This window comes from Pistacia vera, unplaced genomic scaffold (genome assembly GCF_008641045.1).
Source record: "Pistacia vera cultivar Batoury unplaced genomic scaffold, PisVer_v2 Contig227, whole genome shotgun sequence".
Lineage (NCBI taxonomy): Eukaryota > Viridiplantae > Streptophyta > Magnoliopsida > Sapindales > Anacardiaceae > Pistacia > Pistacia vera.
Window position 1 is genome coordinate 704,996 of NW_022196032.1, and position 72,089 is coordinate 777,084.

The 72,089-nt window shown below is 36.8% G+C and overlaps 4 protein-coding genes across 5 annotated transcripts; 2 read left to right on the plus strand and 2 right to left on the minus strand.

Moving 5' to 3' along the window:
• The first annotated feature begins 5,057 nt into the window (after positions 1-5,057).
• Positions 5,058-12,320, plus strand: LOC116130947 (uridine kinase-like protein 1, chloroplastic). Its single transcript, XM_031416629.1, has 11 exons — positions 5,058-5,150; positions 7,898-7,994; positions 8,862-8,941; positions 9,385-9,579; positions 10,018-10,101; positions 10,227-10,287; positions 10,657-10,717; positions 10,962-11,055; positions 11,178-11,250; positions 11,899-11,981; positions 12,058-12,320. The coding sequence occupies exons 1-11, from the start codon at positions 5,058-5,060 to the stop codon at positions 12,202-12,204; spliced, it is 1,068 nt and encodes a 355-aa protein (XP_031272489.1). The 3' UTR covers positions 12,205-12,320.
• Positions 12,321-22,722: 10,402 nt separating this feature from the next.
• On the minus strand, positions 22,723-24,635 carry LOC116130948 (receptor-like protein EIX2). Its single transcript, XM_031416630.1, has 2 exons — positions 23,946-24,635; positions 22,723-23,489 (listed from the first exon to the last, which is right to left on the minus strand). Exons 1-2 carry the CDS (start codon positions 24,633-24,635, stop codon positions 22,863-22,865), a joined length of 1,317 nt encoding a protein of 438 aa, XP_031272490.1. The 3' UTR covers positions 22,723-22,862.
• A 5,594-nt stretch (positions 24,636-30,229) lies between these two features.
• On the minus strand, positions 30,230-36,184 carry LOC116130995 (adenine phosphoribosyltransferase 1-like). Of its 2 annotated transcripts, none has more exons than XM_031416660.1 (7): positions 35,956-36,181; positions 35,567-35,662; positions 35,292-35,402; positions 34,735-34,827; positions 33,975-34,124; positions 33,199-33,257; positions 30,230-30,660 (listed from the first exon to the last, which is right to left on the minus strand). In XM_031416660.1, exons 1-7 carry the CDS (start codon positions 36,131-36,133, stop codon positions 30,607-30,609), a joined length of 741 nt encoding a protein of 246 aa, XP_031272520.1. In that variant the 5' UTR covers positions 36,134-36,181; the 3' UTR covers positions 30,230-30,606. The 2 variants fall into 2 exon arrangements, with proteins under 2 accessions (XP_031272520.1, XP_031272521.1); XM_031416661.1 differs by lacking the exon at positions 30,230-30,660 and adding an exon at positions 32,029-32,410 and having other exon boundaries at positions 35,956-36,184.
• Positions 36,185-39,678: 3,494 nt separating this feature from the next.
• Positions 39,679-40,689, plus strand: LOC116130996 (zinc finger protein ZAT10-like). The gene has a single exon (XM_031416662.1). It carries the CDS (start codon positions 39,801-39,803, stop codon positions 40,515-40,517), a length of 717 nt encoding a protein of 238 aa, XP_031272522.1. The 5' UTR covers positions 39,679-39,800; the 3' UTR covers positions 40,518-40,689.
• The last annotated feature ends 31,400 nt before the right edge of the window (positions 40,690-72,089 follow it).

Below are 72,089 nucleotides of genomic sequence, written 5' to 3' on the forward strand. Positions count from 1 at the left end.
ACCTACCAGGGATTCTGACGGCCACCATGATAAACCCTCCTTAAACCCAGGACCGCCAGAGACACACTTAAAAACCTTAACAAAACCCTAAAAAACTCAATGTGGCCACGACAATGGCCACCCACAACTGCGAAAATCAAGAAAACAAGTAAAGGAAGGGAAAAGAAACCTTACCAGAATAAGAGAATAGGATGAACTTGTCGGAAAAGCACCATGAAGATGAAGAAGCAGTGACGAAATAAGCAAGAACGCTTGAGAGTTTTTGCAAAGTGTGTAAGCTTTCTGACGAGTTGGCCCGCTTTTATAGTGGTTTACTTGGAAGACGAAAGGGCGGGGTTCGATCATAGCTGTCGATCTATAGTGAATCCCGACCCTCATTTCGTTGAGTAATCTCAGCCCTTAGACAAGGCCACGTGTCAATCATCCACGAGGGCAATCAACCGGCAAACTTCCATAATAATAACTGTTGCCTCAACTTTGCACATGGACAACTGTAGTCACCCACGCGTGATGAAAAGTAATTGCCAAAGGCTACCGCATTTAATGCGACATGATTGCATGGAATTTACACAAGTACCCTTTCTTTTCAAATTCCGAGTTTGTTGAGAATGTCACAAAAGAGAAAAGGTCAAGTGTGGATTATGTCGATTGGGCATAAGTCCGACTCATGAAGCTCAACCGAATCTGCATCCAATGCCTTATCGATGAATGCAGAGCTTGATATCAAATCGAGCAAAAATCTTCGAAGCTCAAAACGAGCACCAAACACTAGGGGGCAGATGTTGTGTGTGATTTTTCCACCAAGCTCGGAGTGTTGAGAGATTATAGCCCGATCCAGGACTAGCTCAACTTTATTGATTGCCCAACCCAGCATAAGCTCATCGAGTAATAGCTCGACCTAGCATAAGCTAGTCGCAACCAATCTTCGCAGTTGTTCAACCAATTCATGCACGGATAACTTCAGATCCCAGATATCTCGGGAAGGATTAGATCAACAACAATCTTTACGCAATCACAATGCCCAATCACAAGACTATCAGAGTTGCATTTCAAACTTAATTGTAATCCTTTTATTTTCGCTCTTTCCTTTGTATAAACTCTGTATATAAACCCCTTTCAACAATGAGAAAGGGGTTAGCAAATTATTCTAGGATTGTCATTGCAAACTCTCACAACAAACACAATAACAATGGAGGTAGGCTCAAGAGTTCAACTCGCCGAACCACTTTAAAAATCTCTTTGCCATTTACTTTACTACACTGATTATTTATTCACTGCTGATTATTCGTAATCACACATACATAAGTTCTGATCCCGACTAGGTCGATCGGATCACTCTAGTTGGTGTAATTCTTGCATCAACAATACTAATTCCCATTCCCCATGTTGAAATGAATAGAGCCCTCAATCTTCTCCATTCTCATCCTGCTCCGCTTAAACTATTTGGGAATGAAATAGGCCTCCCTACCCCTCAACGTGGCATAAATTTATTATAATTTTTTTAACTTGATTTAGGAGGCTAAGTGTTGAACACAAAATTATGGCTTTATTAATAAGCAATTTTATAAACAATTACTTACCAATTACTATTAAAGATTAAAATTTAAAAGTATGGCTTAATTCATTTATAAAATTTAATGTTAATCAACAATAATAAACCCTGTTCTAGAATTTAAAACTTACAGCACACCTTACAATTCTCAACTAATTAAACTTGTTACCCATGAAATCTTATTATAATCCAATAGTTTTTTTTTTTTATTGTAACCTTATCAACTCTTAAATCATTGAATTGTAACTTATCAACAGTTAAAAATTTATGTAAATAATTTAAATCAAAATTTTAAATTAAAAGATCTCATCTCTTATTTAATTTGTCTCTCTAAAATCACTTAATATTAACGCATTCCTTTGTTAATGAAAATATATCCCTTAAAATTATTATATAAAAAAATGCTTAAAAGTATTAAACATTCTCTTAAAAATTTATTAAAAACGGGTCATTTATACTTTTCAATGATGCAAGACAAATTAAACACGATCTCACATGAATAAATAAAATAAACCCTTCAAGGAATTCATTTGTTCACATTTTACAAAGCAGGTGAAAAAGATGTAGCTTGTGTGTATTCAGGAGTAGCACCGATTGTCTAGGGTCTGTTTGTTTTATTATTCGTATCTTATCCTACCCAAAATATATATTTGTTTCCCTATTTTGAAAATCCAATTTGATTTTATTCAATTATTTTAAACGCCCTAGGTTTGTTAATTTAGCTAAACATCCCCTATAATAAAAAGTTTAGAAATTGATAAAAACACCCCCACCCATGCACATTTGCCAGATTATGACTGGAATCTGGCGTAATGGCTCACTATTGACTGGATCTGGTTGTCAACGACGATCAAGATATGGTTTTCGTTGACTGTCAATGACGGCCATATCTTTGGGCATCATTGACAACCAGATTTAGCCACAGATCTAGCCTTTTTTGGCCAGATCCATGGTGGATTTGGCTGGAAAATGTCATATCCACGCACGACTGGCCAGATCCAGTCGGTCGTGCACCATTATGCCAGATTTCGACCATCTTTCGATGGTGGTGACCAGAATCTGGCAAATGTCGGTGGATGGGGGTGTTTTTGTCAATTTTTAAACTTTTTATTGTAGGGGGTGTTTAGCTAAATTAACAAACCTATGACGTATTTTTGTTAATTTTCAAATCCTACTTCGTAATAACAACCCAACTTAAACTTTTTCAAAAATCCTACCCAAAATAATAAAACAAACACATCCCTAGTTTTGGGATCATGAAAGTTTGATTCTTTTTAATATTTTAATGAGAAAATAATTGATAAAAAAAGATTTCAGGTAACTTCTAATGTACCAAATTAGAAATGAGTAAAAGCCATTTACCCACCCAAGGTTTGGCGAAGCTTTTTCCCACTCATAGTTTCATAAATTACAAATTCCCACCCAATTTTAAATTTTAAACATTAAATTAACAGTTAAAAGGGCATTTAGGGCTTTTTATGTAAAAATAGTATACTCCAATCTCTCACTCCCCCTAATTAGTAAAAATTCAAAATAACCCTCCACATTTCAAAATTTTCTCACAACCCAACCCTTTCTCTTCGCCTCCAACTCCACCACCACCACCAACACCAACACCACCGGTGGCTAGATCTGGCCGCCGTGGAGAAGAGGAAACGGGAAAGAGAAAGAGAAAAGAGAAGAGAGAAAAAGGTGGAGAAGAGATAAGGAGAAAGAGAGAGAGAAAAAAAGAGAGAAAGAGACAGCGACGACCAGATCTGGCCACTACAGAGAAGAGGAAAGGAGAAAAAGAGAGAGAAAAGAGGAGAGAAAGAGGTGGAGAAGAGATAAGGAGAAAGAGAGAAAGAGACGAAGAAGATCCTGGTGGCTAAAACTGGCTGCCGAGATCTGGTCGCTATGGAGAAGAAGAAGATTGAAGAAGAGGGTGTTATTGAAATAAATTTGAAAAGAAGATGGTTATTTTGCTAATTCTATTAATTTGAGGGTCAGAAAGTAATTTATTAATTTACTCATTATTATAAGAAGTAGTAAAAAATGGTATTTGACTAATCAAACCTGGTCAAAGCAAAATTTACCTTAACAAAGTTTAAAATTGGCTAGGAATTTGCAATTTTTGAAACCGCGGGTGAAAACTTGTATATTCGCCAAACCTTGGGGGTGTAAATGTCCTTTACTCATTAAAAATCAAGCTGCAGTGACCATAAAAAAAAGTTGAACATATTAAGTGTCATACGGTAAAATCACAAGGCTTGAAATCTACATATGTGTCATATGATTAAGCAATTGGTGCATAAACACTTGCTACATGCATGTATTTGAGCCACATGTTATGCCAAGAAAGGGTGACTTCATCTATAAGACTGTCATGGGTTGCTTCAATAATAAGATTCACGACTGAGTTGTCATCTATGTCGCGTGTCACTCTGTGAGAGGACTACGTCACTATTAAGTCTCGAATAAAGGCGGTTTGTTAGAACACATGTTATGCAATAAAAGGGTTACTTCACATGTAAGGTCACCAACCGAACAGTATAAATAAGGGTTTCCCACCCTAAATCAAGGATCTTGAGTTTCATTCTCTCTATAGCTAAGAAAAATTATCCTTCTTGAGGGCAAATATCTTTTGTCAACATATCAATAAGATGACGGTAAACATAGAATTTGCATATTATGTCTCAATTACTTTAAAAACTGCTCTTGTCTACTCTTTTTATTTATTTACTTGCATTATTGTTATTATCGCCTACAGGTTCAACATCATATTTTATGATCTTGCATAGACCCTTTGTGCGAACTTCTCTAGAAGGCTCACGTATTTGTCGTTGGTGCAAAAAATCGCAACAATATTAAGAATCAAAATTTGAATTGTGACAATTTAGTAAATAGCTGAGTAAATTATACATCCACTACTGAAAAATTCCTGTGTCATGGACTGCTAGTGGCCTCCAGTACTGGAATGTCTGAACCTAAGAAGCAATGGCCATGGCAATTACACAACAAGATTCACTTACAGAGATGAGAGCTTCGTCGGAACAGTGACACTTGACCGTCTCAGCTACAACTAGAATTGCTGGCAATTTCCACCTTATGTTGCCTACCATACGACTCCAAAGTGGAAAATCTAGAGTAAATCGCTCTGGAAGAGAATCGAAGGCAGACTAATCAATTTTCATATTTTGCAAAACGGCTCTAAGAGCAATTGCGGACAAATACTTTTTATGCAACTGGAAAAAAATAAATTATATGGCCTTCATCTACGTTGCATCACTGTCATCAATCTGTTGTGTAACACCCTCACTTGTTCAAGAGATGATGCTGAAATGGCCTATATTACAGCCTTTGGCTGTTCTTGGAACATTCTCACTAGTGACATAACAAAGTTGCGAATCAGCAACTGCATCAGTCAATTTCTAGTCATCAACTTCATTTACTACAACATAAATCTTGAATCATCACTTTCACCAGTTGCTTGACATAATTCTGTCAGATCAAATATGCTGTCACCATGGTATTGCTGCGGATTCACACGTTCATCAGCTTTGTTTTGTGCAAGAAAGCTGGAAATCATTACCTTCCCCAGCTCCTTAACATGGTTCTGGTATGTCGCCTTTCCTATCAGCAAGGCGAAACTGCACATGTGCAACCTTTCTGACCTTGTTTGCAGCAAGACAAAGTTCACCAACTGCTTGACATGGTAGAGATTGGTCGACCTTGCTATCACTGGGGCAATGTTGTGCATTTGCATGATATATTTGTGAACCATGGATGGGGCTATCCCTATCAGCATGCCAAATTGTCTCAAGCAACGATCGAGAAGGTGTCTTTCTGCCTTGTCAAAGCAAATCAACATTGTAGTCGATCTCCCAAGAATCAAAGTACCTCGGATACTTTCTGTTAATTATATAAGGGAGCCACTCCACCTACATGTAAAAGTGAACTATATGACAGATTCTAGATATAAAAAATAACTAGTTTCTAAACAATATAATAAAATTAGATACATATCACAAACTTTACATCGCTAGCTTTCAGTGAATCGAACGCATTACGATAGAAAAATAGTCACACCACTTTGTTTTGCCTTCCACCTAATCACAAATGGAAAGCAGTCACCAGCTAGGTCTTCTTTCAGCTTTGGTCGCCCAATATTCAAGTGGTAGTAACTCCAACACTAATAAGAAAATATATAATGAAAGCTATAACCACAAGCAGGATAAAGACATTATATGAAACAACTGTTCAACATCCTCTCCACTTTTTTTCTCTAACATCAATGCCAAATATACAATTCTATGAGAGAGGAACTTAGAAGAAAATTCAGATTAACTAACCTGTAGTAGTGTTACACAACCACTGATTATACTTTTGAGATTTAAGATAAGCCTTCCCAAGTGCTTTGTATAAGAAAGCCAATGCTGCTGCACCTCATGCATACTTTCCAGCCTTTTCAAAATCCCCAAACAACGGGGGGTACATCACAGGCACTTTGTTTCCGGCTGTAGTGAAAAAATAGTGCTGCCAACCAAGTATAGAAGGTAGCACGTGCGTGGCACTCCACATCTTCCATTCGACTAGTTTAGTTTCAGCATTCCACTGCTCATATACGCAGACTCTGGTACTCTACCCAAATACTTTTCACACAAACTGCTGCATGAGGTATATCTTACACCTAAAACAGGTTCACCGTCAATTTCCAGACCAAGCAGCAATGCAACATCTTTAAGAGTTATTGTCATCTCTCCAACAGCCAAGTGAAAAGTATTTGTTTCTGCTAGAGTGCAGAAATAAGTGGATTGTCTAGACTAATCAGAGGTATCTGTCTGAAATATCTGAATCCAGCCTTGTCCTCCAACTTTCATGACATCTCACCACACCACCTTCCTATCAATCTCAAAACACTTCAATGGTGAAGAACATAAACGAAAAAGATGAGAAAAAAGTCAAGTCCCAGCAATAAGCTGCACCTGCCCCTCGCAAACTTCGGAGGAGACATGCTTCTCTTGATCATGAAGCACAAATTTATCAATCGGCCCAGGATCGGCTTCATCACACTCAATGATTGGTTCACAACAATCAATTAATCCAAAATTGGTCCCACAAACTTCCATTGTTTACCAATGGAAACTACAAGTTTAAACAAAACGTTAGCTCCAGATATTAACCCAGAGCCAAGCTGTTGAATCAATGTACGTAACCCTATATAATCTTGTAGAACAATTAAACTTTCCACCACTCAACACCAGAAAAAAAAAAACTAAAATTATAAGCAGAATCAAAGAGAACCCTATTCATAAAAATAAATTAACTGAATCTAAGCTTGAGCTAGGGTACTATATCATGTCATGGCTGTAACTTTTTATTAATTTGTTCATTTTATGTCAAATTTTATCAATCACATATTTCAACTTTTAACTAACATTTTATCAAACGACGATCAACCATAACCAAAGCAAAAGCTCGAAGGATAAAAACTCTCAAACGACGTTGTCGTACTTATGAATCCATGATATAATATTTTATCAAGACAAAATATAATATAAATCAAAGATTTTTTTTTATTGGAATAGATTCGCATGTTTTCAAAAATTTAATTTTAGGACATTCTCTTAAAATATTAGGAAAATAGAGTTCTCAATTTTTCTAATTTTTAAGAGTTAAAAACATTTTACACCTAAGATTTGATTTAATAACAAAATCTCCTTAGGCTTCTGGAACAATTGAAACAATGAAATCACTACACATTTAAGTTTCACGTGCTAAAGGATGCCAATTTGGTGAATTAATTATAATAAGATAAATTCCAACTATTAATAATTTATTAAGGATAATGAGATTTTTGTTATTTTAAAAAGGTAGAACGATATGTTCCCACCCCAGGTTTGGTAAAAGAACACTTTCCCACCCATCAAGTTTCAAAATGACACTTTTTTACCCTCCGCCAAGTTCCGTCAATGTTTTCCGTTTTGAAGAAGGGTAATATGGTCAATTTCCATCCTGCCATAAAAATAAAAAATCAAATATTGAAATCTATGTGAGTGTTGCCTGGACTGGTTGCCTCGTCCCAGTGAAGTTGACGTTGAAAAAAAAAAAAAAGAAAAAGGGAGAACGAAAAAGTTGTCTGCCTTTTCTCCCTATTCTATCGTAAGTCGTAACTCTCTTTGCTCTCTGAAACTTACGCGACTATGACCTAGGGTTCTGTCGTAACTCTTTGCTCTCTGAAACTGAAGCCTTTTCTCCCTATTATGTCGTAACCCTACCCAATAAGGATACACCGTATCGACTTCTTTTCAATCTTTGTCCGACTTGTTGACGACAAAGACATTTCACTCTTAAATTCTTTGTCAGGTGAATGCTTCTGATGTTACTATCCTGGAGGTTATTCTGGTTTTCCATGATCAACGTGTCCGCAACCTGATGAACATGAAGACTTTTGTTGACACAGGTTTGATCTCTTTAATAAGTTTTTTATATCTTAGGCATCATTATTATCATATTTCTTATCCTCCTAGTTTCATTTGTGTATTTATTATGGTCGATTTCAATGTTGTGGTTTTACAATATAGAAATATGCTCCATACTGACTTGTGTAGTTGTTCCAAATTTGTGTCACATAGTTCTTGAAGGGATGTTTTGCTCCTAATTACTTTAAAGTTTTATTTGGAGAGAATATTAAAAGGTAAGAAGTAAAGAAAACAAAACCAATCTTTTCAAGAATATCCAGAGGATTTATGTTTTGTAGAAAATGGGTTGCCGGCTGATTGCAAGATTTATAAATGGCTTACAGACTTGTCAAATTGTTTCTCACTACAAACTGTGTATTCAGCAGTTGGATTGCCTTGAATACTCATTTGTTAGGACATTAATTTCTCTGCCTTTTACAGATTTGATATCCTGATAGGATCTTCTCTATAATGTACACTTAAATTCAATATAAAAGGAAAGACTTAAGTTTGCGTGTTTCTCAAATATAGGCTTTTACGATTTCATAGATCATGTTGATAGATTGTAGATATATACTTCATAGGTGTGCCCAATTTGAGGGTTAATTGGATCTATCTTGCTGACAATTGTCAATGTTAAGCCAGGACTGCTTTGTGTATGTGTGCACAAGCACATGCATATCTGGTGGAGAACTGTGTGGAGGGTTTGGGGGTGGAAGGGCTGTAGAAGGGGAGAGTTACCTTTGACAGTCCAATGGGAAAGCAGTTGTCAATTTTTTTTTTTTTTTTGGTTGCATCTCTCTTCCTCTACCTGCTCGTTTGCTTGCTCTGTTGTTCTGTTTATAATAATTGACTTTTATTGATTGTAGATGCTGATGTGAGGCTTGCTCGTAGAATTAGACGTGACACAGTTGAGAGGGGTAGGGATGTAAACTCTGTACTCGAACAGGCAAGGCTTTTATGATATCTTTAATTTATATACAACATGATTCAGTTAACTTTAATTAGGAACCTATTAGGAGTTCATTTGGATGAAAGCTTAGACCTTCTGTTCATGCTTCTATTCATCTGTGCTACTTGACCTTATGGTTATATATTTTTACACAAGAGTATTCTGTGTTTATGTGAAAGCCACTACTCTGGGAGTTAGCCAGAAGTATAGAAACTCCTAATCTGCCACTTGGAGAACTGACCCTGTGGCACATGGGCTACTGCATGAAAATAGAAAAAAAAAAATCTGTCTTTAATCTCATGTATGGTTTTAATTTCCGCAGAAACTTTAATCTTTGCCATTGTTGGAAGTTATCTGCATGCCTCTTTAGTTTTAAAAGTTTAGACTTCTTATGGCATTCCAAATCATAATTACATTGCAAGCATTTTGTTAATTTGCAGTATGCCAAGTTTGTGAAACCTGCCTTTGACGATTTTGTTCATCCATCAAAGAAGTATGCGGATGTAATCATTCCCCGGGGAGGTGATAATCATGTTGCCATTGATCTGATTGTACAACATATCCACACAAAGCTTGGTCAGCATGATCTCTGTAAAATATATCCCAATGTCTATGTGATTCAATCAACATTCCAGGTATCTCTTTTTGGTCTGTAATGTGTTGCTTTTATTTTTCCTTTTATGTATGAGGTTTACTTCTGTAAAGAAACAGAAATATGGCTTCATATGCCTCCATTTGTTAATACTAGAACAGCTTTTTACTGTGTGTTCTGAGCCAGTGCCCATCGCTTTCACTGGACATAGACATAAGTTTTACTGATCAACAGTTCCTGGATTACAGTAACTTAATATATGCCTGATGTGATTGGAAAACATAAAAACACATGGATTGTGGCGATTTGGTTTCTACCAAGTACTATAAATATAAGGCTTTTGCACCATGGCATTATGATGATAATTCTTTCCTTAAAGTTCCCTTTCAACTTTGCAATCTAATGTGGTGTTCTTTTATTGTTTACATGTTTTGGCTTAGTACTTCTTTAGTTATTTTCTTATGAGAGACCCATGTTTCAGATTAGAGGTATGCATACACTGATACGAGACAAGGAGATATCAAAGCATGATTTCGTGTTTTACTCAGATCGACTTATCCGTTTGGTAATTTTGTTTCATAGCTTTGCTGATACTGTAGCTTAACTGAGCTGTTTCTTTTTTAAGCCTTGAAATCTTAGTTGGTTCTTATGGTAAAAAATATGATTGCTTGTGTTGATTTTGACTTCCAGGTTGTTGAGCATGGCCTTGGCCATCTGCCATTCACTGAAAAGCAAATAGTTACTCCAACAGGTGTGTTAGAATAACATATAGCGGGATTGAACTCATTTTTTCTGTATTCATATCGTTTACCCCCATCCTCGAAATATGCATCAACTTTATGAATTTGCGTGTCTCTAATATTTGCTTTGACAGTGTGTTTGCTCAATTGCTCTTAAGCCATTGGATCTCAAGTTCTCTCTTTACTTTTGCCTCCGTCCCCGTACTGGCCCCTCTTTTTCCATTCCCACATTCTATAAATATGCATAAACTTTGTGAATTTACTTATGCCTCTGCCATTGGCTTGATATGTTTGAGCTGATTCTCTCTTCCCGCATGTATTTGTTTTTATGTTTGTGCATACCATAACTTGGAAATTTTTTTTTGTTATTCCTTTTTCAGCGTCACTGTATACGGGGGTTGATTTTTGCAAGAAGTTGTGTGGGGTTTCCATTGTTCGAAGGTGAACACTTAGTGAGGTTTTCATTTTGTTAGTTCTAGTTTTATGGCATTGTACTTGTATCATGAGTTATGATGTCAATTTCCATCTTATGCCATATGATAATGATTAATTTGGTTTCTGATCTTCAGCATGTCCCTGTGGAAGCTGGACATGAGCCTTGATATGGGAATTTCCTGCTGCGTTGAATTTTAGTGACTTCATTTATCTTGATTCATGCTAATACATTCCCCTCGTGATGTTACAGTGGTGAGAGCATGGAAAATGCATTGCGTGCATGCTGCAAAGGAATTAAAATTGGAAAAATTCTGATTCACCGTGACGGAGATAATGGTAAACAGGTAAAGAAGATATATATTTCTTTTATAAGAAAAGATTACCGGAGCTAGAGTGTTGCATCCTGTGGTACTAAAGGTTATCTGAAATTAATTTTAGTCTTCAACTTTGTCCCCAATATGATCAGCTAATATATGAGAAGCTTCCCAAGGATATTTCAGAACGGCATGTCCTGCTTCTTGACCCTGTACTTGCCACAGGTAACTTTTTCTTTATTTCCTTGGAAGTTTCATTGTCATTTCCCTTCTTTTTGTTAACAAGAAGCCTTTTTGTGGTCCTCATAACTTGTTCTATTTTTTCTTTTTTATCCTTATCCTCTTCTGCTAAAGGGCTTATCTCTTATAACAGAAGGTGGAAAATTGAGAGTGAAAAAAATTTCAGTTCTTTTTTTCTTTTTTTTCACACAAAATTTTTGAGAATGACTGCTTGAGTGACTGAACTTATTCTTTTTCAATTCAAACTACCAGAAAGTAGCTGTCATTTTTAGGTTTATCAGCGGTAACATATTTGTATTACCATTTTAAGGTGTGCTCCCTGGAATTACGGTCTTGAAATGATGTCTTGGTTAAGATGTAATGGAAAACAACACAGAAGATGATTAGGGACTAGGTACACGCTATTGATTTGCTGATGATTGCAAGCCAATCTTTCCGGATTTGAAATAAGAGTGCAAAAATGATGCATTGCTTGCATATCCCAGCTTGTGGTAAAACCATGTGCCTACTGATTTTGGCAAGTGGGCACTCTGCTAACCAAGCTGTTGAACTATTATCAGTGGACACTATTATAATATTGACAATATTCCTGTATGATGATTGAAAACTAATCTTGATGGTTGTTCCTTGTAGGGAACTCTGCAAACCAAGCTATCGAACTACTCATTCAGAAAGGAGTACCAGAATCCCACATTATATTCCTCAACCTCATCTCTGTGAGTAATTCTTGTTACTCGTGATACCTCCTGTGTACTTTATTTTTTATATACTGATCTTATGATTTAACTTCAGGCTCCAGAGGGAATCCATTGTGTTTCTAAAAGGTTTCCATCATTGAAAATTGTCACTTCCGAAATTGATGTTTCTTTAAATGAAGAATTCCGTGTCATCCCTGGTTTGGGGGAGTTTGGTGATCGTTACTTTGGCACTGATGATTGATCATGATGGTTGAAATGTAGAGGAGATTTTTACCCACTTTCAAATGGGGCGGTTTTTACAGAAAAATTATAATCAATATTTTGAAATATGAAGGGAATTTCAACGTTTGCATAATATACAACTGTTACTGGTTAAGCTCTAATATTTCTCATCATTAGTTTGTGTTTATATTACTGCAAGAATCTTCAGTTATTAATGAGATGGCTTCCTGTGCTGTCAATGTAGCTTCATGTTTCATGGTTGTTTTACCATGTTTATTTAATTTTATGCAAACTTCATGTTTCATGCATTGTTTTACCTGTGGAGTTAGCAACAGTCCTCAATGCATGTTACCATATCTCATTATTTTCAGTTATAACTGTTCTGAGTATTTATTAACTGCACGAAACTAATTCATTAAGTGATATTTATAAGCCTAAAATTCAATAATTTCTATCTAATGTGGGAGTATAAAATACTCTTCATCTTATCACGAAGGTAGTACATTAGTATTGTTATTACACCCAAGTTCCTTTCTCCTGCTGGTCTCTGGGGACATGCCGATTTTGATTAGGTTATCTTTCATGTCATCCACCAATTTGAAATAGGAAAGCCTCCAAGATTTCTTTATTTTCAAACAAATGATAAATGCCAGTACTATGGTGCTATAAAACAACAGCCTCTCAAGTTTATCTTTGTCTTCAACATCTTTCCTTCTCCACTGGGAAAGTGAGATGTTTCTTCGTCTTCGTTGCTCTTGTTGGGTAGTGCAGACCCACAAAGTGCAGTGCGACCCTCGTAAATTGATGGATCATTGAAGGTTGTAATTGGTTCGTTAATGGGATGTCTCCAGATAGATTATTGTTTGACAGGCTCAGCCGCTCAAATGAGCCAAACAAGTAGAAGCTGTCAAGCTAGTAGAAATGGGGCAAGGAATCCGGGATTTTTCCTGTTAAACGGATAAAAAAGAGATTTATATATGTTAACATGGGCATTCGTTCACCGAAGCTTTCAGGAATGGGTCCAGAAAAAAAGTTATGGTCCAAATATAAATAAGTCACATTTGATGAAAATACTGGCAAACGACCAGTAAAGATATTATAGCTCAAGATCACCATGGCATCTGCACCGAACTTTATTGTGTTTGAAACTGCACCGCTCAACTGATTATAACTGAAGTCCAATATATCCAGAAACAAATCTAACTCCAAAAACCAATTTGGTATCTGTCTGAAATATTAGTGTGCATGGAAAAGTTGGAAAGAGTAAACGACTTTTTCACACCCAAGGTTTGCCTCAACGACATTTTCCGCTTAAAAGGTTTCAAAATACCACTTTTCACCCAAATTTATATTTTGTTAATACCCAAAATATACTTTACCTAAATTTATATTCTGTTAACATCTTCTGGTCGACTATATATTACTCAACAAGTGAAGTTTAATGAAGTTGATTTTCCATTTAGAATAATGCTATGAACACCAAAGACTTACACCGAAATTTTGTACCGAATGACGTGTCATACAGCCACGTAATATATTAACAAATATTCTGTGAATGAACGACCGTTCATCAAATATGGACAGACGTCCATGATTATTGGACGGCCGTTCACCTATAATGGACACCCGTCCATAATTTAAGCTAAAAAAATTTTGAAAACAAAAATAATGGATGTCGATTCATATATTATGGATGGGCGTCCCTACTGAATGGATGAGCGTCCCTATTAGATGGACGCCCATCCATTGTTTAAAATTTTAAATTAAAAAAACAAATTAAAAACAAAAGTATTGGATTCTTGGAGCAGGCCATTTTGTAAGTCAAAACTCTCTCTCTCTGTTTTCTGTTCAATCTTATTAAATACCAACTCCACATGTCACGTCTTCATCAAATCATCATAACATCATCATTCTCTCTCTTTTTTTTTTATACTGTAACACGTTTTCACTACTGGAAGTTATGTCGTGATCTTCATATAAATATGGCCTTAAAAAAAATAATTGGTTGAAAAGCGAGTCTTTAGGCAAAAATTGGAAAGTCCATGATTGGCCAGTCAACATTTCCCTATCTAATGGACAGGCACTACTCTTGTTTTTAAAAAAATAATTTTATTTATTTATTTATTTTAAACAATGGATGGGCGTCCATTCTAGGTGAACGTCCGTCTATAGTAAATGAACTCTCGTCCATATTATATGAACATGAGTCCATTGTTATTTTCTCATGAACGGGCGTTCATGATAGGTGAACGGCCGTCCAATAATCACGAACGCTCGTCCATATTTGATGGATGGTTGTTCATTCATGGAATATTTGTTAATATGCTACATGGCTACGTGACACGTCATTTGGTGTAAATTTCGGTGTAAGTCTTCGGTGTAGCATTATTCTAAATGGAAAATCAACTTCATTAAACTTCACTTGCTGAGTAATATATAGTCGACCAGAAGATGTTAGACACAAGTATCCTTTTTGAGAGAGACTATACCCCAGAAAAATACACTTTTCTGTATGATAAGAAAACTTATGTTTCTGATATGGTCTAAGATATGGATCGCAACTACTGCCAAACACTCTAAAATCAGTATACTTAGGCTCCTAGTGAAATAAAACAAAGTAAGGAGAGACAAAATTAAGAGGTGCAGTAGGTAATCCGTTTAGGAGAAATGTTGTTGCGTTAAAGGTTGACCACCAAAAATTCAGAGGCATACCAGCATGTGCCAAGAGGGACAACCCATATTTTGTGATTGACCTATGCCTCATTTCCACTCTTCCATCCTGTTGATGTAGGTAGGGACAAGGGTGTCTAAACTAGATGTCATTCTCTTGAAGGTATCCAGAAAAAGGATCTAAATTCCCCTCCCCAATTGGTTTGTAAACACTTTAATCTTGTATCTAATTGCTTTTCTACAAAGTTATAAAATTGCACAAACATAAAATAGGCCTCAAATTTAAGCTTGAGAGGGTAGATCCATGTGTACCTACAAAAATCATCCACAAAAACTATATAATATCGATATCCTTCTCTAGACATAATAGGAGCTGGCTCCCATAAGTCAAAATACACAAGCTCTAAGGGACAATTTGCTCTTGAGAATGAGATGGGAAAACTACATGGTGTTAATTTCCCAAACTAACAGGCTTCACAAAATGGACTTTCATTACTGTGAACAAAATGTTTTATATTCAGCTTATTCAACACATGTTGAAGAGTTTTGACATTCAGATGTCCTAGCCTAGCAAGCCATAACAAGAATGATTTTGAGAGTACACTGTCAGATTTACAATCAGAATTTTTATAAAAAACATCAATAGAAGAATCTGCAGCAAAATCTGAAGTAAACGCATTTGCTTCATGAACCACTCTGTCTTTTACAAGATGTGAACCCGAATGAGACAAACGAGGAAGAAGAAGAACCATTGCTTGATAACTCTAGTTGGTAAAGATCTTCTTTCACTACTCCTTGCAACAAGACAACTTTAATGTTCTTATCCTTTACCAAGCAACGGTCAGAATAGAATTCAGCTATGACATTATTATCCTTTGTAATTTGAGAAATACTTAGCAAATTTTTAGCAATTTTGGGAATACATAAAATATTTCTAAGTTGGATAACTCTATGAGAGTCAAAAGAAGGAACAAGTAACATACCAGCATGAGTGATAGGAATAGTGTCACACCCCCTCCCGGGTAATCCCTATCCCATCAGATCTGGGCGCTTCGAGAACCCGAGAGGAAGGTGAATAAATCATAAAGTCATTCATAAAATCCATTTATTATAACATAAGTTAAGTGAAACAATTATCCATGCACGTACAAATAGTCTCTGGAAACATAAATACAAAAAGTCAGTCACAAAATATAGTATCAAAGTACACTAAATGAACACATATCATTAGGAAGAACATGCATCCGTAGGCCAACCTAGAGCGTACAAGTAGCTCCACACGAACCGTGAAGTAAACCTTGGGGGGTGGGGGGAAGAAAACATAAAACAATGAGCTGGGAAGCCCAGTGAGTGGATAATACATTTATAAAGAAAATACTAGTAAGGGAAAATGTATTTCATGTACAAGCTTGATGAGTGTCACACAACCATCGATCCATAGATGTACTCATACTCACCACCACCATACTCGTACCCAAGGGACTTGGATCACAACTCTAAAGTATAGGTCCCTAATATAGACAATCCACTAGGCTACCCATAATATATCCTCGCGGTGGCACCGACCACCCACAGTCTATCCTCGCGGTGGCACCATCCACGGTCTATCCTCCAGATGGCTGAAATCATTCTGGGATAGCCATACTTAACCCACAGTCTATCCTTGGGGTGTCATGATATGGCATCCCATCGTAAAATCCCGCCCGTGGTTTATCCTCAAGGCGTCAATATCAAAGTCCCACCCATGGTCTATCCTCGGGGTGTCAAATTGCCTAGAGCTCGTCAGACGCCCATCCTGTCCGGTAGGATGGTCTAAGCTCATGATTGTTTGGTAGTACATGCCATCTCTATGCGTATGAGGTTAGACAATATCGCTAGCCGAAGTTTGGAAGGGATGGGTATTGACGCAAGGTGGTCTTCGATCCAATTCATCGAACACAACCATATATATATGTATAATTAAAATTCATGTGTGAAAGCAAATGTGGTTTCGTGATGTTGAAAAATATGCATCAAGTAAAATATCCATTTATTCCCCATATTTATTAGTTATCACCTTCAGTCCTTCAACTTTTAAATCTGTGCAATTTACCGCCTGTCTATGTGACAGGTTTCAAAAGTTGCAAATTACCCCCTAAATTCTTCGTCGTAGCGAAGTTCTCCCGAAAGCTCTCAGAAAACTCCAGGAGTTACCTCGTCCCAACGAGAATTCTCTTCGCCACAGCGAGAACTAGATTTTTCACAAATCTGGGTTTCTTCTCCACCTAGCTGCATTTTCTCTCAACCTTTTCTCTTCTCCTCAATCTTTCCACACCTAAATTACACTTCAACACACTCATATGCATGCAATGAATCATCCTAAACATACAATACACACAAAACACCCAATATCAGGATCTCCATGATCCCATAAATCCAACTCTCTCTACAACTCTCAACTCCTCCACAACCGACACAAACAAACCAACCCTTCCAAAAATGGTTAGATTTTCCATTCAGCTAAACCAATCTCACACATATAATGCATCCATGATTAACACACAAAAATGATTTTTCCAAAGTATGATTTTAATGCAATATTTATAATATTCCACTTACCAATTCTTTCTCCTTAGCTTAGGTACTCAGATCCTTGCTCCTCTTCACCTATTGTCCCCAAATCAACCCACCATTAGTTACTCCTTAATATTACAGATAGAAAAACAGAAAATGTTGAAGTTTAAGATGAAATGCATGCATGAACTACACTTGAACAGTTTTTGGTTTTTTTTTTTTCCCCTATTTTCTCTCCTTTCTCTTCCTCTCTTCTTCTTCTTTTTCTTCCTCTTTTCTTCTTCTTCCTCTTCTGCCGATTTACCCAAAATGAGAGAACCCTAGCACTTTTATACTAATTGAAAATTTTCAATTTAGTCCTCCATCTTTTCAGTTGTGACACCTTCCTCCTTCAAAGTTTCAATTCCATACACTTTGCCCCCTAAATTACAAAGAATTTTTTTTAATGAAATTTACAAAAATTACGGGGTATCACAAATAGCATCTCCATTGCCAACTTGAACCTTGGAATTCCCTTAGTAGCTAGACTTATGCATCAGATTGGAGGCATCTACTGTCATATGGTTAGATGCACCAGAATCCATGTATCAGGCCTAATCTTGCACTGTTTATGGACTAGCTACAATTTGATAAGAAGTATTCAAAGGCAATAGTGTCCCAGTTTCAATCTTAGCAAGATTGGGCACAAGCAAACTTCAATTGGTTGCTTGAGACTGAAAATTCAAACATTGTCTATTATCATTTGATGGTAGACTAGAAGTAGAGTATTGAGGCACTTGAGATCCTGGTTTAACTGAATAGTCATGAAAACCAATAACTGAATTCAACAAACCAATGTTGGGTACAAACTGACCAGTAACCAAAGCTTGAACAGGTCATTAGAAATTCCAGCAAAATTTGATTGAGAGGAGACTAAAGGATTATAAGTAGAGACCTATGTTGGTTGATTGTAAGATGTAGTATTAAAACCTTGGAAATCCTGATCAAACCTGTGGTAGCACTGTTGAGCAGAATGACCTACTTTACCACATACTTGGTAGACCAACTTTGGCTTGAAATAGCGTCAGCCTCTTCCTCTTCCTCTCATCAAGCTATTATTAAACTGATTAAAGCCATTGGACACAAACTGAGGACCATTAAGACCAATAGGCACAAACTGAGAACCAAGTGATGATATACTTTTTAGACCACCTCCCTAATATCCAATATTTCCAAACTCAAAATTCCCTATTGTAGTATGTGAAGGCACACTTGCCAAGACATTTTGACCTTGTTGATGTTGAAAATTCATCTCAGAAGATGGAGTGCTTAACACTCCTAGTTTTAACATATGTGAGAAATTCTGAAAACCAACTCTTGAGTTCTATGGAGACACAAAATCAACGGCCCCTTGCTTAGAAGCCATTAAGGCAGAGCTTAAATGTTCATGAAAACTCAGTAAAGCACTGTTTTGTCTTTCTAATCTCATTTCATGTTTATGCAACACAAACTAAGCTTTTTGAAGAGTTGCACTACTACTATTAAAGTCAAATTTGCAACCACTGTATCATATTCAAGACCTAAAACCACCCAGAATATATAACAACAATTCTTCATCTCCAATTTTAACTCCACTTCTAGTTAGCTCATCTCCCAATTCTTTTATTTTCAATATATATTCATTAATGCTCAAGGACTCCTTTGTAGTAGTATGTAATAAATTTCTTAAGTGCAATGTTCTTGCCTTTGAATTGCATTGAAAATGAAGCTCTAGTGTATTCCAAATTTCATAGGAACTAGTACACTTTGCTACATGTCTAAACATAGACTCTGATATAGTTGAGAATGGCCAGCTTACTAGGAACTAGTATGTTTTCTTCCAAATGAAATACCTAGGATTTGGTTTCTTGACCAATTCTTTCGATTCTTCTGACTTATCAAAAAGAAACATTGGAGGACATGGATTCTTACCAGTAACACAGCCATCAAGATCGTGAGATGTCAATGCTGGAAAAATTTAAGATCGCCAATAACCATAGTTCTTCTCCATGAGTTTTACTGAGATCGTTGGAAGTGTTGAATGAAACATTGAATTTGATATATAGACACTTCGATATTGTGTAGACTTTGTTTTTGAAGCTGAAATTGAAAACTCAGGACCTAGATTAGCCATGGACACTTGTCTATATCTCTGACACCATGAAGATTTCAAGGGATTGAAGAAGAAGAAGCTAACGAACAGTAGAGAGAACAGCTCAAACAGAAATGCAGAAATTTGGGGATTTTTTTCATTAACTGAAGTTTGTTACAAACCAGTTACTATTTGTAACTGAAATCTCTTAATACAAAACGCACTATATTGTAAAAATCTACTTACTACAAAAAACTCACTGTTTTACAATTTACAAACCAGACTACAAAAGACTTTCTATCATTACACAATAACCCATAACACTTCTTAAACATTACATTCTCACACCTCATTTGCTTAACATTACCAGCTAACATATATGAAATTCCATCACCATCAAGGCTCGACTAGTCTTTGTGAAGATTGAGCATAATGACATGTCCAGTTTTGTTGTTGCATTTTACACCGGCCTATCTACAGCAGTCTCTGCCAACCGAGGAAGACAGATGAACTGAAGGATCCTTGAGACCTTGTTTAAAGTTAAGAAAAGCTTCTCTCAATTTCCAAGCAACTACGATTGTGACTGCTAGTATAGGAAACAGGTCTAACAGTTTCATAAGAGAAGAATTCAGAAGACAATATTACAAGTAGAAGGAGTGGGATGGAGCTTTTGATACTACTTACAATGTATATTGATACTGAAACTCAAATGAAATGCCAAGGAAAAGTCACATTACTTATAGATTAATGATAGAGAAATGTTAGATGTACAAAGACTCTTACAAAGAGTCTTTGTACAAAATGATGTGGCAGTTGCCACATCAGCTACCTCATCACCTGTCCTCTCTCTTTAGTCTTTTCTCTTTATTTTCCTTTTCTTTTTCCTCTCCCTCAATCTTTTCTCTGTTTTGTAGATCATTTTTTTTTTTTAAAAAAAACCTAATTTTTTTTTTCTTTTTCCTGTATCATTGATTTTTTAATTTTTTTTCTCACTATTTTTATCTCCTCTATCTTATTTCTCTCTTGTCTCTTCTTCTATTTCTTTTTGCTTTTCTTTTTCCCTTATATTTTCTCATGGAAAATTATCTCTCTAAATTTTTCCTATATTATGCTTCACATTTTCTCGGAAAATTCCATCTCTAAACAAACAATATAATGCTAGTAAGCAAGTTTGTTCATAACCAAATTCAAGCTCTTTAATCCTGGAAATACATCCCCCAGAAACCCAGGAATAGTCCCTAAAACATTAGCAAAGTTTGCTAAAAACTTCTGCAAAGTCATTGCATTTGTTAAACCCACAGGAATCTCTCAAGACTCAAAGGAATTATAATCAAGGCTTACACTTTGTAAAGAAGTTGACCCAGAAAAGAAATCCAAGGGAAATATGAAAAATTGTTGTTCTTAAAAAGCACTTCTTGAAGAGAAATCAACCCAACAAGAGTTGGGATAGACCCACTCTGTTCGTTCTTCATCACCTCAAGTATAGTCAGTGAAGTTAAGTTCCTAAGGTGCGGTGGGAGAGTTCCTTTCAAGCCTAGTGAATCGATTTAAATCTTGGTGATCCGATTCTCTCTTCCATCTCTACACTCTGCTTTTCTACATTGTTTGTTTAGAGATGGAATTTTCTGAGAAAATGTGAATCAGAATTTAGAAAAAATTTAGAGAGGGAATTTTCCATGAGAAAATATAAGGCTAAAAGGAAAAAGAAATAGAAGAAGAGGAAGAAGAGACGGGAGAGAAAAAAATTTAGAAAATCAATGATAAAAGAAAAAGAAAAAGAATAGGTTTTTATTTTCTTATATCTGCAAAACGGAGAGAAGATTGACGGAGAAGAAGAAAAGAATGAAAAAAAACTAAAGAGAGAGGGCAAATGATGTGACAGTTGCCACATCACTTTGTATCTCTAGGATTTCTCTTAATGATATTGGGTGAGTCAATTTCTCCTTTATAATTTAATGTGTCTTCATAGAAATTTAGACCCTTAAAACCTGCACTAGAAATTCGTACGATTGTTCCTTCCATTAGTATATACTAGATACCATTTTCTGGGTAAATTTCTGCACTAAGAGACTAGCGTTCCCAGCCAAAAAGTATTAAAGAAGTTTGCATCATTCACTGTATACTACGCAAATGATTCATTTAATAAATGTAATACAGACTATCCACAAACTCGTTCAGACCACTGAACCAAGTTATGGAAGAACGTTATGGAGATTTGGTAATTTCTAAGCATAGGAAATTTGCAGAGTTCACTCAAGCTCTCTAGTAACAGTGGCTGGAATGGTCAAACATAGCATTAGTCAATTTTAAAGTGAATGGTGAGAATCCAATAAGGTTAGCTGATTTGGTGGTGCCAATAGTACACGGACTAAGTGAACCAGGAGTTGATTAGTGAATGACTTTTGACCAGTCTTAATCCATCACCTCATAATACCATGAACTGATGGACTAGTGAAGTTTACTAGTTTAGTCATCTTCACACTTGCAGTTCCCATTTTTATTCTTTCCAGCTTCTTTATTAAAAAAATATTTTACATCAATTAATATGAAAACTAATTATCAAAGTTACGTTGTGTTGAATAATGCAATAATTAACCTAACTGTACTCACTCGACGCAGAACATATGCCTCCTTGCCTCCTCTCCTTCCGTCGTCCCTGTCCTTTCATCTCCTGCCGCAAGCAGTGCGCATCCCTCCATCTCTCTCTCTAAACCCTCCCGCAACCGCCCTCCGCTCTCTAACGTGCACCCTTCATGCCTCTACTTCCAATCGGATGCACCCTCCCTTAATTTTTATGTTTTACAATTCAACTGTTTGAAATTTTTCAGAAAGGAACTAGTGATACAGAAAGGTGTTCCAGAATCCCACGTTATATTCCTCAACCTCATCTCTGCGAGTAATTCTTGTTACTCGTGTAATGACTCCTTAAGTGTGCACTATTTTTCATATGCAAGTACCCCGAGGCCTGACTGTTGCATGACAAGAACCCCACCAAGCTCCTTTCTGTGGATTTATACTATGGTTAAATAAATTGATGGTATTGTAACATCAAATATTAGTACTAGATGGTGATACAAGTTTTTACAGGCATTCTTGTGTTATTGTCTTACGGCTGTCTGTGTTGAACAAACCTTATATCTCTATTATCCTCTTTTAGATCATGTTCCATTAAATGGTAAAGATTTGCATTCCAACAGAACTTATAATACCTTTTTATTGCATTAATCGCTATGTATTCTTAAGTTATTCGAACTTTGTTCTACAAAACTGAACACAGAGATTGACAAATTTAGGAAAGACAACGCATTAATGTTCAGACATGCGAATATATCCTGTCATTAAACTTAGTTCCATTCTTCTGCCGATCTCTGGAGACGTGCCCATGTTAATGAGACAGCCAAGATGAGTTTATCTTTCATGTCATCCACCAATTTGAAAAAGGCAAGCCTCCAAGAATTCTTTATTATCAATGACCCACAAACTCCCCAAAATCCAATGAGAAATCCCAGTACTATGGTGCTGTAAAACAATAGATTTTCAAGTTTATCCTTGTCTTCATCATCTGTTTCTTCTCCATTGGGAAAGTGAGATGCTTTTTCGTCTTCGTTGCACTTTTTGGGTAGTGGAGACCCACAAAGTGCAGTGTTACCCTCGTAAATTGATGGATCATTGAAGGTTTGGAATTGGTTGGCTGATGGGATTTGTCCAGACAGATTATTGTGTGAGACGTTCAAATGAGAAAGAAAAGTAGAAGCGGCCAAACTGGTTGGTATGGGACCAAAAAATTGATTTATGGAGAGGTCAAGAGTTTCCAACTGTTTTAAGCTTCCAATACTCTCAGGTATTTTCCCAGTCAAATGATTCATGGATAAGTTTAAGATCCCCAGCCTTGAAAGATTTGTAAGATCAGGCAACTCTCCGCGCAGGCTGTTGCTAGAAAGATCAATGCTATTCACAAGATAGAGATTCCCCGTATCATACAGGTATTCTCTTCCCTTTGTTGCCACCAACAACTGCCCTTCATATCTCACATNTCAGTTTTCGAGATCTTTCGCGGCTTTCTTAGACTTGAAATGTCTGGATTTGTCTTGCCACGTGTGAATTGTGCTTCGTGTCCACACACGAAATCTCTAGAAAGTCTCTCTTGCCTGTGGGACCCTCTTGGTTCATGTAAATCTCTAGAAAGTCTTAGGAGCTAGGAGATGTGAAAAATGAGCTGGCTACGCAATCTCTCTTGCCTGATTTATGGAGAGGTCAAGGGTTTCCAATTGTTTTAAGCTTCCAATACTCTCAAGTATATTCCCAGTCAAATGATTCATAGATTAGTTTAAGATCCCCAGCCTTGAAAGATTTGTAAGATCGGGCAACTCTCCCCGCAGGCTGTTGCTAGAAAGGTTAATGCTATTCACAAGATAGAGATTGCCCGTATCATAAAGGTATTCTCTTCCCTTTGTTGCCACCAACAACTGCCCTTCATATCTCACATTTTCAGCATCAACAGAAATACCACTCAAATTCCCTAGGCATGGGGAAATTGATCCTGAAAGATTATTATGAGCGAGGTCCAATAAATGAAGAGATGAGAGATTGCATAATTGTGAGGGAATGCTCCCATGGAACAAGTTTGACCTTATACGTAAAATCAGCAGAGATGGGAACCTTTGTCCTATCCACGCCGGAATGCTACCCGAAAGTTTATTATCTCCAAGATCAGGAGTTGTAATTTCTGTGTAGTTCTTCAAGGCTGAAGGAATTTCCCCTGATAGCTGGTTGTTGCTCAGCATCAGGAATATAGGTGAAACAGAACCCAAATTACCCAACGAACTTGGTATCTCACCAGTTAAATAGTTGTTTGCTACGTTTATGACATAGACTGTTGTTAAACTAGACCAGAAATCTGGTATTTTTCCCGTCAACTGGTTATTGGTGAGAACAAGAGTGAACAAATGACTTAAATTCCCAATTGACAAGGGAATGGAACCATTTAGGAAGTTAAAAGAGATGTCAACATCTGACAACATGGGCATTCGTTCACCGAAGTCTTCAGGAATGGGTCCAGAAAAAAAGTTATTATCCAAATGGAAANAATAAAACCCAAGGCAAAAGGACGGCCACATCGTGGGAGATGAGTCAGATGACTCTTGACATTATTTAAAGTAAAATAAAGTATCCGACACAGTAACCGCCAAACTCGTTCCTTGTCCTAGATGGCAGAAACCTAACAAGTGTTTCTCTGCTTCAAGTCTTACTGTTTCATCTACCTCCAGCCTCCAACTTAATTACAAGCCATTTTCAACTTACTGATTAATTGATGTCGAACACTGTATATTATGTCTTCCTTCCATTCCATGTACTGACTTGTTCTCAAATCATCTCCAAACTGTAGTACTGCACTTAAAGAAAAATTAAGAAGCAGCAAATTGACATGATGATTGAATCTTCTTGCGTGACTAATTCTTTTGACAGCTACTTCTTTTGTGGACATATGACGTAATGTAAGTACTAGAAAATCTCATTGACTTTTTAAGCTAAGCATTAATACAGGCATGTAAATATCTACCAAAATCAACAGTAGTCTGAGGAATGAATTCGATACATGTTGAATTTATTTCTTTGTACAATTTTTTTTAACCCCGTTATAGATTTCAATGCAAAGAATTTCCCCAGAACAGCACATGCTAAAATTCTTGAGATGGTATTAAAAAGAAAGAGCAATCTTTATTTGGATTTGATAACAGCTAACTTTGCCAATAAACTGAAACTGGTACCAAATTATTAAAGAAACTAAGATTCCAAAAATGTTGCTCATTAAACCATCAATATCTATTACAAAACTGATCCCAGCTGTAGTGTCTTATTTAAAGAATATTTTGTAACCCTAAAATTCACAGTATTCCGATAGATTACCTGAACAAAGCCATAAAATACATGTATAAAGATAACTGTCCTTCTGGGCTTGGCTCCTTAGATTCCGCCGATCCGCCCGCTTCAATTCCACGCGTTGAATAGAGACACTTATTCAATTTTTAATTTTGTCTTGTTAAGAGAGAGTTCGATAAGGTGTTTGTTATAGCATTAGTGTTCATTAGGAAACTGCACCGGCCATTGCACGACTTTAATAGCCAAGAAATGAAACAAGAAAGATAACAAAACGCTACTGGAATAAAAATCTAGAAAGAGTAAACATTGTTGAGCTCAAAATCTGATTTTATTCTCTGGTTAATTCTCTCGCCGGCTCCTTTGCACGAACTGTGTTTAGAATTAGGGTTTTGTCTCCAACAACAACCTCATCACCTTGCACACCCTTATCCGCATTAACAAAAACCTGAAATAAAATGACAGCTATTTTTGTCTCAGCCACCAACGTTAACGTGTCATTCTCATACCTATTCATCCGCCTTTTTCATTTATTCTTACCTCATTTATTATATCATGTTTAAACTTGATTAATTAATCAAAGGAATTATGTTCAACCAATTATATTAATCTGAATGTACTAACTTGAATTAATATAGAAGGGTCTCCAAAGACTCACTTCCAATTATAATCTGACAGTTAATTAATTTAATTTAATTATTGTTTTCTTTGTACCTAAACATTCCAATTCCAAGACTTCGGCAAACTAATTGATAAAATTAGTTGTTAATGGTTTCTCACATTGAAAAAATAATAATGCATGGGGCAAGGGTAAGCGCTTAGACTTGCCATTGCATATTGTCTTCCTGTTCGCGACCATTGAGCATCAGCAAAAGCTTAAATGGAAGTTGGCATGTCCTTATCAACTAATTATACTTTAATCCTCTTCCTTCACCCAGAACTAGCCAGGCGTTCCATTGGTCCAACCTTCATCTCTTATTTTGTGTATATTATAACCTTGGTCGCTTAATTAATGTAAACTCGTTTAATTTGCATGTGTTCCGTTATACACTAAATAAAAATTTTGTTAATTTCTAATTGGGCTCTTGGAGGCTACGTATATCCTTACCTTGATTATAACGTAATTAAGTTATGTCAGTATCAATTATTAGAACAACAACTGTTATAATCATTGATGAATAGAATTTAATATTATGGGTAAATGTATTGTGAATATATGATTAACACTTTTGTTAAACTAATTACTTTACTAGTAGAAAAAATATATATATCTCATTATGTTACATTTTCATATCAATATGCCAATATTTTAAATCCAGACGTGGAGTAGAGCTGAAACAAACAAGTGTTACAAATATATAGTAGGTATTTTAGGTCAAAGGTAATGAACTATCCAATAAATTTTACTCTTGTTTGATTTCCATCTGTGATTAGCCGGTTGGTGTAGGTTTATCTTTGTTCACATGAATAGTTATTTAAAACAATTAATTATACCGACCTTAATTAATAGAATATTAAGGGATAAAAATGCTCTTAATTATTCCTAATTAACATTGGAAGAGAGGATAAGCTTATTAGATGAGAGGTTATTGATTTATGTGTTGCATGTAACAACCAGAATATGAAGTCAATCTCCAGCTTATTTTCCATTTATGTACGCGTATAATTGTGTACGGGATATTGATATAATAATGCATTGTCAAACAGTTTTTTAAGTATAATACTTTAAATAGACCACTCAACTTAAGCATTTAAATATAATAAAAAACACCATGAACAAATCATATTTTTATTCAAATAATGATAATTTTATTTTTGAAGTTGACTGAGTAGTGTGCGAATTATTCCAGTTTATATAAAAAAAATGATGGTGGTTTCTCCAAGCTCTTTATAACATATATACATATAATTCTTATGCAAATTATAATATGTGAAAGGGATAAAATTTATTTATTTATATGTTCAGCTTCAGGTTCGGGGGTTTGTGTATGTAAAATCAAAACCATCATACCAATAACATTTGTTGAAGAAGAAGGAAGGTAACACACCCTTAGCTCTTTGGGGCCGTTTGGATCTGGTTGATATTATATAACGGGATAATATATTTTAAATTGGATATATAATCATATTTGGTTGTTTTGTAAAAAAACATTTATGCAAAAAAAAAAATGTCAAACAATGCCAAATTGAGGGTAAATCATCGGGAATAATATTACCTGAGGGAAGGATGTTATTAAAATATTACTCCAGTAATTCAAATTTTTATCCAATTTTGCCCCAAAATAGTGGACAATGTGGATGAAAATATCCTTATTGGACAAAATTGCCCCGCTTATTATCAATATTTTCATAAATGCCACGACAATATTTGTGTGCCCATATTATCCTCACATATTTGCATATTATGGCTAATATGCCCTTTTATTTCACTAAAACTACAATATAAAAAGAAAAAAATTCTTAGCCCTAATACACATTTTGACTGAGACGCTGCCCTAAACCTCCATCGCTGCCGCTAGTCTTCTTCTTCTTGATCTCGTTCGCGACTTCATCACTCTAATCGCCATTTTTCGGTAAGTCAAATGCCCTCTTTCCATTGTATTTTTCATTTTGGGTTTGTTTTGCGTTCGTTAGTCTAAGATCTCACTCTTGCCTCTGCCGTTGGTTGACCATGTTCGCCGCAGCGCCTTGGATCTTCGTCTCCATCTGTTTGATTCGGACAACACTCCATTCGCCATTTCCGATAAGTCCCTCGCCCTCTTTCCATTGTATTTTTCATTTTCTGTTTTGTTTGCGTTTGTTAGTCTAACTTCTCCCTCTTCCCTTTGCCGTTGGTTGACCATCTCCGCCGCAGCAACCTCAGGTCTTCGTCTCCATTTGTTTGCTCCTGACAATGACTTAACAATAAAATAATTGGCTAAAATATAAGAAATTTTTTTTTTTGTTAATTGATCATTTCTTTTATTAACCAAACACATTAATTATTTATACCCACTAATCACCTAAAGGGCATTTTAGTAAAATGTAATCAAGACATCTGCTCTTACAGCCAACCAAACAGATTAATTAGTAATACAAGTAATCCCTTAATTATTTAATCTCGTAATCATCTAAAGGACATTTAGTAAAATGTAATCAAGACATCTGCTCTTACAGCCAACCAAACAGATTAATTAGTAATACAAGTAATCATCCCAAGGGCATTCTAGTAAAAGGATATTTAAGAATATCTGTTATTACTGTCAACTAAACACATTAATTATTAATACATCCGAATTGAACAAAGCACAATAATAATTTTAACCCAGTAATCTACAATATAATATTTCTTTCCGATAATCTTATTACTGAAATAAAAAAACATTATATGATCCAAATGCAGTATAATAATTCTACTTGAAATATCATTTCGATTTTGCAATTTAAAGTATCACACGAGTGTTAATCTTGTTCTTAATAACACTCGACCTCTCCAGCTCTCCTCCTGTACGTTGTATCTCTATTTTAAAAACTGGACCAGACCAGCCCAACCGGGACTCGACAATTTTTCCGGTCTGGTTCAGGTCTTAGGGGGGTTTTTATAATATTTCAAAATTATAAGGGTTAATAAATTTTATAGGAGTGTTTTGAGGATATGTCAAAAGTTTAGGGATTAATTGGTAATTTTTTGGGGGTATTTTTAAAATAAATAAATATTTTAGGGACTAATTAAACTTTTTGGGAGAATTTTTGTAATAGATTAAAATGTAAGAGATTAACAGTAATTTTTTAAAAATAAAATTATCACTGACGTCATCAGTCCAACCGATTGACCCGTGACCTAGATAGCAAAACAGGTTGCCCTCCGGTGTAGGTTTTAAAACAATCCGTTGTATATGTTTTGAATATTGTTAACCATGGACATGGTAAAATAATTATATAATGTTTGAATATTGAGAACTATTTATAATATGAACTGAATCCATAATGTCAAACTATTAACATTAATAACTATTCCTGTTATGAATTGAATTTCATAATGTCAAACACATTAATCTTTAATTGTTAGACCATCCCATTTAATTAAGTCAGAAAGATTTGTCAACTCTTAGCATTTATGATAATACGTAATCATCTTCATCTATGTAAATTAAATCATGACCTGCTGAAATGAGTTACAGCATACACTTTCCATCATTATTCTTTAATTGAAAAATGATAGAGCCACCAAGGTTGTGCACCGAATGATGTGATAAATTCTTAATCGTTTATTAATATTAATTGATAATGAATTAATGGTCAGGATTTTGTTACGTCATTTGGTGCACAGATTCGGTGTACAATCTTCGGTGACTGTAACATTACTAATATTGTAGGGTCTATAGTTAACAACTCCTTGGAGGCTTAGAATAACAAAATCAATTTGTTTAAAAAAAGAAAAAAGAAAACCAGAGCCACCGTAGTTACAAACATTGAATTCTCTTATTGAATATGCGTTGCTGATGCAATAGGGAGTGTAGCTTTTTTTTTTTTTTTTTTTTTGTTCTTTCTTTCTGGTAACCGGGGTATCTGACCAGTTTATACGTACCTCAATTAATTTATAGAATCCATTGAACACCATACAACTCTAAATGATCAGATAAATCACAATGTAATACATGACTCTAAAATTTGAATCCAAAAAATCAATAAAGAGAACAAACATTCTTGACCGTTAAGTCATCCTTTTGAGGTTTAGAGAGCATAGTTTTACTCACGAGTAGGATCTCACCATCTCAGTACTTCCAATGTGCTAATAAAAGAACATAAATTCACTGCTCTTCTGCAATCATTTAAGAAATGACTTGGTAAGAAGGAAATTAAAGGGCTAATATTTCTTATACACCTTAAAACTGAAATTTAAAACTGAAATAGAGAATCCCTACATCCATTGCAACTAGAAAGCACGGTACCAGCTTCATGAGAATAAAACAAGAAAGATTCTTCTCATACACACAAAATAAACGCATAAATCTTAAATTCAAAGGCAAACCCAATCTCCCCACAGTTATCTCCCAGCCTCTTACCTAAAATACAAGAAAAAACCAATGATAATGCTCTAATATCAGTCTAATACATCCTTATTATCAAACAAAGCCTGTTCCCTCCACGAAATATCTTGACGTCTGAGCAGGGCTACATCAATTTCCAACCATATGGCCGAGAAGCATGCACTTATACCCCAAACTGACATCAATTTGCGCTTACAAGAACAAATAGAGGTTTATCTCCCAACTGTTGCCGACCCTATAACATAAACCAAAATAAACAACAGTGCAGTTGTGTTAGTTATGAAAAAATTCAAGAAACAGGGCAATGAATGAATGACCGTAAATAGCTCTAGCCATTATCTGTAGAACCATGAGGCACTATTAAAATCTTGGCACAGCATACTCAGGACAAGTAGATAGCAGTTAACTCTGATCAGGTTTTAAACCCTGTGTTTATATTTTTATTTGACCAAAGAATTTACTAGAGTTTATTATACCAATTATCATACAAGTAATTAACTTATATCTATACCAATAAGGTGTAAAACAGAATATTTCGGTTTCATTTGCATGTCTGTGGTATTTTATTTATTTATTTTTTTTATATAATGAAATCACATCTAATAAACAAAAAATGACTAGCGATTTCTCCAAAGATCTATGAAGTTTAAGATGCATATCAAATGTTTTTACAATTCTGTGACACATTTATTCATGGACATTGCTTTCACATCTAAATTTTAACTGAAAACTACTCAGATACAAGTGCATGTTANATTTTAAATATAAGGGTATTATTGTCCAAAATTTTAATTAAACAAGGGTAAAATTGAAATAGGATATTAATGTAAATTTGTTTTAAAGTAGGGATATTGTCTAAAATTTTTATTAATAAGGGATAAAATTGTAACAAAAAAAGATAACCCTGGTAATCTCAGAATACCTAAGAAAATGGAGGTAATCAGATTACCTCTGAAATTACCAATAGTAACTACTATTGGTATTTGAAGATTATCGGTATATGATATTACTTGACAACCAAACATGGTAATCAAGTAATATAAGATGACATTACCCTAGTAATCCCATTTAACCCCCAACCAAACGCCCCCTTAGAGGGTTAGAATAACAAAATCAATTTGTTTAAAAAAAGAAAAAAGAAAACCAACGCCACCGTAGTTACAAACATTGAATTCTCTTATTGTATATGCGTTGCTGATGCAATAGGGAGTGTAGTTTTTTTTTTTTTTTTTCTTCTTTCTTTCTGGTAACTGAGATATTTGACCAGTTTACACGCACCTCAATTAATTTATAGAATCCATTGAACACCGTATAACTCTAAAAGACTAGGTAAATCACAATATGATACCTGACTCTAAAGTTTGAATCCAAGAAGTTAATGAAAGAAATAAACCTTCTTGATCAATAAGTCATCCTTTTAAGGTTCAGGGCGTGTAGTTTAGGGAGAGTAGTTTTATTCGCGAGTAGGATCTCACCATTGTATATCCAATGTGTTAATAAAACATAAATTCACTGCTCTTCTGGCAAACATTTAAGAAATGACTTGATAAGAAGGAAATTAAAGGGCTAATATTTCTTATACACCTTAAAACTGAAATTTAAAACTGAAATAGAGAATCCCTACATCCATTGCAACTTAAAAGCACGGTACCAGCTTCATGAGAATAAAACAAGAAAGATTCTTCTCATACACACAAAATAAACGCATAATTCTTAAATTCAAAGGCAAACCCAATCTCCCCACAGTTGTCTCCCAGCCTCTTACCTAAAATACAAGAAAAAACCAATGACAATGCTCTAATATCAGTCTAATACATCCTTATTATCAAACAAAGCCTGTTCCCTCCACGAAATATCTTGACGTCTGAGCAGGGCTACATCAATTTCCAACCATATGGCCGAGAAGCATGCACTTATACCCCAAACTGACATCAATTTGCGCTTACAAGAACAAATAGAGGTTTATCTCCCAACCGTTGCCGACCCTATAACATAAACCAAAATAAACAACAGTGCAGTTGTGTTAGTTATGAAAAAATTCAAGAAACAGGGCAATGAATGAATGACCGTAAATAGCTCTAGCCATTATCTGTAGAACCATGAGGCACTATTAAAATCTTGGCACAGCATACTCAGGACAAGTAGATAGCAGTTAACTCTGATCAGGTTTTAAACCCTGTGTTTATATTTTTATTTGACCAAAGAATTTACTAGAGTTTATTATACCAATTATCATACAAGTAATTAACTTATATCTATACCAATAAGGTGTAAAACAGAATATTTCGGTTTCATTTGCATGTCTGTGGTATTTTATTTATTTATTTTTTTTATATAATGAAATCACATCTAATAAACAAAAAATGACTAGCGATTTCTCCAAAGATCTATGAAGTTTAAGATGCATATCAAATGTTTTTACAATTCTGTGACACATTTATTCATGGACATTGCTTTCACATCTAAATTTTAACTGAAAACTACTCAGATACAAGTGCATGTTATTTAGCTGTGACACAGTCATATCTCGTCAATAAGTCTTCATTTTGGAATCTAGCAGTTACCATCCTATGGGACTACCCAACTACACATTCTGAGCCATTTAGATAACCTCATGTAATAGTTTCTTGGTTCAAACTAAGTTAGCTTCACAGTAGATTAATCTACAAAATGCTAAGCACCAAACTAAAGACCAACTAGACTATAATAGAAAACAAGCTTAAGGGTAAATCGCAATTAGGATAACTGATTAGTATTTGGAGTACAAACAAACCTGTAGCTCTGGCAATTCAATGACACAGGCACACTCAACCACTTGCACCCCAACTCGCTCTGCAACAAATAATTGATATGATGTGAGAAGGCATACTCTGATAACATAAATAAGAAGAGTGATATTCCTGAAGCCAATGATGACATGCACATCAACTACACATATTTCTTTTAGTGATCCACGTAGAGAGTATAGTATTTGACTAAGAGTAATACTATGCTTACTCACCATCTTACTATCCTTTATAAATATAACGCAGAGTATGGGTACCATACGCATAGTACAGGTACTATGTGTAATTTTAACAAAGGTAGTTAGACGGTTAGTACAACTCGTGAGTAAGCATAGTATTTCTGTTTGACTAAAGGTCCTTTAAAATATATTTTAAAAACAGAGCAGAAACCACAAATAGAAGAGAAAACTGTAGGTTGTATCCTTAACCAGTCCCGTTTTAGTCTATTCTTGATTTGTAAATTCTTTGAAGACATTTTATGCAAGTTTTATCACCATATACATCATGAAGAAACCATTGAGCTGATTGGCACCCCAACCAAGAATTTATAATGTAAATTGCTTAGGAAAACCCCCTTTCCTTTCCTCTTTACAAATAGATCAAAATTATTCAAAAGAACACGAGGACCACAACCTTCCAGAAAAGTAATTGTAATTAAGCAAAACCCTACTTAAGCACACAAGGAGAAGAATATATGAAGTATAAGCAGTTAGACGACATTTATCTGTAAAGTAATTTAAACTTTTAAAGTTAACCACACTACCAAGAAGCCTGATTGCAGCACACAAGGTTCCACCAGTTGCAATGAGATCATCTACAACCAAAGCACGTTCACCTGCTTCTACAGCACCTACATGCATCTCCATTACGTCTGTTCCATACTCCAAAGCATATTCCTCGGAAATAACCTCCCCTGACCATCACAAAAATTCTACCTTAGTGAAATGAAAACATTCCAATACTTACTAAAAGAAAGATTCTAGGATAAATGTTCGGTCATAAACAGAATAAAGCATTTAGCAAGAAATCAACTCATCAATAATATGGAAAGAACCACACACTTCATGGTTAACTCTACTTTTGACGTCAACATAACTATTTCCAAGACACATCTCTCTGAGTTTTTAAATCTTAGAAAACATTATTGTGTAGCCAGAATAACTTCCATCCCACACACACACACACACACCAAAAAAAAAAAAAAGTTTTATGGTGATTGTACTGTTTGAATATTAATGTGTATAACTTCCTACCGGAAAAAAAAAGATGCAAACTGTGTATAATCATCAGAATCTCATCATCATGTCTATTGAGCCATTCAAGAAGCATTTAGTGATAATATATGTGAACTAGTGACATTGAAAACATTTTGCACCAGTGCAACTTGATATATGGCTGGAACAAAAACTAAAGCATGTGAATTCGTGGTACTCCTTAAATTAATCCAGGATTCTTGTCCACCAAGAACTTCTCACAAAGCCAAAAACCTATTCAGTTAATCAAAAGATATAACAAAAACATACCAGGAAGCTTATGGGGTTTCCTCATAGGAACAAATTTTGCCCCAATAGCCAATGCAATGGGAGGTCCAAATATAAAACCCCTTGCTTCAATGCCTGCACAAAGAATTAGATATATGTAATGCCACATATTTGATAGTTAGGTTTCATCAATTACCAAGAAACCGAGTTGGTAAAGTCACAATGTATAAAAATTTGATTTAAGATTTGCAAAGAACTTCTGAAATTTATTATCAATTCATAGACTGTGTGCAATCGCATCAATGCTAAAAACATATATTTATTATACTAAACCATGCAACCAAAACACTAATAAAGTACAACTAAAGAAACAAATTCTGATTTAGTTAGTGCAATTTAGGCACATAAAACAGGTATTAGATCATTATGGCTACGAACAGAATGACATTAACAGTTAACGAATAGAGATTTCTCTGACACCAAGTTTAAACAAGGGAGTAAACAAACAAAGAAATCATGTCGTAATCAATTATAAAATAAAACTAGAGATTAAAAGAGCACGCAAATGCAATGGCAACAGCAATAAAATAAGAAATTACCTGCAACAACGGAGATGTTTTTGTCTTTATACCTCTCAACAAACAGATCAATAGTATCCCTGAAAGCCTTTGTATCAAGAAGCAACGTCGTTATATCTTGAAACAAAATCCCTGACATCATACAAACAAATATATAGTTCATAACATAAAATAACCTACCAACTAGTTGACAAAGTGGCTTACCCATGTAGAAAAACTAGATCACTAGGCCAAAACCTTACTTTGAACCCACAATAATAAGTGAAAGACTAACAACATACTTAAAAAATTAATACCTGGTTTTGGGAAGTCCGGGATGGCACGAATAGCGGAGGAAATCCGACTAATCCGAGAGTCTTGTCCATCATCAGAAGCCATTTCTTGATGTTGCACTGAATCGCAATAACAAAGCAGTTAGATTTTTTAAGACCCAGAAAGAGAAGGGGATACCCAGTTGTCTGCTGCTCTCTGTTGACTGTTGCCCAGTAGGATTTTAGAATGCACCAATCTTAGAAAAATATTTTATTCCAAAATTGCCCACTAGTATAAGATAAAACATCTGTCTTTTAACTATAATGCCCTTTCGACCCCGTGATTCACACTTCAGAAAGTAATTACTTTTTAATAAAAAGTTATAAAAACTTTGCATAAATGTCTACTTAAGAGTTAAGACGAGAGCTCTTACCAGTGCCACTGCACGATAGAGGAGGAACTGAGATTCGGTAACTTTGACAGCGATTTCGGTGCAAGTGACTAATAGGAGCGGCGGCACCGGCGATCGAGGGACAGTGTCGTCTTTGAAATGGCCCTACGAAGAGAGGAGAGGGTTTTGAAAAGTTAAGAAGTGAAATTGCTTGCATCATTTGTTGGTGCGCGGTAGGTAGGCGAACTCTGTCGACTTCACTTGTGGGGTTAATTTAACAAATATATTAGTTGGTGGAGTAACAAAATAATTGAAGTGAGGGCACTTTAGTCATACAAGAATATCAGAAACTCTACCTATGGCCGTCTAAAGTCTCACGATTGCATGGATCATGCTGTTTCTGTTCACTGAACACTACTGCTGTGTTTTTTGTCGTATTGAAGGGATATGCTGAAGATCTACCTGGAAGCTTTTTTTTTTTATTTCTTTTAAAATCATTAATAAAAATAAATAAATCTCATATACATACTTAAATTAAAATTAAAATTCTTAGGTGTTTGGTAGATTATTTCAAAAAATTTATTCTGAAAAACTATTTTAAGTTGAGTTGAGTTGGATTAAATCGAATATGATAGGATTTTAAGAATGTGTTTGATATAATATCTTAAAATTATGTCAGAGTTTGATAAAATGCTTAATAGTTGTTTGGTATATTTTTTTAAAACTTTTTCTGAAAATATTTAGATTATTTTTTAACCCCAAACAATTGTTAATTTAGCTAAACACTCCCAAAATCCGGCCATTGTCATCAACAATTTAGTCGTCGTTACCGGCCAGATAGATCTGGCTAGAAATGGCAAAATTAACACACGATCGACTAGATTTGGTAATCGTGCATTGTTTTGGCACCAGACACCGCTATTGGTTGTTGGCAAGCGGTGGTGGTCTTGGATGGATTAATTTTCAAATTGAAAAAAGTAGAAAGTAATTGTTTTTAATTGAATAGAATTGAAAAAATGTTTTGAGTTGAATAGAATAAAATAATAGAAAATAAGTTCTCATTTTTTCATTTTTAATAGAAAAAATTCTTATTTAATTCGGATTAATTTTCAGAATAATAATTACAACAATAAATAAACAAACACATATTTTATTTTTTAATTCAAATAAGATAACAATTCAAAAGAGTGAACAAACACGGGGTTAAACAATCTGTGCAATTTCCTATTAAAATGTTTTTCAAGAATGAAATCTGACGTGACTAAATTGGGACCTAACAAAACACAAGTAAATTAAAATGATGCGAGAGTAGCTACTCAAGCAACCAAAAGGATGTATTTCTGTATAGCACAGTAATAGGTCATGGCCATTACGCCTGAAAATGGGCCACATCCAACAAGTTGGTCTAATAAATACTCAAATACATAGTCACAATCGTCGCCTTACGCAAGTGCTTGGTTGAGTAGGCCTCGTGAATGGCCAACATCATAATAACAATATCTTAATTAATAAGTTTGTTAACTAGTAATCAAGTTGTGAAAAGTAAAAAAAATTCACTCAAAAGGAATGACGGTCATTGGAGACAGTATATGTTATCACTTCTCCTTCTCCAGTCCACACTCAACTTCCATCTCCCAATCCAACAAATAAAAAAGGCAGCATCTGATGCTAAATTCCAATTTCCAAGCTATGACTATGTCCCGTGAATTGTATTTTCTTTTCACATAATATAAAAGCAACAACTGGACTAGACATGAGGTGATTCGCTATAATACAAAAGAGATTATTAATATTCGTCCAAAGGGTTGATGAAGATTGGTTTCTTATGATGCTTATCTCTATCTAGAAGTCTCATCTGATCCAATTTCCTATTAACTATGCCAAGTTGCCAAACTTAACTAACAAATATACATGCTTTTCACCTTCTCATCAAGGGTGGTTTGGTTAGGCCCCCAGTTTCGTCCGAAGCCTAAAACTTAAGATTTCAGTTTATGTAAGCAGTGACTTCACTCAACGTCAACGCTTATTTGTCACCTTTTTCTTGTTTTTTGAGTCTTCATGGTTTTTCGCTGCAAGTTTGGTTGCTATTAAAAACATCTCAATCTTCCGGGTGTGCGTAGTCTAGCAAGTTGCAGATAAAGTCTAGAACGTTGTCTCATGGCCTCTAATTATGCAATTAAAGTTGGAGCCTTATGAAATTGATGGCTAATCAGAGGGTTTAAAAAGAGCCCTCAAAAAACAGGCTTTGTAGGAAAGAATCACAATCACCAAAAGGCGGATGAAAGTCTTTTGCTGCACTGTAGTTTTGGAATCATCAACTCCACTTTAATTCCAACGGCAAGCAACTAAGCAAGTGTTTTAGTTATTTAAAAACAAATTAGTTGTCATGGTGAGCGAGTCCATAGAATCTGATGCTGATGATTTGAATTAAAAAGAAAGAAATGGTAATACCGACACAGCCAGATAAGTGATAAACGTAAACTGAAGTAGATCATTTCCGAATTGTTTTCTTTGTTTTTTTTTTATATATATATCCGTCTGATTTTCTTTGAATTGGGACGGTTATTTTCAATTTCAGAGAGGGACCGATGGGGACCCAAAAAGTATTGTTGATGGTCGCAGCACGTGTGGCTTCCTAGATGCTTCGCGTATCTTCCTGTCTTTCTAGATACCAAACCAAACCAGTAACCAAGTAGATCACTTCACTTCAAAACGATAAACACAAAAACTAGCTGGTCATGGTATTATTGTAGTATTGAGAAAATATTTGTACAAATTATTTATTGCACTAAAAGTGGTTAAATGTTTAACGAATTTTGGTACAAAGTATTAATACAAATGATAAACGATGAAAATAAATCAATGCAGAAGAAATAGAAAAAATAAGTTAATTAAGACGCTGACCAATGCAAAATTCAAGAGTTTTGGGCATAACTAACATGTGCGCTTTGATAGAGTAAATGATACCGACTAATTGAATCTTTAATAACCACGTGATTTTAAATTTTAAACATAGCAATAGCATCCTCGTGGTGATACTGACTTTTAATCAATAAGGTTAATTGCGGAAACTACAAGAAAATCTTTATTAGGCATATTTAAATTACCTGAATTACCAAATTATGCAATCGAATATGACTCTTCTATTATAATTAAACTTCCAAAAGTCATTTGAGTGGAACATCCCATCCAATTCACAACGCAACAGAGATGTATGTGAACATTCTCATCCACTAATATCTCTGTGTCTGTGGTAGGAGGCTTTAATTTCTGTTGGCCACCTCCACTGGCTAACACTTGTTTCTACTTTATAGTTTATTCACCACGCTAAGAAATCGTCCCATGTGATTAGCCACCTAATTAGTATTAATACAAAGTATTAGGTACTAAATATGCCTCAAATAACAAGGAAAAATCCCCGTGCTTACTTGTTGGCTGCCGGCTGCTAGAAGCTAATTAAACAACACCGCGTTTGTTTGGAAAAGTTGTTCTTCCAAGTTCTTTCATTGTATTAGATTTTGACTTGGAAGAAGTCTTGGGTCTTCACTTAAGACTGAATAAAAGGCCCACGTTTGAGTAACACTATTACAATTGCAACTATTTCTCTTTGTTTGACCGACTCGAATCAAGTCGTCCTTTTAGGCCTTAGCCACCAAGGAAGGACCATCCAATTACTAAACGTGCTCCACTCCCTTTCGTATATTTTATTAACTTCTTGCACACCGTCGCTTACTTTCGCACCACTTGTCACGCAACTTCCCTCTCCTCACTTCCTTTAAAAGCCTCTCTCACACTCTCTACTCAACACACAAACTTAAATTCACATTCAATCTTCTAAATCTCAATACTCTCTAGTCTCTCCTTTCAACTCCACCAATTCAGAGCAGATGGCACTAGAAGCTCTCAACTCTCCAACCACAGCCACGCCACCGTTTCACTTTGAAGAAGCGAATCTTCACTGTATTGATTCATGGACTAAGCGCAAGCGCTCAAAGCGTCCCCACAACCCTCCCACCGAAGAGGAGTATCTCGCTCTCTGCCTCGTCATGCTTGCTCGTGGAACCACCTCCACCGCCTCCATAGCCACTACTAGCACCGCCTCGCAGCGACACAAGTCTCCTTCTCAAGCTCCACCAGCTGCTACGACATCCTCTGACCAGAAGCTTATCTTCAAGTGCAGTGTTTGCAACAAGGCCTTTTCTTCTTACCAAGCACTGGGTGGACACAAGGCCAGTCACCGTAAAGGATCTGGCGGCGAGGAGCAGTCAACCTCCACCACCAACAACGCCACCACCGCACCAAACACCACTGGTAGGACCCACGAGTGTTCCATCTGCCACAAGTCCTTTCCCACTGGTCAAGCCTTAGGTGGACACAAACGCTGTCACTACGAAGGCGGCGAAAAAAGCGGAGTGACGTCATCGGAAGGTGTGGGGTCCAGTACTTCACATAGCCAAGTCAGTCACCGTGACTTTGACCTCAACCTACCGGTGTTACCGGAATTCTCGCCTGCCTTCTTTGTGTCCGCCGATGATGAAGTGGAAAGTCCTCATCCTGCAGCTAAAAAGCCTCGTTTCTTCTTGCCCTCTAAATTTGAAGTCTAGATTATCGAATTAGGACTCTTTTCTTTTTCATTTTTAGGATATTAATTTAGACTATAATTTCGTGTATTTCTTTTTTGTAACAGATTTCAGTGATAATTTTTTTTGTGTACATAGCACTTGAGATTCCCTCACTTGCTTACTTATGATTTGTGATAGTTATTGATTCAATTAATTTTTTTCTCCAAGAGAAGTTTTTTTAATTTATTTCCGGCTCACGATTATTGAATTTTCATATATCAGAGTCTAAAATGCGCCCCGTCGACTTTACGTGTGCGATGCGCACCAAGTAAATGGCCATGAATATTGAATAATGATGTTGAGCACATCTCAAACGCGTGAGCGGCGCGCAAGGACTGAGTGTTCAGTTGACGCCACTTGTTTTACGCATGACTCAGAACAAATTACAAATACTGTGAGAGTGACGGTTTTTTACAGTTGGTTCAGTAACAGGTTACACTCCACACATACATAGGCATGAGGTTCACGCCCAGGGCGCATGTGCCACATTTTAGCTCGGACAATAAATATTTTTAATTATTTTAAATGTTTAATTAGTAGTTATATTTTATTAATGAGTGGGATGGAGATGGTTGATTGATGAGAGATGTTTGGTGTGGTGTGGATAAGAAGATAGGTTGTGGAAGTGATTAGGATGACAGGTGGCCTTACTTAAACTACTTCTCCTCTTTAATTTCCTTTTATGGATGCTGACTCTTTCAATCCGATTCTCTCGTGTCATACCATTACTTGCCCACACATGTAGAGATAAACACGTATTTTTCTACGCAACTGATTTTGAATATTTGAATTTGTGGTAAATTTTTTTGAGTGAATAAATATATTACTCAAGCATATAAAGGTGTTAAAAGTTCAACTTTTCTACTCAAACGTTCAATTTGGTTCAATTGTCACTGTAGGCAGTTGCTTTTGTGTGAGCTTTCACATTTGTCCCACCCCACACAGTGTACAAGTTAGACGCGTAACTGAAGCACAACGGGTTAAGAATATGATTATCATGGAACTGGATCTTTAACTAAGGAGGATGTGTGACTATAAGTCAGTCTCTTTATGCTGTATGCTTCTGGTAATACGTCATTAATGCTTCCTCCTGATTATGATCTGGCGCACTTGCATTGTGTCAACAGCTGAGATCGATGACTCTTGAAAATTATAGGACATTTTATAACGAATTAGCGCTGTATTTAGTTGGCAAACTCATGTCCTAACAGTAAGCAAGACCCTTTCTAAGCTCATACAGGATAACATCTAGGCTCAATTTAATAACTGATAATCTAGTGTTAAATATAAACATGGAAGAATAAAAAACTAAGTCAACTGCGCAGTAAGTGCACAGAAAGTATAATTCTCAAGCCGCGTTGAACAGGAAAGGGTCAAGCCATCCAGTGAAGGAGAAAAATATTACCCAGATCACACCATCTCAATAAATTACCCAGATCACACCATCTCAATAAATTTAGGCATTAAGTCTTCTTCAAAAACTCGGTTATTATATATTACACCTGTCAACGAACTCCATCGGCCCCTCAATTTGATGGCTAGCTAGGTGCAACACCGGCTGCTTATTAGCTGTTTGACATCTACTGATCCTTCCTCAGATAGGGGATTGTAGAACGTAGGATCTACAAATATGGCCCACTTTTTTGCCTGTATAATTCAATTAGCTAACAATATTGATGAATGATGAATGATTAATTAGGCGGTCGCTGACCGACTTGAGAAAGTGGGGATCAAAGGGTCGACAAGTCGTGACAATGGCATGACCTGTGCATTAATCGGCAAATTAACCAATAAATTAAATGAAAGCCCACCCAATGATGATAAACGCTAAACACATTGTTATCTGCATCTATGCTTTAAATCCTAAACTCTAGTTACGCTAAATAAACACAAAACGCATTGCTACATTAACTTATCTTATGCATTCTAAATTCAATTGCTGCTCACATTTTAAACATTTACATGCCAGCACTATGACCAAATTTAACAACTTAAAATTTTATTGTGTTGAGTGTATAACAATTCTCACACCAATAATGTGAGTGTTTGTTATATAGTTGTATATTTCTAATATTATTCACAGTGATGGGAACCCGACCCATGTAGTGACCCGACCAGGCCATCGGGTTCTGGGTCGAGCGGTTTAACCTATTTGACCGACAGTCAAATCAGTGGCCAAAGGTTTAAAATATAATAAAAATACCCCTAAAAATTACGTAAGTCTCTATAGGTTTAAAATCTTACAAACAGACTCCAAAAACCATCGTCGGCATTGGCAAATAAAGCCTATTTTCAGCGATGACAACACTCCCCATCACCACAAAAACACTCCCCTCAGTCTCCTAACTAAAACCCACCCTCTCCTGCTCGCCTCCCCAATTGCTGGCGACAACCGACAACGGGCTTTTTCTAGCCACATTGTTTTGCGATTTTTGCTTGATTCACTCAGCGAAAATCAACGTTGTTGTTACCATTCCACTCACCGATCATTCCTCTTCAAATGCCCTAACATTCCAACCTTCAGTTATTCATTGATTGATGTCCTAATTTTTAGTGTTTTGAATGAATAGGAAATTTTGTAACTTGACTCGGTGAAGGCTCTAGGTCACGATTCAACCGACTGGATATGGCCGAGTTCCTAATCACTGATTATTCATATGCATCCAATAGCTCAATCAAGCTCAAAAAATTTAGAACTACCAATGCATCAATTAAATCCTTTGTTAACATCATATTCATATGGTTTTAACAAGTATTTATGAACAAAAAAACTGATGTTGTAGAAGAAATCCGAACACGCCTTGTCAAATTTCACATGTTTCGTGCTTGAGTCAAATTTCTAACCTAGATTATTAGTTACCTTACCGAACATCATAGGAAGGTTCACTTCTTCCAAGTTCTTTGTATCATTTGACTGTACGGTATGACTTTATAGGCAGAGACGGCGTTCTAGATTGGTTGGCAGAGCCATTAAAAAAAGTCGAACATTGAATTTGGTTTGCAATTTGTAGATGAAGTGTTCTTACCAAGACAATGTCATGAGATATTTCAGATGCAAAGTTAGAAAAACCTTCAAAACACGCCTTATTTATTCAACAGTGATACAAGTATTAAAGTGAATTATTTAGTTGTTTGTTGAGTGTCCTAACCAGAGCAGGTTCAATGCAACAAACAACTCCAGTAAATTACCAATAAAAAAAAACTACACTACATATAATATTTGGATTATTCCCCAATCCCTTCACTCACCTCTTTCTCTGCTTCCAAGTGGGAATACCACCGAAATGCATGTTTAATCTTTGTTGAAAAACGACACACCACCTGCTCGTTTATTAAAACTTTTATTGGGACTGGACCACTTTAACCATGATTATTGTCCCCAATACTCGTGATCTGGGTTAAGTTTGGATGGAATCAGACCAAGTGGTTTTCACGTGTCTTCTCTCTTCGCCACCAAACATGCCATACTATAAATGAACATCCAATGGTGTTTGAGGATTGTGTTGATGCCAAGTGTAATTGGCTGCTTAAACTACCTCCCCAACCAAACAATTTCAAACTGTTTACTATTATTTCTTTGGATTTTTTTTTTTTAAATGACTTTTCAAAGTCAACGAAGGTTTTATTTCCTTTAATTAATTAGAAAATATTTGATTTCTCATTTAACAATTAAACATTTTCTTTTGTTTGAATTTGTTATTAAAATCTCAAAACCATAATCTTATTTTTCAAAGCTTTTAAATGTGATTTTTTTTTCTTCAATAATTCACTTAAGATCTTGACTTATGAGTATGAATGTTATATTAAAGTCAAAATAAATAAATTATGACTCTAACATTTGGATTTATTAGTCATGTCAACATTTTAACCATACTAAATGTGATGAGAAATAAAGTTAAAAACAAATACCTTACATAGAAGTAGTTTCGTCCTTCAAGAAATGAACACTTAAAAGAATAGAATATAATATGAAGGTAGAAAGCTATTTTATTTGACATAAATAATATTGAAAGAAACGCTTAAATCTTGTTGTTCAAATCAAGGTCCAAACATGAGTAATCTAGGGGCCATATAATAGTAACTCATAAGGGAGTGTTTAGTTCAGGGAATTTTGGATTACTAGGAATGTTAGATTACTGAGAATCTTTAGGAAAATGTATTTGATTAATTAGTGAGTATGTTATATTAATATGTTTGGTTGGGAGGAATAAATTGGTGTGTAGGTTATTTAAATTACTGAATTGTCCTCTAGTTAAATATTATTATTATATTATTTTTTAATATTGATTATTATTAAACCCCCCCTGTATTTAAAAACTTAGCAAAAACAACCTCATAATAAAAGTTTAGAAAATCAACAAAGCACCGCCACCAACCCAACCACTGTCGACCTCCGGCAACCACCGTAGGCCTTACGCAGGCAATAACCTAACGGCGCACGGAAGGCATAAAATGGCCTCCGTGTGCCGTATGGCCATTTCTGGCTAGATATCTGACCGAAAATGGCTAGATCATGCCAGATCTAGCCATCGATGGCCAAATCGACGGATCTGGCCTTTGACGACCAGATTAGATTTAGCTGTCAATGGTTAGATTTGGCATGATTGGCCATTTTCTGCCAGATATCTGACCGAAAATGGCCATATCAGAGCACGGCGACCATTTTCGGCCTTCCGTGCATCGTTCTGGCTATGGCAACCGCTGGCCGCGGCGGTGGTTACCGACAGCAGGCGGCGGTAGGTGGGTGGGGGTGGTGGCTTGGGTGGGCTGTAATTTGTTTTGAATCCAAGGGTAATTTTGTCCAAAAAGTTAATTAATTGGGGTGAAATAGTAAAAGTTATATTCATGTAAATAAATTTAAAAATAAAGGCATTATTATCCTAAAATTTTATTAATAAGGGATAAAATTATAACAAAAAAAAGAAAAGATTATCCTGATAATCTTAGAATACCTAAGAAAATTGAGATAATCATATTACCTCTAATACTATTAATATTTGAAGATTATCGAAATCTTATATTATTTAACAACTAAACGTAATAATCACTTACATTACCCCCAACCCAACAACCCATAAGAAACAAACACATATTCGTGCATAAGGTTGGACAGTCGTTTTTAGCCAGTTTCACATCAGCGGCTAGTGCCTGCAATTATTTTGGAAGAACTTGGTAGACAAATATCTGTATCATTTGAACAAACGGTGTAGAATTGTTGGCAAAAAAAGTGATTACATCATCATTAAAGACAAGTGGAATATAATTAAAGAAAGTAACAAAGGCATTTGTTCCATGAAACATCCGTCTGGTTCTTCTTGTATTAAACCAGTTGTATCAATAGAGTAGGACGACATTATAGCTCTGAAAATTTGACGGTGGAGTGATGACAACTGACATGGCCTGGAAAGAGAGGACAAAAAGGTCAGAGTCATGTTGCAAAAGCAAGATAAATATTGCTTAGTTAATCATTATAAAGGGATTGTTGGTAACTTAAGGATGGTGAAAGAATATCTAAATCCATCTATCTATGAAAACCATTTCTGAGTTTGGGCCTGATATATGTAGACGCTTGTTAACGAGTAATCATATATTTGTGAGTGTGGTGCGTCACGCTAAAGGATAGAGAAAAGCGGGTATAATTATAAAGTTCTGGCGTCCAGATACTAAAATTATTGGGTTTGGGACCATACACAAAGGCAATTGAGCAATGAAAGGGATCTGCATTTGCCAATAACTCGAGTTAATTCAAAGCCAAAAGTTGGGCCATGTAGTGGCAAGCCCAAATTGGCCTACAGAGAACTTTGTGTGACAGTTCCTTTTAACCTTTCTCAACGTACTGATAATTTAAAGGTAAACAATATTCAGTGGACCATGTTGCATAGGAAATTGAAAGAAACGGTAAGAAACTGTACAATACTTGGCAAGTAAAATTGTTAATTGAGTTGAGTACGTAAGGCCATCTCACTAGATCAAATGAAGAAACCTTTTGGAATTTGTACTCTTGTTTTTTCTCTCCAGGAAAAACAACATCATATAATTCAGAAATCATATTGTAATTACTAATAGGAGACATGGTCTGATGGAATGTGATTATTACAGAGTGTTGTGATCCATGCTTAATTAAAGGCTGAAACTATTCTAGCTTGATTCATGGCTGAAGTCATGGAATTACAGTTACAGATTTCATGTAATTACATTGATTGTATTTCCAAATTTTACATTTGTAATCTTGTATAAATTGAACACATTACAATACTGAAATATACAGAAAATAAATATTCTTTCATCTTCTATCCTCTTATCTTCTAGGCACTCTGTCATCTTTATTCCTCGACCTCTTTTGCCTCTTTTCTTGCCATACTCTAACATGGTATTAGAGCCATTACACTTCCTTTAGCTTTCGCAACTTTATCTTTCTTTTTCTATCCCTGCAAAGGCAAACAGAAACTCTATTAGTTTCTCTCAAAATTCCACTCGTCAATCACCAAAATCAATTTCCAAAAAGTTATCAGATCAAACACTTCAATGACAACCAACACACGCACTACTGAACCAGTCCACAATGAAACAAACCCAAACACCACAACTACAAGCCCAAGCCCAAACCCCACAAATGGCCCAAATCCCACAAATGGCTCAACTGCAACAACTGGCCCAAACCCATTTCCCTATGGTATGCCGGGTCACAACCCAAATTCACCTCAACCCACGTGTCAATACCCGTATCCTTTCACCTTCCAAATGGTTCAACCCATCGATCACTACCCTAGACCAGGCGATGTCCTCTTCTCCCCGGCCTCCGATGGACCAAAACTCACACTCATCAAGCAGCAGTTAATCGGATCTGAAAACTACTCAATGTGGGCAAGAGATTTTCGACGAGCCCTTGTCACTAAAGACAAAGAAGGCTTTGTTGACAGCACCATCCCACCACCACCTCTAGATTCACCTCTTCATCGTCACTGGAAAAGGTGCAATATGCTTGTGAGATCTTGGCTCAGCAATTGTCTGTCTTTTGAAGTGGTGGCCGGATTGCCGTTGTTGTTGATTTTCGCAAGTGTACGAAATCGTGCAAGTAATAAAGTGTATAAAATACGGATATCGAACCCAAGGGAATTACTATTATCAATTACCAATTAAACTATCCTATTACTATTTGATCAATCCAAATTTTATCAAGGAAAACCTAAATTAAACTAACAATTGAATTTAAAAAGAAAACTGAAAAGAGAACAATTAAAATAAACCTTTGGGTAAAAACAAGATGACAAGACCGAGGGCATAGACTTCACACCAACTCTTATTTATATGTATCGATCTCTTATGCTAATTTTATTAAGCTCTTCCTATAGGTCAAACTCCCTAAATTTCCAATAACTTTCTCTCGAACAATTATCAAATTAACCACTAATTACTAACTCAAATTATCTCTAATCAGATTTAAGCAATTGGAGATCATTACGCTCTATGGAATTTACCAAAACCTCACAAGTTGCGGTAACCTATCTCCAGCGTTCGCTCAACCTATGGTTTTACTACCGCAGACCAACTAAGTATCATCTCTCGATCTCAACATAGTCCATTAGTTCATTCAATTGTTAGGCCCTTAAGAATCAAAAGCATTAGGAATAATAGTAAAACTTAGGAAGACTTCTTAATAAAAATTAACAATCAAAGATCAATACATAATTAAGAGATTGGGCTATATCTTAGCCCTAGAGAATAAAATTAGTTCATAATAAACATGAAAGAAACAATCATCTTTATTAAAACATTCATCATGAGTTTACAAGAAAATAATAAGGAAAACTTCTCTATATTGTGAATCAAAGCTCCAGAATTTCTGTTACTTCTCTTCTCTCCAGATTTTTCTCCCTTTCTTCTCACCCAAAAATCCCCTTTTTTAATGCTAAAGGACTTCTATTTATATCCCACAAGGGTTAGGGTTTGTTTTCCCTTAATTCTATTTGATTTGGAACCCTTAACCCTATTCTCCTAGCTAAAAATGGATAACAAGTTAGTGACTTCCGTGACTGTGCCGTGGCACTATGCTGTGGCACAGTAGCTACTGGAAAAAGTGTGCCGCGGCACAGTAGCTGCTGCCATTTTCCCGCATCATTCCACTGTTCTTCAAAGATGTTGATTTTTTAACTCGATAACGATGGAATTTGGCAAAGTTGTAAACATATGAAATGTAGCCATGTGAATCAGATTTCTAACGGTCCAAGAATCGTCTTAATCCAAGTTCTACAGCTAAAGATATTCTCAAAATACCAAGGTATGTGCAAGCTGGTACGTAATCTGGAATCTTCTCTTTACTTCAACTTCCATAACTTCTCCAATTCAACTCCGATTCTTGATCCGTTTGTTTCCACTCATCACTCATTCTGTTGCCAACATGATTCTTCATCCGAGCATAACATTTAAGCACTAGTAACCTGAAAACACTCAAAAACACCCGTGATCCCGTAAAAGGCAATTTTGAAAATATTAAGCAACTTTACAAAATTAAGCCTAATTTCCCACAATTAATCCCCAAAAAACCACTAACTAAATGTGTATTTTCAAGCTCTTATCAGCCATCAATTGAAATAGCTGTAGAAATGTGGCAAAACATTAGAGACATGTATGAAAAACTTGATTTGGTCAAAATTTACACTCTCCGGCAACAACTTGCTGAAATCAATCAAGGTAATGCAACTGTGACTTTATATTTTAACAAACTCTCTTCAATATGGCATGAATTAGATGCTGCTGAAGAAAAGCTTGAAGGTCCACCGACAACCCTCACACAATTTTAGAGGATTCGCAATCAAGAACGACTTAGTTGTTTCCTCTTGGGTCTCAATGAAGATTTTCTAGCATTTCGATCATAAATCCTTGCCGCAGCTCCACCACCAGATCTTTGTCGGGTTTTTTAGCTTGCTGTGTAGGAAGAGAGCCAACGACGTGTTGTTGTGAATGACTCTTGATCTAGCAACGTCGTTGCCTTCGTCGACGCTCGCCAAAACGGCTTGGGTGCTCCAATTTCAGAGAAAGACTTGCAGCTAGGGTTCCACAATTTTTCTCAAGCCCCTATTTTATATGAACCAACCAAGGGTCTAGATCAAATGTAGCAATCCAACGGCTCTCAATTGATCTCTCTTCATAACCAATCCAACAGCCCACATACTGCCACATCATCGCTGGGGTCCACTGGGTCTAATACACTTAATACTTCAAATTGGCAAAATGGGCCAAATGGGCTAGCTTGGGCCAATGCTCCAACCGAGTCAATACGGCAAAACGGGTCAAACTGGTCAAATGGGCCTAGGTCATACAAACTTGGGAAAAATAATTTTTTTTGCGACTATTACAAAAAACGGAGTCACACCAGAGATAAATGCTGGAAATTACATAGGCGTCCTACCAACAAATTTGGTAATTCAACGGTTCACCAAGTCAACACTATTCCTGCTGGAAATGCAATTTCTGCACCCATGATCAGCACGGAACAATATAATCAATTGCTTCAAATGATGAATCAACTCCCACAAACGTCCTTGGCTTCTTACGCAGGTACATCTTATTGTTTAAATTCAATTAAAGATGATATTTGGATTATTGATTCAGGGGCTAGTGATCATATCATTTGTAACCAAATTACCCACAAATCCAACACATCATCCATTTCCGTTCACATGCCAAATAGGAATGTAGCACCTGCCACACATATAGGAACAGTTCAACTCAGTAGTCATCTGATCCTTAATAATGTTCTATTTGTTCTAGATTTCCAATTCAACCTCATATCCATCTAAAAAATTTGCACTAATAATCACTGTATTATAAAATTCCACTCTAATACTTGTGAATTTTAGGACCCTTCGACTGGGACATTGATGGGCTTGGGTAGAGTAACTAGTGACCTATATTACTGGATTTTCGATAGTTCTTCCAATAAATTTATCTATTGTATTACAAACAATAAAACTTTTCAATGTAATACAAATAGCAATAAAAATTCCTTTATTCTCCATCAAAGACTAGGTCAGAGTGCATCCATTCCTCAACCAAAATGCCCAATATGTCCTTTAGCTAAACAATCTCGCATCAATTTTCCTCATAGCACTTTTACTACCACACAGCCGTTTGCCTTCATCCATAATTTAATATATGGGGTCCATTTCACACTCAAAATCATGATGGGTCTAGGTTTTTACTCACCATTGTAGATGATTTCTCTAGGGGCACATGGGTATTCCTAATGCAGTAAAAAAAATAAACCCTCACTCACATTAGGAATTTTATATCCATGATGACCACCCAATTAAAATCATCAGTTCAAAGGGTTCGAACTGATAATGGTCAGGAATTTTTTAGTCATCAGTGTTCCTCATTGTTTTTGTCACTGGGCATTCTACACAAAAGCTCTTGCACATATACTCTTCAACAGAATGAGGTAGTAGAAAGAAAACACAGACACCTCTTAGAAGTAGCCAGAGCCTTAAAACACCAGGCCAACATTCCCATTAAATTTTGGGGAGAATGTGTGATCACAGTCACATACCTGATCAATTGGATGCCAACCCGTATCCTTGGTGGGAAAAGTCCTTATGAGGTATTGTTTGATAAAGCACCTAAAATTAGTCATCTTCGAGTTTTTGGTTGTCTTTGTTATTCTGCAATTGTTGGGCCTCATGACAAATTCGGACCATGGGCTACTCAGTGCATTTTTATGGGATATCCAATGTTTCAAAAAGGATATCGTCACTATGACCCTACATCAAATAAGTTTTTTATTTCCACAGAAGTCATTTTTCATGAAGACGGTTTTCCTTTTGTTACAAATGATGCTACTCCAACTCTATCAACCAAGTCACCCATGTTTCTTGAAGATGAATCTCTAACAGGTCCTCAGTTTGCATTACTTCCTATCCCTATTACCAATTTACCATCACTAGAAACTGCACCATAACATCAACACCAACCTACTCCCACATCTCCACAAACAGTCTCCCCTCCACCTACTGAAATACCCTCAACCACGCAAACAGAATCTCCTGTCCCACCTCCAGTTTATCCTCAAAGATGGTCAACTCATTCCACCTGGCCACCTATCTGGACATCAGATTATGTTGGCCCCACCATACTAAATTCATCGGGTACACCATACCCAACCTCTAATTATGTCAATTATGATCATCTTTCTCCTACACATAGAGTTTGTATCAACCAAATTTCTGCCGACTGTGAATCGTCCAGCTATTTAGAAGTTGTCCAACATATATAGTGGCAGAAAGCAATGGCAGATGAACTGAATGCCCTAGCTCATAATAACACTTGGGATCTGGTACCTCGCCCCATTCACAGGAAACCCATTAGCTGCAAATGGGTGTTCAAATTCAAATATCGAGCAGATGGCTCCATCGAACAATATAAAGCTCGATTGGAGGTGGAACAAATGGGCCGTGTTAGGCGGGTCAACCCTAACCCGGCCCACAATGAAGAGGGTTAACCCGGCAGCAACCCTCGGACAGGCCGGGTTGCAAAATGGCAACCCGCCGACCCGACGGGTTGCTGTTTTGTCTCTTCTAAGAGAGACCGCCAACCCGTCGAGTTGGCTGTTGTTAACCCGGCGGGTTGACTGTTATATAATAACAGTTAACCCACCAGGTTGACCCGCGGGTTGGCCAAAAAAAAATAAAAAAAATAAAAAATTTAATTTGTTTTTTAAAATTACCCATTTACCCTTGAAATATAGCCGTTTTATAGCTGTTGGAAGGGTCTTTTTCGTCATTTTCCTTTCCCATTTTTTTCTATAAATTGGCCTTAAACTCTCACATTTTTCTCACAACTCAAATTCTCAAATTCTCTCATATTCTCTAATCTCTAATCTCTCAATTATTCATTTATTCTCTTAATCTCTTATTCTCTTTGTTATCAATTTGCTCGTATTTTAATTTTTATTAGTTTTTGCAATTTTTAATTCATATTTCCAATTTTCCAAATTCCAAATTCCAATTTCCATATTCCAATTCTCTTTCTTTAATTTTTATTTCTTCTACATCAATTTTTTTTTCAACTACAATGGATAGATATTTCTCTCTCATCAATTACAATGATGAAAGAAACTACTATCCTAGTCCTAGTCCCGCTGATTTTACTAACATAAATGCAGGAGGAGATTCAAATAGTCCCGCTTTCCCATTCTCAGAATCCAATACACCTCAAAATATGCCCCCGATTCCAACAGCTCCCAGTGGATCTAGAAGTCGTCCTCGTAATCGTCATGCTCGTCTAACTTCATCTCAAGCTGAGGCGGGATCATCAACTGCCGTTGAAACCAAAGACAGACACACATCAAACGTTTAGGTGCATTTTGACAAGTTTTACGAGACAGAAAATGGTGTTCAAGTCAAGAAAGCGAGATGCAAATACTGTGAAAATATTTATAAAGCTGATTCAAGTAATGGTACTAGTACTTTAAAAATGCATGCTAATAAACATATTAATCAACATGGAAATAGAGAAAGCAATCAAACTCAAATAACTAATATATGTATTACTTGGCGTTATAATTCTGATGTATATAAGGAACGGTTAGCTTTATGTATTGCTACAACTGATCAACCTATTAATATGGCTGAAGATAAATATTTTGAAAGATTTGTTCAAAATTCATTTTTTCCAGGATTTAAAAGTTATTCTAANACGATCCTTTCATCATACGTTATCTCGACGAGACGAAGGCATAGAAATAGTGTCAACCTTCGGTTACTCTCGATATTATATATTCAGTTTCTGGACCAATGACCCGTATTATAATCTGGATAGAGCAACAACTCAATCCCACTGTGGCCACAGTTTTAGTGTCATTGCCATATACTGAATTGCGCCGTGAGATAACTTCTCCCATACCCGGGAGTGATGAATCCTCTGTCAATCCACCATAGTCTTGATACACTCCTTGATGCAGCCAATCCCCACTGTATTGACAGCTCTGAATAGAACTGCATTAGGCTAGTGTCAAACTGCACCAATCGGTGCACAAGACGCTCTGATAATCTCAAGTCTAAGGATCACATGCACCACCATTCATTAGAGGATTTGTTCCATAGACACTGGGGTTACCATCCATATGGAATCCTCTGGTAGGTCAGTCCAGTGAACTTGCTGCGGTATATCCGCTTACAACAAGCATACATGTGTTGCACCAGGTTATCACTAAACAACCTTGACAAGTGAGATCGGTCACTGCCGTTCGACAGGGTCATTTAACACTATGATAGCCTTACCGTATTATCTGTGCCCTTACTTCAGAATAATATTAGGGCTACGGACGTTTCTAGAATGGCCGCCATATGTGCTCATAGGGTTCTCACTATCAAGATTTGAAACAATTGATACCTTCGTCACGGTTCTACCATTCTAAGGACATATATCAATACATATTGCAATAATAATGATTCACGCGATATATAATAAAATGCCTTTTATTATTGATTAATGAATATTATTACAAAAAGTCAATTCTACAATAATTGATTGGCTTTAGGGCATCTACTCTAACAAGCTCAACTAGTTGCAAAGGGTTTTACTCAACATGAAGGCTTTGATTACCAAAAAACATTCTTATTTGTTGCCAAATATGTTACTGTACGGATATTCCTATCAATTGCCTCTGCACGAGACTAGTCTCTACACCAAATGAATGTTCATAATGCTTTTCTTCATAGTGATCTACATGAAGAGATATATATGGACCTTCCTCTTGGACTTCGCAGACAGAGGGAGAACATAGTATGTCATCTGCGCAAGTCTCTCTATGGTCTAAAATAGACATCTTGACAGTGGAATGAAAAATTCATAGAAGCTCTTACAAACATAGGCTTTGTCCAGTTCAAGCATGATTTTGCCCTTTTCTCTTGTCGTAAAGTATAACTTTCATTACACTCATCATTTATGTCAACGACATTTTAATAATAGGAAATAATGAAGAGGTTTCAAGAACTTGAAAGTACATCTCGACAGGCATTCTCGAATAAAAGATCTTGGAGAGCCAAAATACTTTCTAGGAATTGAAATTGCTAGATCCCTAACAGGCATTTCCTTAAGTCAACAAAAGTATGTCCTTGAACTTATATCAGACTTTGCGTTAGCGGCATGTAAACCAAGTGTTATTCAAGTTGAATAGAACATCAAGCTCACTACTCAAGAGCACATAAAGGGACATCATCCTCAAAAATAGATCTACCACTACAAAATCGTTCAGATTGTCAAAGACTTGTTGGGCGACCTACTTATCTCACCATGACACGACTTGATATCAACTATCTAGTCGATATTCTCAGTCAATTCATGCTTGGGCTAAAACAATCTCACATGGATGCAGCACTAAGAGTTCTCAAATACTTGAAAGGATATACTGGCTAGGGATTTCTTTTTCCTCGGGATGGAAACTTAAATATCACAACATATTGTGATTTTGATCGAGCCACATGTCCAATGACAAGAAAATCTCTCACTGGGTTTTGTATAAAACTTGGAGGTGTACCAATCTCTTGGAAGACAAAGAAACAGTCGACAATATCTCTTTCATCAGAATAAGCTGAATACAGAGTTATGGCTGAAACGACATGTGAGATCACTTGGATCATTGGCTTATTGGGAGATTTGGAGGTATATGTTAAAACGCATATTCACTTATATTGTGATAACAAATCTGCAAATAACATCGGAACAAATCCAGTGTTCCATGGGAGAACAAAACACATAGAGATTAATTGTCATTTTATCAAAGGAAAAATTCAAGAAGCCGTAATCAAGACTCTATATATCTGTAGTTTAGAGCAACCAACAGATATCTTCACAAAACCACTGTGCAGCAGACAACACTGTTATCTTCTTCACAAGCTTGGAGTTTATAACATTAACCACAAGCTTGAGGGGGAGTGATGGAATGCAATGATTGTGCCCTAGTTCAAGAGTGTTGTGATCCTGGCATAATTCCATAATTTCCATAATCTTGGCTTGATTCATGGCTTGACTCATGTGATTGTAGTTGTAATTACATTGAATGTATTACCATTCTTACATTTGTAAACTTGTATAAATTGGACAAGATACAACATAGAAATATACAGAAAAAACTTCTCATATTTATCTTCTAGGCATTCTTTGGCATCTCTTATTTCTCTACCTCTCTTGCCTTTCTCACCATACTCTGACAAAAGAAGATCTACAAAAAATAATTTTCTTAAAGATACCTCGTATGACCTTAAAGAGGGTATAAAACAATTATGGGCTTAGTTGTTGGGTTTAGATTAATTATTTGTATTATTACTCTATAAGTATGTTTGTTATTGCTATAGTTTAAAGAATTAATCACTTAATTCTTAAGCTACAACAACAAAATGTTTAGTAAACACTTTTAAAATTGATTAAGTTTCAGCCTGATTATAACATAATCAATTTTACAGAAGGATTCTAAGAGCTAGTGGCGGTAGTTTCAAAACATTAGAAAGCTTCATAAAGTCATATTATTTTTACATGTAAAATGACATATATACCCATATATAATTTTTCAAATTACGAAATTAATTAAATAAACATTTAATTCATTAATAAAGAATTTCATAAATTATAATAAATTAAAAAATATTGAAATAGTAGTGTTGTTGGCACCATTGGCGGCAATCAACTGCCGGTCAACCGTTGATCAACGATAATCAATGCCAGTAAAAGGTAACGTGTTGGCACCATGTTCGGTTCTATAGGAACAAGAAAATCCCGATCTATGGAAATCTAGTGGAATCATCGGATTTTAACTCCTCATTTGGTCACATAAGGTAGCCGAATCTTTTGTCAGCTTCTACGGCCAAAATCAACATCGAATCCAGTGATTTAACTAGATTCCGATAGATTTGGATTTTTTGGTCCTATATGACCAACTGTGGTGTCAATACGCCACCTTTTAACAATGGTGGTTGCCAGTGGATCGCCATTGACTAGTAGTTGATCGGCGCCAACAAGTTCAAATGTTATTTTGAATTTTTTTAATTATTGATTAAATAATAATTTATTCAGTATAATTATTTTAAATATTTATACTCATCAAAATACAAATTTAGAATAAAATTATTTTAAGAAATAAAATATATATTTTTTTGGTAAGTAAAATAAAATATTTTTTTTGGTCACTATACAAACAACAATTTGAAAATCTAATTTACCAAACACACAACTATAGATCTTGAAAATCACAATAATTATAAAAGTAGTATTTACCAAATACATATAACTTATTTTTGAAGTTGATTGAAAAACAATTAAGTTTAAAGCTACAACAATCTGAAGCCTAAATAAGTAGAAATAATATAACAATTTTACGTTTTCTAGAGGTAGAACTTATTTTGAATGGATGTATGATTGCCTTATTATTCCTCCTGTTAGGGCAAAAAATCGTCCTTGGCCCAAATAGGAAAACGGGACTGACAGTGAGGAAGAGACCAGGCCCCCGATGTGGCCCAATCCGGATTAGGCCCATTTCGTATGAGATACAGTCGGCCCAAACCATCCGGGTACAAGCTTCCCAATCCCAATTCACTTTCTAGACCTATGAGCAAGTTTAGAGCCCACGACACCCACAGTTCACCTTTCTATTCGGGATCACTTTCCTGTTCGAGGTCACCTTCCTGTTCGGGATCACCTTCCTATTCGAGATCACCTTCCCGTTCGAGGTCACTTTCCTATTCGAGATCACCTTCCTGTTCGAGGTCACTTTCCTATTCGAACATTGGTAAGACAACTCACCACTGCCCTAATTCCTCTAGGGTTCGTATCAGAGTCACACTGGGATTCCCTCTCACGCCAAGATAAGGGGATCAAAGGGCGTATCCCTGGAGGAAAGGGATTGCTACGAGAACTCCCAATCCTACTAGGATTGGGAGACCAGACAGTCACTATATAAACAGAGGTCAGCCCTCTCATAAGATAGATTACATTACACCTTCACACTCAAAGCTCCTACTTGAAAGCTTCACATCATCGCCGTAGTCACAGTCTCCGACTAGACTTCTGGTAACCTCTCTACTCCCTAGCCCTCACTATATTAGCCTCTTTCAGCCTTGCTGACTTGAGCGTCGGAGTGCCTATGGCAAACACCACCCCGGTGTTTTTCGTTCGCTTCACGTTTCTTTCTCTACGTGTGCAGGTGCAGCGGATCGCTAGTGGCCTCAACCTCACGGGATCAGACCCCCCTTCCGTATAGATAGATTTTCACGTCTACAGTTTGGCACCCACCGTGGGGCCTTTAGCAATCATTCGGCTTGACGAACCTTGCTACGTAGAGGAATTTTCCATGGCTGACCCTTCGGACAATGCCAACCCTGGCGTCGAGGCCAAACTGGAGGCTCTGACCGCTCTCATGCAACAAAATTCAGACAAGGTGGCCGCACTGGAAGTCGAGAACAATGCAATCTGGACCAAAAATGCATCCATCAGGGCCGAAAACCAGACTCTTAAAGAGAAGGTGAGTCAGTTCTATGATCTGGAGTTTTTGCCTAACTAGGTACCTCCTAATCGATTCTGCGCCTCAGTTCCATCCATGAAACCTCTCCAAACACCAAAGCACAGATCCTCGGCCTCTGGTAAAAGGTCGCATCCATTAAGTTCATCGGCGGTCGATGATTCGGTCCTGACTCATGGAGATAAGGATATGCTAACAGAACCCCATTCAGCCGACCCATCCCAGTCTCGAGATCAAGACGCCCTAGTGACAGAAAGCCCGCACCCGCAAGACCAGCCTATTCTTACCATCCCACCTCACCTCCAGTCAACCATCCCAACACAATCCCCATTCGGCTCAGCTCACCTTCATGGGTTGAACGACCAATCCAACCAAACCGCAGCACTCGAGTCCACCCATCCTAACGGACCGAGTGACTATCAAACGACTCCCCTGACCATCATGTAGGGCGAAACACCAGAACAGTTACCATGGGAGTCATCCAACCAGAGGGAATGAACGGAGATCCAGACTACTAGGGTGTGCACGAAGGAATAACCCACCAGACCACACCGCGCGGGGTGGTCCAATGGAATATGCTGAGGACAAATGCAATGGCAGACCTAGTCAAATGGGATGACCTAGCAGTATTCCCCTCTCCTATGGAACAGGTACTGGCCAAGAGGCTGGCTGATGTAGAGGCAGTGATGAGGCGCATCCTAGGAATGCTGGTCCCGACCAAGAAGAGCAGGCCTCACTGTTACGCAGATTCACCCTTTGTAGATGAGATTATCCTAGCCGACATACCCCAGAAGTTTGCTATCCCTAACATGAAACCTTACGACGGCACAACCGACCCAGATGATCACATAGCCTCTTACAAGCAGCGGATGTTCACTGTCTTAATACCCCGAGCGCTGAGGGAAGCCTACATGTGCAAGAGTTTTGGTTCAAGCTTATCCGATCCAGCACTCCAGTGGTACACAAATCTCCCAAACGATTCCATCGACTTATTTGCTCAACTCACCGACACCTTTGTGGAGCAGTTCGCCAGCAGCAAGAAACTCGAGAAGCTGTCGGCCGATCTATACAGAGTATACTAGAGGAGGGGAGAGCCACTGAGAGAGTATGTCAGTAGATTCAACAAAGAGAAGATTTCCATCCCTTATTGTAACCCTGAGACAGCAGTAGACGCCTTCAAAAAAGGTCTCCTCCTGGATGGTGAACTATACAAAGAACTGACAAAGTTAGGTTACATCACGATGGAAGACGCCTTGGCCAAAGCAATAATTCAAATAAGGTGGGAGGAAGATGAGATGAATCAGGTAATTCATGCCAGGTATGACTAAATGCAGAACGACAGGAGGCCAGAGCTCAGATCGATTGTAGGCCCTATAAGATCACCAAAGAAGTAGGGAAGGGTGGCTACCTGTTCCAAACTCCCAAAGGCAAAGACATTAGCAACAGTTGGAATGCAATCCATCCCACACGCTACTACTTTTAGGTGAAATCAATCTAAATATTTGTTGTCTTTTCATTTTTTATTTAAAAATGATGAGTGGGCCTATCCACCGCCTTCATAGACAGTCGGTCTCACGGCCTGAATTCAATGAAGCATTATTCAGCAACTAACACCTTTGAATCAGCCCTGCCCGATTCATGAGTTTTCACACTTCGGATCGACCCTGCTCGATCAAATGTTTGTTACACCTTTGGATTAACCCTGCTCGATCCACGGATTCACATCTTTAGATCGACCCTGCTCGATCAAATGTTTGTTAAACCTTCGGATCGACCCTACTCTATCAAATGTTAATTACACCTTCGGATCGACCCTGCTCGATCCAAGGATTTACACCTTCAGATCGACCTTGCTCGATCCTCAGATTTGCATCTTCAAATCAACCCTGCTCGATCAAATGTTAATTACACCTTCGGATCGACCCTGCTCGATCCACAGATTTGCGTCTTCAGATCGACCTTACTCGATCAAATGTTAATTACACCTTCGGATTGATCCTACTCGATCCACAGATTTAAATCTTCAGATCGACCCTGCTCGATCAAATGTTTGTTACACCTTTGGATCGACCCTTCTCGATCCATAGATTTACACCTTCGGATCGACTCTGCTCGATCCACGGATTTACACCTTCAGATCGACCTTTCTCGATCCACGGATTTTCATCTTCAGATCAAACCTACTCGATCAAATGTTAATTACACCTTCGGATCGACCCTGCTCAATCCACGGATTTACATCTTCAGATCGACCTTGCTCGATCAAATGTTTGTTACACCTTCGGATCGACCCTGCTCAATCCACGGATTTATACCTTTGAATCGACCTTGCTCGATCCATGGATTTACACCTTCAGATCGACCCTACTCGATTCACAAATTTTTTACACCTTTGGGTCGACCCTACTCGACCCACGAATTTACACCTTCGGATTGACCCTGCTCGATCCACAAATTTACACCTTCGGATCGGCCCTACCCGATCCACAAATTTACACCTTCGGATCGGCCCTACCCGATCCACAAATTTACACCTTTGGATCGGCCCTGCCCGATCCATGTACTTACACCTTCGAATCGACCTTGCTCGATCTACAATTTCACCTTCGGATCGATCTTGCCCGATTCATGGATCCACACCTTTGATCAGCCCTGCCCGGTTCATGAAGTTACACATTCAGTTGGCCAGACCGAGTGAAGGGTTCTTACACCTCAAAATCAACAAGTCATCGATCCAGCCCAACAAAGAGTTCACACGACTTAGCCACTGGGCTGCACCAAAATCATAACACAAGCATACGGCTCAACCCCTAGTACATCTATGAACAAGGAGGAAATCAACAAATCATTCACCATAAGGAAAAGCATCAAAAACAGAATCACAAGTACCATATAGAAAAAGCCTCAAACGGCTAAGTTCATAATACAATGAAAGGCACACACGCCAGGAAAGGGCATCGCAGACCCCAAGACACATGAGCAAAAGAAAAATAAAACTTAATGTCATCGGTGCGAGTCGTCTCTCCTATCTCTGACTCGGTCACCCTATCGTCAACACTCACCCATCCTTTTACCTCCCAGTCAACCTGTTCATACGAACGTGGCGCCCTGATCTGGATCAAATCTGGAATGTGATACATTGTCTGGAGCTGCCACACGTCATTTTCTTTAAGCATGGGTGGATAATCCCTACTTAGAATCCTATTTTCCTGTTGACTCGACTCGTCCTTAGAGTCACTGCTAGATGAGGATGGACTACCAACTCCTTCGGAGTCTTCCTACTCCCTCTTTGCCTGCCCGAACTACTTGGATTAGCAGCATTTGTCCCTTAGGCATCCACGTTCACACCGGTCGGTATACCTACCGGAAGACCCCATTCGGGCATTATCACCATGGTTGGGGCACTCTCGTACTCATTCTCGACATCTACCCTAACTCCACTAGAACTACTCGACCTCGAACTAGACATTTTTAGCGTATCCACTCTACCCAACCGATCGGCCGATCGACTCAACTCCATCCTCACTTCCCAGAAACCAAGTATTGGATCTCTACTCTACCCAACTGACCGACCGACTCAACTCCACCATCCTCACTCCCTAGAAACCAAGTATTGGATCTCCACTCTATCCAACCGACCGACCGACTCAACTCCACCATCCTCACTCCCTAGAAACCAAGTATTGGATCTCCACTCTACCCAACCGACCGACCGACTCAACTCCACCATCCTCACTCCCTAGAAACCAAGTATTGGATCTCCACTCTACCCAACCGACCGACCGACTCAACTTCACCATCCTCACTCCTTAGGAACCAAGTATTGGATCACCACTCTCCCTATACCACTGACCGACCAACCGACCCGGTCTTTTCAAACTTCGACTATCACCACTCACCCCACCCCACGCCACCGATCAACACAAACTTAACCTATGTAAAGATTCAATCGCCCTTTCTACCCGACTGAGCCAACACATTGTAATGCGCCGACTCCCGTAACGAAGCTGACACTCCCATGCTTCATGTCCAGGAGATTCTCCTATTCGGGGCGACTGGCTAGGAGCAGTCTAACACATGTTCACCCTCGAGGCGATCAAGCCAAGGGGCCTTGCCCATTCGGTCTTCCATAATGGATGAGTGGATAACCAAAGGTCGAAGCTCGCGCACTTCATCCACTCAATCACCTGAGTACCCAGACCGAACGAACCTTCAATTTAACATCGTCTCCAACTCATTCGACCCAGCGTGCCGAGCGGATACCTCTATCATGGGATGTTAGCTCACTTCTCCAGTCGATAGAACAAATCGAACGAGCATGTGAGCCTTTGAAGTCTCGTTATCTCAGTCCCTTTGGCCCTTCAAATCGATCGGGCACACCCTCTCGGGATGATTGCATATTCCGGATCAGCTTTGGATACCGAGTGACCCTTAACTATGAATCACCTATATCAAACTAGTCAGCTGTGCTGACAATCGGTCATCTAGGAAGGGAGACCGAGCACGCCTCGATCGCTTCCTACTATCTGACTTAAGAATATCTTAACTCAGAGAGTGGGGGGCAAATTGTTAGGGCCAAAAATAGTCCTTCACCCAAATAGGAAAATGGGACTGACAGTGAGAAAGAGACCAGGCCCAATCCCGATGCGGCCCAATCCGGATTAGGCCCATTTGGTATGAGATACAGTCGACCCAAACCATCCGGGTACAAGCTTCCTAATCCCAATTCACTTCCTAGACCTATGAGCGAGTTTAAAGCCCACGACACCCACAGTCACCTTCCTATTCAGGATCACTTTCCTGTTCGGGCTCACTTTCCTGTTCGAGGTCACCTTCCTGTTCGGGATCACCTTTCTATTCGAGATCACTTTCTTGTTCGGGATCACTTTCCTGTTCGAGGTCACCTTCCTATTCGGGATCACCTTCCTATTCGAGATCACCTTCTCGTTCGAGGTCACTTTCCTATTTGAGATCACCTTTCTGTTCGAGGTCACTTTCCTATTCGAACACTAGTAAGACAGCTCACCACCGCCCTAATTCCTCTAGGGTTCGTATCAGAGTCACACTGGGATTCCCTCTCACGCCAGGATAAGGGGATCAAAGGGCGTATCCTTGGAGGAAAGGGATTGCTACGAGAACTCCCAATCCCACCAGAAGATAGATTACATTATACCTTCACACCCGAAGCTCCTACTTGAGAGCTTCACATCATCGCCGTAGTCACAGTCCCCAACTAGACTTCTGGTAACCTCTCTACTCCCTAGCCCTCACTATATTAGCCTCTTTCAGCCTTGCTGACTTGAACATCGGAGTGCCTACGGCAAACACCACCCCGGTGTTTTCCGTTCGCTTCACGTTTGTTTTTCCACGTGTGCAGGTGCAGCGGATCGCTAGTGGCCTCATCCTCATGGGATCAGATCCCCCTTTCGTACAGGTAGATTTTCACGTCTACACCCTCTATCACAATATTTTCTGGCTAGACTCTAAGTCTGAATAAGTAGAAAAAATATAACAATTTTACAACAAATGTATTAAGCAATAATGGTAATATTTCTATGTAAACAATAATTTTGTTACTAAATTCTTAAAAATCTTTTAAATGGTGAAATAAAATTAATTTCCTTACTATTATAATATTCCTTGCTTATACTATCCAAGAAAATTTACAGATCTTACGTTCATTATTATATTAAAGAATTTTCAGTATAGTTTTATCATAAATTCCTTCATCCATAGTTTTATTAAACAACAAAAAAAAAAAAAAAAATTGTATTTTATATTTAAGGAAGATATATATATTTTTTTTAAATGGTGACACAACATGAACTACTTTCCATTTAATATTTTTTTAACTAGTTTTTCTCCAACTTTGGATAATAACAGCATTAATTGTTACTCATACGCGTCGTAGATTTGATTTTTAGTATAAATTGTTTCATCTCTAGTTTATGAAACACCGTAAACTTCTTTCTAATGGTTTCATAGTATCATTTTTGAGTTGCTTCTTATTATTTTCCTTATTACTTTTCACATGTAGACTTTTGTTGGAAGGTTAGAGTTGACATAATCATTCTTTATCTGTAATGCCCCACTTTTGCTAATTTACATTGCATTACTTGAATCTTTTATTGTTTTCTCATTTGAGGTGGTATATTGTTCATATGTTTGGTTGGTCTGGTTGAAGGGATATTGTGAGTTGGTTGAGTGTGTGCCCTGAAATTTGTAAAGACTTTGCGAATTTTGGTGTTACAGACTTCGCCGAGGTGAAGAAGAAGCTTCGCCGCGGCATGAAGTCCTGCAACCTATGGTGTAGGTTCTAGCAGTTTTGGCCGGGGCGAAGAAAGATTCTTCGCGCGGCGAAGGGCTTGACAAAATGTGTATTGAGTTCTAGAGAATTCTTCTTTGGGGCACAAGACCATTCTATCCCTAATTAGCAGGAAAAGTGGGAGTGAAATGCAAAGAAATTACATGGAAAATAGTTTAAATGGGGGTGCATTTGCAAAGAATTCAAAGGGCAAAAGGAAATTCCTAAGAAAGAGAAGGGTAAAATGGGAATGAATGAGTAATTTGAGCTAAAAAGGGGTTAAGTTTAGTAAACCCTTCATTCATTCTTCTTCCACCGCCTCTTCCATTCTCCATTCCTCTCAATTCTTCCTAACCTTTCAAGGATTTTGAGGGTTTTTAGTTGGATCTTGGTAGAGAATTAATCTAAGGCATCCTAAGGTAAGGATTCTTGCTTTAGATGTGAAGTTTTGCATATATTTGTACATTGAAGTCTTATGGTTTTATTGTTTAAAGTTGTAAAGAAGGGACAAGTTACTAAGGAAAAGAGAAGTGTTAGTGGAATCACACAATCACAAGGTAAGTAAATCCCAATCCAAGTTGATATTTGAGAAATCCTTTGAGTAGAGATTTATTATGCATGATATATGTTATGTTATTGAGAACTTGGGTTGAGATGAGTAGTTATTTTGGGTGGTAAATAACTTTAATTGAGAAGTGTGATGTGTGTGGAATGTAGTTTGTGATGAATTGGAGGAGATTGAGAAATCTCTTTGGAAGTGTTAAGTTAGGCAGGAATTATAGCTTGGTGAAGGAGTTTTCTCCTATTTTGTATGGTTCAAGGGGGATAGACTTATAAATAAAGTGGAGTGTAGGTATGCAATTAGTTGTTGTTTGGAAATGCCTAAGAGAAGTATGAGCATGATTGTGACCTAATTTTGCTTACATTACATATTGGCATTCCTAAGTGATTAATAAACATGAACCATCCATATGCATTAATTGTGCATTTGAGAAGTAGTTTGAGAAAGAGTAGAGAATTGTGACTAACCTACTCTAAGCATGAAGCTACACTATGAAACCTGTTTGAGAAAGAATAGAGAACTATGTGAATGAACTATTAAGAGTAGAGAGAATAGAAGAGCACTAAGACGGGTTGGTGCTTTGTGATCTCTACCCAAAGGTTATGAAAAGCGGGTTAGTGCTTGTGATCTCCACCCGGTGTTACACAAACGGGTTGGTGCTTTGTGATATCCACTCAAAGTCATGAAGAGTGGGATGATGCTATGTGAACTCCACCCAGCAGTGCCTCCGGTAAGATGAGGCCGTGACAAATAGCAACAGTTAAGTAAGAGAGCTGTGTGAAAGATGAGAACTGTAAGGAAAGAATTAGAGAGAGTTACGGGGACAGTCGAGTAGAGGATTTACTTACTGAGCATTGTTTTGTGCTCACCTCGTTGTTTTCTTTTGGGTTGCAGGATCTAGGTGAGAACGCGGTTGGACGGGCATCGACAAGCGAGGAGCAATAGCTACACTGTCCGCTTTAATATCATTTTGTAAATGATAGTTTATTTTGTATAAAGAATGTTTATATGTAATAAATAAATTTTTTGGCCCATTTACTTTTACTAATATTCATGTATTCTTCTTAATATATTTCTATGAGTACCCGTTTAAAGCAGTTATTACATTATCACACGACAATCTAATTATTCATTGTTGTTGCTTGGATGTGAACGTGTGGGTGATGAATATACATTTGAATTTGGTCAAAATTTACCATTTAATCGTTTTTGGTGTGATATGAAGTATGGATCATAACATAATGAAATTGTGATATTTTTACTCATTAGTTGGAAATCATTATTTATTTTGTACCAGGAGTTGGTTTTGTCTATAATCGTCGAATGATAAAAAAAATAAAGAGAAAAATAATCTAAACCTCCTAACTAATTGATATATATAAGTCCCTCTAGTTTTGGATATTGCTACGAACCCTTGCTATTTGTCTACTGTTAGGGGGTGTTTGGTTGGGGAATCCCCAATACTGAGGTAATGTCATCTTTATTATTTGATTATCACGTTTGGTTGTCAAGTAATATAAGATTCCAATAATCTTCCAAACCAATGTATTTACTGTTGGTAATATAGGAGGTAATTTAATTACCTTCATTTTTGGGTTTTTAAATTACTTAGTTATCTTATTTTTATTATAGTTTACCCCTTATTAATAAAATTTTTGAACAATAATGCCCTTATTTTGAAATTATTTACATTAATCTGCCATTACAATTTACCCTATTTAATTAAGTTTTTGGACAATAATGCCCTATATTTAAAATAAATTGCAGGCCACCCAAGACCTCAGTCACCGCTAGACCACCGTTGGTCGTCGTTGAAAATGACCGCCGTGTGCCGATATGACCGTAGATTGGCCGAAAATGGCCTAGATCTATTGGTCATTTCCGACTAGATCTACGACTTCTAGCCATTAAAACGGCCAGAGACCAGATTATGGCCATCAACTTTGGCCAATACGATAGCTAGAACTTTTACGTTAACAATAGCCAGTTCTGGCCATAGATCTGGTCATTTCTAGCTAGATCCATGACAGATTTGGTTGGAAATAGCCATATCGGGGCACGACCAGCTAGATCCGTGAGATCGTGCGCTGTTACAGCACTTCGATGTTGTCAGCGTGGTGGCAGGTGCCGGCAGTGGTTGGGGTGGGTGGGGGCGTTTTTGTTAGTTTTATATTTTTTGGTTGCTGGGGTGTTTCAACATATCTCAAACGTAGGGGGTTAAAAAATTATTCAAAAACTGATAATAAAAATAATATTATATTAATATTTAAAAAGGAGACCATTTAGTAAATACATAGCGTACCACTGATTTATTCCTCCCAACAAACATATTAATATACATACCCAGCAATTTATTTCAATAACCAAACACGTTTCCCTAAACATTCCGTTCAGTAATCTTCAAGGAAATTTATCTTTCCATTAATATAACATTCCCTAAACCAAACACACCCTTAAAGATTTTCTATTAATTTTGTCTCATTAGGGCTAGAAGTGCAACTTTTCAACTAACAATTATAAAAATGATATAATGTAAAGTGATGAAAAGTGACATTTGTAGATATCAATGCAACCTCAAAAAGATAAAAGAAGACAAGAATAAAAGAATAAAGATACAATAATAAAAGAAATTTTACAAAGAAACAAAAATATTCGGGGAGAGAACTTTACAAAGAAGTCAAATGGTTCAACATAGACTTAAACTCTCTTTTCTACTCTAAGACACGTGGGAAAGCATTGTGAACCTTAGACATTGTGCATCTCCTAATCACAATACAAACCCATTATGCATGTTTGTTGATAACTTTTGAAGAGCATGAAAGTGTTTTCGGTGATTAATTTACAAAGTGAGGTTAATCTTTTTTTTTTTTCTCTAAAATCTTGTTCGAGTTGGATTTCCATGCTATGAAACAATGATTCGTCATGGTTGTTTTGTGCACGAATTTTGTAAAGGGTTAGAAATATTTATATGTAAAACAAGATGTTAGGGTACTAACAAGTTGTGTGGAAGAGGGTTTTTGTTAGAAATGAGGATTTTCTATTGATTTATTTTTTGGGGTGATTAAGTTGGTGGATTTAATTTAAAGATCAATATTGATTTTTGGTGAAGTCTTTGCATATCAATATGATCTTTGTTAGGGGTATTTGAAGAATCGGATTTTTTTTTTTTTAATAAAAAATAGGCATGTTTCTATTATTTGGCTTATTATGTGTATGTACTAAAACTAGGATTATAGATTAAAAATTTGTTTTATTGTATGACTATATCTACCTATTGGATGATATGTGTATGGGAAAAAATCGTATTGGACTCTTGACAGTCTAATAACACTTGACTTTGCTTCAAAAAACATCAACAAACGGTCATGTGCCATAATGCAACTCCAATTGGTCTAATATTATAGCCTAGTGCCTCGATCTAACTCCGGTTGTTTTTTAATTACAACTCATCTCGTAGAAGATCCATTCTACGAGTTGGTCTATTTAATAAGCTAGTTTATTCTACGAGTCTGACCACTCCACTAGCTGGCTACTATACAAGTCAAGCCAGTTTACAATCTGTGTCGATTCTACAAGCTGGATTATTCAAAAGGATTGGCACTCATTCCTCAGAACTCCTCGTCTTACATGAATTCTAATGCTCAAAGACTTTGAGTCTTATATAAATTCAGACATTTAACTAATTCCTAAACCCATATAAACTCTAACACTCCACGGACCTTGAGTCCAGTTGGGATTCCAATATCTTGGCAGTTCCAAGTTCTACATGAATATTTCCTCTTCAAGTACTCCTAGTTTTGCAAGAACTAGTACTCCTAGCTTCATAAGCATTGGAAACTCCGAGTTCTACAAAGACTTGGATCACCTTGGCTTCTTATAAAAGTTGAGGTCTGTCTTCTTGGAAAGAGATTCAAAATCCAATATTCAATCGATACTCAATAAACACATTATTCCCTTGCCTACTTTCTTATTAGTTGTCGTCTTCCATCGTAGAGTTGAGTTTCAACCACTCTACGACGTTAAGTCATGCCTTAGCTCTATGGTAACGATAAACTCCTTAAACCTAGCCTACTTTATGCTATTTTCCCATCACAACCTTTCTTACTTGAGCTTCAGAGTGCCTACGATCAACACCATACTGGTGTACCCAAGTACTTCATGTTCACTTTTCATGTCTTTCTGTAGGTCTAAGAGATTGTCGGTGACTCATTCCTCACATGATCACTTCTGCAACACTTTCAGGTAGATTTCACCATCTACAACATGTGTAATAAGTGAAGTTTTAATAGGTGTTATCTACTATTTTGGTTATGCTAAAAGTGTTGTTGTGGTGTAATTGTCTTCTTTTGATAGAGTACATGATGTTGTTTAAATGATATGAGTATTGACTATGTATACGTTAGTTGCAATTGTTTGTGCATTAAGCAATTTTTTTGTGCCATTTTTATTCGTATATTTGTTGACATATATGTGTTCTTATTTTATATTGTAGGGGTAAAAACAAAGTTGTTCAGTTTTGATGTTATTATGTTCGAATGAAAATGTGGAACTCGATATGTATAGTAGAAGATTTTTGAATTAGGATGCGAAACCAATTAGTTGTTGGTTGCCCTTTAGTGTTGATGAGGTATATAAGGTAGTGAAAAAACAATGTACCAGAAAACAGTAGAAAATGAGTAAGAAAATTTGAGAGAAAAAACTGGTAAAGAAAGAATGAGTATATTTTCATTAACTAAATATGTAAAGCTTATATACAAGCTAAACTAACGAATTTAACAGCTCTTTAACAGTAGAACAGTAGTTATCGATAGTCAAAATGAGTCAACATAATGTGTCAACCGACGGAGGTAAACAACTCAAGTTACAAACATTTTCTCATCCTAACATCCTCACTTAAATTGGACTTCCATATTTTAGTACATTCAACTAATACACATCCTAGCATCCTCCTGTAAAATGGATTTTCATAGTTTTGTATATTCAACTAACACACATCCTAACATCCTTTTGTAAATTGGACTTCCACACTTTAGGACTATTCAGCTAACACATCCTAATATTCTATTATAAATTGGACTTCCATAGACTTCAGACTTTTAGTATGGAACTACTATGTCACCACACCAAATTTGGATTCTTCAAGACAGTAACTTTCAAGAATAGCAGTACTTTCATAGCTAAAGAACTGAGAATATGAAACAACAATACTAAAAGAGTTCCCTCAGCAGCATTATCACAACAGCCACAATAAAAAAAAATCCTCTCAACAGCATTAAGACAGAAGCCAGTAAACACCTAAATGTTTTTTGAATTGCAGCTTATGACTTCAAACAACAACATGAAAGGAATTTCCTCAGCAGCATTAAAGGAATTCTCTTAGTAACATTTACATAATAGTTATTAAACACTACTAAGATTCCTTGGCAGCAGCGGAAGAAGCAGAGAAATTGCAGTTTGAGTTAGACAAAGGAGTTGTGATAGTAAGTTTGGCTCTCAGAATTTTGAACTTGGATGCAGAGAGAGCTTTTGTGAAGATATCAACCTTCTGATATTCAGTTGGCACATACTGAACTTTGAGCTTGTTGGAGGTGACTTGCTCTCTCACATAATGAGCATCAAGCTCAATATGTTTGGTTTTTCTATGAAAAACAGGATTGGAAGCTAGGGAGCCAATAACTTTGGTTGTCACACCAAATGACTGGAACTTCAGATAAAGAGAGACCTAATTCAGCAAAAAGACTACAGAACCATGCCAGTTGAGTGGAGCCTTGAGCAAGAGCTCTGTATTCAGCTTCAGTGGATGATAATGCCACAACTTTTTGCTTTCTAGAGTGCAAATGAAGCAAGTTAGATCCAAGAAAGACACAACACCCACTAGTTGATCTCTTATCCTTAAGGCTACTGGCCCAATCAACATCGGTGTGGCACTCCAAATTGAGTCTATGGCTTTTAGTGAAGTGCAAACCATAGTTGGTAGTGCCTTTGATATACCTAAGTAATTTCTTGCAGGCCTGCCAATGTAATTGTGTTGGAGCTTTGAGAAACTGACTTAATTTGTTAACACTATAAGCAATATCAGGCCTGGATAGTGTCAAGTACTACAGGGCTCCTACTATATTCCTATAAAGGGAAAGATTATCATAAGGTTCACTGTCACCGAGAGTTAACTTAGTGCCAATAGCCATTGGAGTAGAACAATGCTTATTATCCATCATATTAGTCTTAACTAAGAGATCTTTAGCATACTTTTCTTGGCTCATGTGAAGGCTAGAATCTGTTCTAGTGACTTCAAAGCTGAGAAAATACTTTAGGGAACCTAAAGTTTTTAAGGCAAATTGTGTGTTGAGGTGATGAATTGTGTCTTGAACTAAGGTGGTATGATTTCAAGTTAAGAATATGTCATCAACACACACTAAGACATACATAACTTTCTCTTGACTAAGATAAACAAAGAGACTTGGATCAACCACTGAATGAACAAAACCCCAATCCAAAAATGCTTTTTTAAGCTTTTCAAACCAGGCTCTTGGAGCCTATTTTAGACTATAGAGAGCCTTGGTCAGTTTACACACATGATGAGGATGTTGATGATTGAAAAAACCTTGAGGTTGAGTCATGTAAACTTTTTCAGAGAGATCCCCATTTAGGAAGGAATTATTGATGTCTATATGTTGGATATCCCAATCATTATTCATTACCAAACTCAGGATGACACGAATTGTAGGAGACTTCACCATAGGACTAAAAGTCTCAAGGTAATCTATCCCAGGAGTTTGCTAAAATCCTTTAGCCACTAATTAGCTTTGAACCTCTGAACAGACCCATCAGGATTATGCTTTATCCTAAAAACCCATTTACAACCTACTGTATGCATGGCAGATGTGGTAGGAACCAACTCCTAAGTCTGATTAGCCATCAAGGCATCATATTCAGCCTGTATTGCAGCCTTCTAAGAAGGATAAGAAAGAGCTTCTAAGGCAGTAGCAGGTTCCTTAGTGTCTATAGAGGCCACTAGAATGGTATTATGTGCTCTGGTTTTGGATCTTGTAAGCATGGGATGATTGTTTAATGCTATAGGTGCTTCTAAGGGTAAAGAAACTATGTGGGGAATAGAATTATAAGATTCATTAGAAGCTATGGACTTAGGTGATGATAGTGAAAGAGATGTGTTTGTGGTTG

Excerpts from the sequence above, each read along its gene's own strand:
- LOC116130947 (XM_031416629.1), top strand. The coding sequence starts at position 5,058 with ATGGTATTGCTGCGGATTCACACGTTCATCAGCTTTGTTTTGTGCAAG. Across the intron at positions 10,102-10,226 it reads CAGATCGACTTATCCGTTTG|GTTGTTGAGCATGGCCTTGG; the intron begins GTAATTTTGTTT and ends TTTGACTTCCAG. Across the intron at positions 10,288-10,656 it reads GCAAATAGTTACTCCAACAG|CGTCACTGTATACGGGGGTT; the intron begins GTGTGTTAGAAT and ends TTCCTTTTTCAG.
- LOC116130996 (XM_031416662.1), top strand. The coding sequence starts at position 39,801 with ATGGCACTAGAAGCTCTCAACTCTCCAACCACAGCCACGCCACCGTTT.
- LOC116130995 (XM_031416660.1), bottom strand. The coding sequence starts at position 36,133 with ATGATGCAAGCAATTTCACTTCTTAACTTTTCAAAACCCTCTCCTCTC. Across the intron at positions 35,663-35,955 it reads TCTATCGTGCAGTGGCACTG|TGCAACATCAAGAAATGGCT; the intron begins GTAAGAGCTCTC and ends ATTGCGATTCAG. Across the intron at positions 35,403-35,566 it reads CCCGGACTTCCCAAAACCAG|GGATTTTGTTTCAAGATATA; the intron begins GTATTAATTTTT and ends GTATGATGTCAG.